This window comes from Grammomys surdaster, unplaced genomic scaffold (assembly GCF_004785775.1).
Source record: "Grammomys surdaster isolate TR1022 unplaced genomic scaffold, NIH_TR_1.0 125708, whole genome shotgun sequence".
Taxonomy (NCBI): domain Eukaryota; kingdom Metazoa; phylum Chordata; class Mammalia; order Rodentia; family Muridae; genus Grammomys; species Grammomys surdaster.
The window spans coordinates 1,601,610-1,673,698 of NW_021620542.1; positions in this window are offsets into that span (position 1 = coordinate 1,601,610).

Below are 72,089 nucleotides of genomic sequence, written 5' to 3' on the forward strand. Positions count from 1 at the left end.
TAGTCAGTAATATGTGATTCAGCTGTCCAAGCAGTGAACAATGTGTTTCCATTCCTGTCATGTTTCCTGTAGTGAGGTATCTTGATTAGGAAGGTTGTATAAATTTCTAACAACAACAACAACAACAAAAGCATTGCTGTTAAATAAACTGTGCCATGCCTTCTTTCTTCTCACATGTTTATCCTTTGAGATACTTTATTCAAATCTTAAGGTATGATCAGTATGGGAAATGAATTTTGACTCTATAAACAAGCACATCACAATATTCAAACTGTGGACAGTAGTCCAGCACAATACCTTAGAGGATTCATCCTTAAAATGTTATCTGTGTTAGTTTCTTTATTATTGTGATGAAGAGACTCCATGATCAATGCAACTTATAAATGAAATAATTTATTTTCAGAACTCATGGCTCCAGAAGGTTAAAGGCAGAAGGCATGATGCTGGACTGGTAGCTGAGATCTTATGTTTGATCCTAGAAAGTAAATGGGGGTTGAGGGTAAGCTAGAGGAACGGAATTGGTGGGTTACAGGACTCTGGCAATGGCATGGGGTTTTGAAACCTCCACATCTGCCACCAGAGACATGCCTCCTCCCACAAGGCCCTACCTCCTAATCTTTCCCAAGCAGTCCTACAACCTAATAAACATATATTCAAATACATGAGCCTATGAGGTCCATTCTAATTTAAACCAACACAGCCACCATCCCCAAATGAATTTGGAACATTTTCTGAAGATGAGATGGAAAGATTGTAAGAACCAAAGGTAGTGGATGACTTAAAGAAAAGGACATCTTCATCTCATAATAGGACCCATGCATGTGAATTCACCGAGACTGCTTCGAGTAAGTAAAGACTTACACAAATTCAAGCCTGATAAAATTCCAGAACGAAGACACAGAAGGGGATAAATCCCACCCCTAACCAAGAAGCTATTTGCAATTGACAATGATACTTGCTTAGAGAGAAGTGCTGTTTCTCCAATGCAGTGAGAGTAGGCAATCAACCATATTTTAATGTAGGCTTCATGCTCAGGAGTGTGTGACCAAAACAAATGGACTCCACAGTTTTTCTGCACGCTTTTTTTGTTATAATTTCATGGATTTGGGGGATGGTAGTAGGGGTTATATATTTTTTTCTTTATGTGAGGTAGAAAAGTTGGATAAATAGCAGGGATCCATTGGGCATGGGAAGAGGAAATAATATGGTCAAAATGTGTAAGATAAAACTAAATAATAAAAACCTAAAACTGAATAAAATTTGCAAATAGCAACCTGAAAGTCTACTTAAAGATTTTTCAAGATTATTTTCACAGCAAAGTCTGACAGAATAATAAAGAGATTCCCTGTACACATCTTGGCCCCAACATGTATACTTCCCCCATTATTAACTTCCACAACATCAGAGTGGTTCATTTGCTCTTCCCTTGTGTCATATTTCTCTAGAGTCAGAGAACTTATGGAATGTCTCTATATATTGAGGAAATTTATTATGATGACTTACAGTCTGTATTTCAACTAACAAAACAATGGACAACTGTGGACAAGAAGAACAAGAATCTAGTGGTTACTCAGTCCCATGAGGCTAGTTGTTTAAGCTGGTCTTCTGTAGAGACAGATTCCAACAGATGTGCTGGCAAGTACAAGCATTTGAAGAGGACCACATCTTCCTTCTTCCAGTGTTTTTATGTAGGGCTACAGCAAAAGGTGAGACCTGGATTACAAGTGTCTACCACCATGCCTGTATCTAGGGTTTGCAGTTTCCCAAGCTCACCTTGAACTCAGAGATCTCCTTGTCTCAATCTTCTGGGATTGAATGCGTGTACTACCTTGCCTGGGCCTAAGCATTTCATGGCCACTATACCTCAAGATTTCTATCCCAAGATCCAGGTCAGAAACTTGTGTCCTCCAGCCTCAAGATCTGAATCACAGATGTGCCTTGCCCTCCAACTCTGTACTGTGTGTGTGTGTGTGTGTGTGTGTATGTGTGTGTATATGTATGTGTGTGTGTGTGTGTGTGTGTGTGTAAAATCAGACAGTGCTATTCAGTGCATGTACCACTCGTCATCATGCACCTTACAATCATGTTTCCTGCATTTTTTACCTTTTTCTATTGGATGATCTAGCAAAATCCATTTTGCAAAAATGTTAATTTAATTATGGAGCTGTCACCATTGTTATCACAATACACCAATCTTTATCTGGATATAGTAGGAGGTCTTTCTAATAAACCACAAAGTTCCATTACTAACAAAATTTATTAAATAAGAATGATGCTTGAGGTCATAAGGCAATAAATGGTTTCCAATATATACTCGGTGCCAATGTGTCAAGAGTTAGATTTTGCAGAGAACTTGAGTGCACATAAAATATAATTATTTATATGTTGTGTATATTTTTTCAGGGTGAAATTAAAAGAAGTATCTAATATATTTTAAGTACAATAGGTTATGTATGCAGGAAAACACAATTAAAGAATCTAGTTGTCAAGTATGCAAATTATCTCCATCTGTTCCCTGAAACCCTTGGGATAACATGAATTTGATGAAAGGGAGCAAATGGTTATTTTCCAAGTTTCCCTGCCAACCCTGTGATGCCTAACTATGAAGACAGGAACCCTTTTAAAGCATTGTTATTAAGCCATATTCTTTCCCTGCTCTTTATGAGTTCAAAAGTCCAAAGAGCAAACAAAAATTACAGTAAACTTGGATTTATTTATTTTGTTAAATCCACATCATATTCAGCCAATTCAATCTCTTTCATAGCCTTGGCAATGACTTTCTTTCCTGGAGTTCCTTGTAGAGATCAGGCGTATCTATTTCCAGACAGGCCATGATCAGAGCACAAATTTGAGGCAGAAGAAGAAAATCCTCTGGCATTCCCAAAAGTCTGCGTTTTAAGGACTATTTTTAGTACATTACCAGGTGTCAGGCAGTAACTGAGACTTTATAGTAGAATCTAACATACATTTACAGATCTCATTCTAGTTTGAGTAGCTATTATACTTGATGTATATTTTAAAACAAATATAGATAGATCTCGTGACCTGGAAATATACCAGGTTGTTTCAAGTGTTAAAAGACTATATGTCATACACTGAACAAGACACATATGTATGTCTAATATTAGAACATTTCCACTGGTCTTTTAAGTGGCTTCTTTACGGGTATTTTTCACATTAAAAATTTGTGATCAATAACCCATTAAGAGCTTATGCATATGTTTACTTTAGGAAGTTCTTAATCTCATGTAATCTGTAAAGTATGATAGCTGGTGGATAGTGACAATGGATTTTCTCACATGTAAGACACGTTATGAAATTCTGGAGCTCATCAGGCCAGCTATTTTTGGCAGTTCCCTTTTCCCACCATTGACTTTCCTGTATCAGACAAGAACTAGGCATGAATAATATTCCTAATTTCTAATTTTAGATTTCATAGTAGAATGAGCTGGCTAATGGTCAACTAGTGTGTCATAATCTCTCAAGTACTATCCATTTATATATGACCAGCAAGCTTGTACAGAGGCATTTACTGCACAATACTAGACTTTCCAATAGTTAATGAACCACAGTGATAATTGTTTGTATGTAGATCCAGGGAGTTTTCCCTTACTGAATTTACTAAATCATGAATTTACTAAATCTAATATTGTATTTTATATTGTACATTAATCTAACCTTATAAAAAGTCAGAAACTTTCAAGCAACGAAAACCATGTGAAGTTGAAACGTTCCACTAATAATCTGCTATTAATTGAATTAGACTTTGCAATACTTGACCTTTTGACATAAAATAAGCATACTTATTGTTAAATAAAATTAGGTAAACAAAATCAGTTAAAGGATATGGAGAAAATTAAAATCCATAAAACCTTAAAACTTAACATGCATAATAAAATGGATGATAATTATACCTGTGTTTTACTCTGTATGTACATAATAATATATTAAATAGCATTACAATAAACATATTCAGATGTTTGAAATTAAAATATGTGTTTAGAATTCTTTTGTGATCTCGATAATATAAAAACTGAGGAATTTTTACTCAAAACAGTGTCATTAGAAACTCATCTAAACAGAAGCAATAAAAGAAAGAAATTTAATAATTTCTTACTTAAATAATAAGCACATTTTAAATCAATAGCCAAATATTCAGAAGAACTACTAATCAATAATGATTGTATGTTTGAAACATAAGTATAAAAATATCAGGCACAGAATTTACTCATCCTCTGAGGCCTAAATTTTACCACTTAAATAAGCTAAATTAAGGAACAAAACTACAAGTCATGTATAATATACAAATTAATGAAACTATATGTCTTAAAAGATCTAATGAAAGATTAAAATGCTGCGTTAGTAGTAACATAAGCATATTTTTCCAAATAAGTACCCTAGAGATTTCTTCATGTGTAGTTTATAAGACCATTTAAAGTTGGTTTATACGATAACTCTTTGAAAACTGAGTGGTAAGAAAATCAAAGTTTCTCTGTATCCTGAACTATGTATGGTTTAACAATGTGGTCCAGGCTGTCCTTGAACCTACCCTTCTCCCTTTTCTTTTTTCCAAATGCTGAGTTTTCCAGACACAGGCTTCCATTCCTAGTATAACTAATATGTTTCCAATGGAAATGTCTTTTATGTTTAGCATAAACAAACATCTCTAGTTGTTACTCAACATGTGTAAAAGTTATAAGAACATATCCCAGACATAAAATCTTGAAACTTCCAACCTGGCAAAAAATTTCAACATTCATCTTTTCCTTTAAACTTCATAAAACAATGTTGCCTACATTCTTACAGTCTATTTATTGCTATTGTGTCACTATGACATATTTTAGTATTGATGAAGTTAGTTTTACTCATTCTAGTTTTGTAAACATTTACTGAGTATCTTCTATGTCTTAGAACTACATTGGAAATATAATTAATTTTAATATAGAAAATACTATTGTGGTATTATAATTCTTGGTTGGTTTGTCATTGCTGAGCACTTACCTTTAGACCCAAACATTTGGTGTAGTTAATAGGTGAAGGGACATCTTAATAAACATGCTGTGTGGGACCTTCCTGTATACTGCCCTTTAGATAAGCTTCTTCTTCATTTGCTTTGGTCAATGCTGACAAAATCAGTACACATATGCCTAGAATTATGATATTTGTAACAACATTTTACTGAATTTTAACAGTGATGTTGGGAGTGAAGAACCTGAGTCAGAACTACTGACATAAATTGTGGACATATCAAAAATGCAAATGTTAACAATAGCACTTTACCTACAGATACAGAGACAAACACGGAAACTGGAATGAAGTAATAAATGCTCTAAGACATGATCCTAAAAAATGCTTAAGTTTGCTCTGGACTCAACATTAACATTGCTCAACATTAACATTTCATTGAATTGTGAATGTCTTATTTATTAGTTCCTTCAAAAACTTGATAATTGAATACAAGGCATCATTTTCCAATAAGAATGATGTTTACAGAGGAAGAATTTAAATGAGGAGGAAACTGACTTTCCCCACCTTGTGGCTTTACAAGGACAATGTTATTAAAACTAAGGCACTCAGCCTCTGAAGCAAATCTCATCTTAAAGAATAACCATGAAAGCAAGAGTCCAGAAGAAGTAAAGTGATAAGAGAATCAGGAAGGAAAGACAGTCTCTATCCTGTTTATAGACTTTCAAAAGTATGGGGCTCAGAAGAAAAAGAAGTGTGTAACTAATATAGTGCCATCAGAAATTTTCAGTTGTTCCTATAGAGTCATCATGCTAATTATGGAATTCAGAGACCTCTCTTGGGACATAGTCTTAAGAAAATATTTTAAGAATGTACAAATTATAAATTCGAGGGCACTTTTCAGTTTGAAATCTCTAGAAAGTCTAGAACAGGAGTGCTCTAAGTCTCAGTGTTTGCCAGAGAAGGAAAAGAAAAAGACATACTATTTGTAAGCAGCCACTTAGAAGGAAGGAAAATTCAGAGAAAGAGTGACACATTGCAAAGTAACAAAGTGATCCAGTTTAGGCAACTAAAAGAGAGAGAAAGAAGAGAAGAAAAAGGAAAGTTAAACCTTTCTGAGTTAGGCAAGTTGATCCCACAGGACTGTCTGAAGACTCTGTAGGGACAGCACACAGACAGACCAAGTATTCTAGGAAAGAAGTTTGTTGTTATTGAATGGTTGCATAAGTGCTCCTCCTATCCCCACATCGTGGCTTATGGTCACTGTACTCTCTTACCCAGGAGGCTGATCTGCCCTCTGATCTGTTCTGACCAGTACAGACTTTCACATGAATTGGCCTCTTCTACTACTATTGTAAATTTCTAGATAGATTACTTATTAATGCCTACACTTAAGGAACACTGCCTAGTATGATCCAAACTTTAGGTAGAAGTATTTTACTAGGACAATGAAAGTAACACTAACTGTTATCCTTATGGTGTTTGCATCCTCATGTTTCTAAGAAAAGGGAAAGTATCTCACTAATCTATATTGATACACTTTTACAAATTGATGCTTTTTAAAAAACTCTCTGTGTCTGATAAGAATGAGGTGGACATGGACATGGTGAAGATATAGTACTTCACTGAGATATATTGATATATTTTTTCTATATCGATGCTCTCTTTAAATGTTTGTTTCTAAAAGTACAAAAAATGTTGCTTTAGGCACAGAAATTCCAATAATGTATATGACATCATTTGAAAAATTATTTTCTATTTTCTCAGTGTCCCTTCATGTTTGCCAGATGACTAAAGTTCTCTGTCTGCTGACTAGATGGGTCATATAATTATAAATGTTAAGTAAATGTATGACAAAAAAAAGTCTGTCCACTTCTTACTAAATTATCGCATATAACCTGGCTTTCCTGAGAAAAAGGTTCATATTTAATTTATAAAAGGAGAAATAAAAAGTGTGAAACAAATTAAAAATAGAAAAATGACAGAGATCTCAAGCTGTTGGGTTTGAAATTTTGGCAGAGAACTGTTTTATACAAAAATGAAAAAGAAATGTTGGATGAGGATTCCAAACATCCGCCTCTTTAGTGCTATTCAAGCATCCATAACACTGCCTTAGAGGATACAAACCAATCAGAATCCTGGCTGAGCCAACTAAGAAAATAATTTGAAATGTTGGCATTTACACTGAGGGAATTTGGATGACCCCTGTAGACATCCAAACCCTTCATTCTTCTTCTTAAATTTCTACCATTCCTTTCTATGAATCCAAGAGAATTCTCAGAATTCATATGCATGTGAAATTGTTGCTCAGTAGCCACGTTCTTTGTTTCTCATGTGCTTTGAAGTTCATAATTTTGAAAAGCTTTCTCTAACTTAATACATAGCATGATCAGTGAATTCCACTGATGCAGACAGTTTCACATATGCTAGAGATGTTTCTAAAGCTTTTGACACATTTCTGATGATGGGTTTGATTTTTTTACTTGGTTAAATGCCAGTGATATTAAAATACATTATAAATTAGCGGGTAAATATTTGCAGGACCAGAATGGGGTTATTAAAATATATGTATTCATTTATGATCTTTTCAGTCATGAAATGTAAGGCACACTCGACAACTGAGACTGAAAGAAGAAATGGAAATACTTGGCTCTATTTTGTTATTTGAATTTCATTCTTAGTTGATAACTAAATGGCCTCTTCAATACCAAACACTTTCTTTGGCCAGCTAGTTGAGCTCTTCTGAAATTAGGGAGAACTGAAATGGAAGGCAGACTCTGATAAGACACCTTAAAAGGTGAGTGCAGGATTATGCCACCTTCCATCCGTAATTTTTTCCTCTGATAATTCCTATGGTAATTACAAGATTCTGGAGATGGAAACATCTTTATTATCTATGCAAAACACCATCTGCTGGGAGCATATTTTCCAAACCTTCAAGGCATTAACAAGGGGCAAAATGATTTGGAAGTGATATTTTATTGCACTATTCCTCCCCTCAAGCACCAGACTTGTTCTGGGCGAATTCAGAGATCCATTTCTAAGACAGAGACCACAGGAAAGAGCTCAAAAAAGAGTTCATTTCATATGGCACAAGTACCATGTTCTGTTTTTAGAACTATTACTTTAGGACAGAACATTATTTTTGATTGTTAGTTGTTCCTTTTATCTCTTTTAAACATTTTTCCCACTAATACAAATGTAGTAACTCTGAATGGATAACCACAGGCAACCAATTCAAGAAGCATCTGATTGGAATGCTTTATATTGGGAAGCCAGAATATCATAGATTTTGCTGTAGAAAAATCTTTCTACCAGTCTCTCTCTCTCTCTCTCTCTCTCTCTCTCTCTCTCTCTCTCTCTCTCTCTCTCTCTCTCTCTCATTCACTCTCTCTTTCTTGCTCTCTCTCTTTCTTTCTTGCTCTCTCTCTCATGCTTCAAATGTTTTCTTAAAGTAATTCTAATTTCTTTTTAGAAAGGGATGACTTCTATATTTAAAGCACTTAAACTGTTTGAATCATTAACAATTTTCCTAAGTGTTGAAGACTCAGAGATGAAAACACAGGTTCTGACATGAATGTGTGTGTGTGTGCAAAGTTCCTCACTCATTCCCAAAGATCCTGCTTTTTCTAAATTCACCAGTGAAATCAGCACATGATACACAACCGTCTCTAAAACATAGTATCAGATCATCTTTTTCTACTTAACACAAAAACTAAGTAAAACCAAACCAATACAACTAAAATGAAACTCATTAAAATTTTTGTTTTGTGCAAGAAAACCTCTATTTAATGACATGTTTCTCTGAATGCTCTTCATTCTTCTTCTGGTATGTATTTTCTGTCATGAGTTGCCAATCCCACTTACTGTTAGTTGGGCTTTGTTTCATTCCTCATCGTCTTTTCTTCTTACCTTAATCCTGCATTTGTCCTTCTTCATGTCACATAAACTATTTCTCTCTAACTCACAGCAGTTTTCAAAATCACAGCCATCTCAAATTCCAGTTCCAGGGAACCTGACACCCTCTTCTGACCTCTGCAGGTGCCGGGCTCATAAATGGCACACAAGTTTATCTGCAAAGACTAAAAGATATAAAATGAAAAGAATTACACAATTAATATTTGAAAATATTGACAACCATACATTCATTATTTTATTATTGAGATATCGATACTCAAATATAAATTATTGCTTATATATAATTGTATAAGTGACATATGATTCACATCTTTGTATATTTATATACAATAAATGCCATATATATATATATATATATATATATATATATGGCATTTATTATGTGTGTATATATATTGTGTGTGCGTGTGTGTAGAATTTATATATTTTAATATACAGTATAATTTGCTTATTTCTTTAAAAATTGCCCAATGCATTAGTTACCTTTCTGTTGCTATGATAAGATAACGTGAACTAGGCAGTTTTACAGAGTAAACAATTTATTTCTGTTGTCAGATCTAGAGGAATAAGGGTCCATCATGTTTGGTAGGCAGAACATCAAGTGTAGCAGCAAAGGCAAGAATACAGCAGATCATGTTTTTTTCCTATAGCAAATACAACACAGGGGATCCAAACTAAATGTAGGGTGAAGCTGTAAAAGCTTGAAGCTGCCCCACAGAGGCATGCATATCCCTGCAGTGCTACACTCTTAAAGTTCCCCAAAGGAAACTTCCCAAATATTCAAATGCCTCAATCTCTTGAGCATACTTAAAATCAAATCATCACGTCCTTTCTGTTTTCAAAATGAAACATAGAATTGAAAATAGGGCAGATAAATATGCCTTGACAGACTCTGAAAGTAAATAGCCAGTGCAAATTATCACTGCCTTCTTTAGGTTGCTTTAAAATTCCTTCTGCCTCGGGGATGTTTCACAGACAAAGTTCCATGACAATCGCTAGATTAATGTTCAGTTACCCAGACTGTGATTATTACGGGTTTGGTGGTGTTATTTAACATATCCACCATCTCAGCCTTCAATATGCCTTCTCTAATTGACTAAGTACAAACGTTTGAAACAGTATATTATGCCTCTTTTAATTTATCTGAACAGTAATTTCCACAAAAGCACGAGTCTCGTTTTTCTGACGTAAATAAATAACATTCCAGTATTTCATAGGGAAGTAAATTTTCTGGAGCTGGGATTGCTTTCTTGCAATTTTTTTCTAAGTTTTCAGAAGTTAAATTTTGAGACATCAAAATTTCATCAAATATAATAGCTTTAAAGGTATGAACAAGTGACAGCTAATACTATTCTGGGGATTTTATACTTTAGTCTCTAGCTTGCTTTACCCAATAAACAACTTCTGAATAACTAATTTATCTTAATTATGGATCATAAAGGTCAAAAAGTATGTCCAGATAAGTCTTATCAATCCTCATCTAGGCAGGAGGATTGGTTACTCTCATTTTGCAAAAGTAAACATTGACTCTGAACTCAGGCAAAAATAAAATCTACACCCCTTCATTAATTTGATGTTCAAGGAGTGTTTTGCCTTTGTCGGACATACTTATAACCACGGAAGCCATGAAAACAAACAAAAGAAAGCTAAACAAGAGCAAAATCCATCATTTTCCCTGAAGGTCTCTTTCTCAGGGATAAGATACAATATTATGAACAATTCGACACTAAGGTGGATGAAGGATGCCCAGTAAATTCAAGGTCATACTGAAAGGGATTACTTTACCTAGTCTGCAGTGGAAACATTTATTTAGCCAGAAAAAAATTGAGTTTTGAGCCAGAAAATAGAGAGGTTAATCATTAAAGGGATGGCACAGGAAGTGTAAATTTACTAGAGAAGGAAAGACTATATTTTAGAAATAAAAGGAACAGTAGTTTTAAGTGAACTTTTTCTTTTCTGTTTCTCTGTAGAGGGTCTAACTATTGTATTTTGTGTCCATTGGACTCCCTGTGGTGTGATGTTAATCCTGCATCCTCTATGACCTTTCACTATGTTAATGCCTCTCTTTGCAGAAGCCATTACTCACTCCCTGCTTCTGATATCATTCATATGGTCTGATTCTTGACATGTAATTTTACATCTTTTCAAAATCAAACTAGACCAGAGCTCATGGCAATAGTAAGTAAGTCTAGATAAATGATTTTTACTACAGAAAAATACATGTGATACAAAGTGTTTCCAACTTATAAGAATGTTTAGCTTCCATTTATAAATTTTGTTGTAAAATCATCACATAATTGTCAATATTCACTTTAATCATATATGCATACATATTATAAAAGTCATTATATTCTATTGGCTACCAGGATAGATTCTGGTTTGTGGATGAGTATATTAATATTTTAATATATTTTGTTTTCAAACTATATTCATTTTATATTTTTTGGTCTATATAAATGATTATAAGTGAGTGTTTATAAGTATGTACTTGGGTGAAATTGCACGTATACACACACATGTAAGTATATGCATTGTAAACCAGAGGTTGCAATCATATTTTTGCAATATAATCAAGTTTCCTTGTCATCCAAGACAGCCTGGAGGCAAGCTGCAGGGATCCATTTCTATCTACCTCCACAGTACAAGGATTACAAATGCATACAGCCTCAGCAGCCAGACTAGGTATTGTTCTTTACATAGGCTCTAGGAATGATGCTCACATTATTATGCTTCTAAAGCAAATAACTAACTGAGCTCTCTCTTGTCTTTATCACTTTGCTTTGTTCTATTGACCCCAATTATTTGAGAAAACAAGAATACTGTTGTGGTGATCAAGAGGCCAAGCTCTCTAGCGAGAGAAATGAGGGCAAAGCCAGGCATACCAGGAACCCTTCTGGAGGGCATGGAAGTCTAGGGGTCGACCGTAGGGGGAGGCAGGGGAGCTGACAGCTGTGTCAGTCTCCTGCGGAGTCACTTCTGGATCCTCTTCAATTTTCAGCTGATGGTAATGAACTTCAACTGCCTTCTTGATGGCAGCATCAACCTGGTTCCGTGGACGACAGGTCACGGGCAATGATCTCTGTCTTGCTCAATCTTGATGTCGTGCGCACATCCTCTCAATGAGGGTCCGTCCGGATGGGTCCGTGTCTCGAGCCCCACGTCTGAGTGCCACTTGACCCGACCGGTGGGTCCTGGTTATTCGTGGGGGCGAGGAGGACTGCAACCTGCTATTCTTCCGAAGATATGGTACACTGCTTGAGTTATGGTCTCACTGCTATTCTTCAGATGATATGGTACACTGCTTTGAGTCTATCTGCAGTTGCCAAGCAGGATCTTGCAGTTGCCCAGCTTCAGGGGACCTTGTGCAGGTGGGAAAAGGTAGGGGGTGAGGGTAAGGGCGAGGCTCCTGGCTTCTGGTCCATCTGGGTTAGAACTTCTAATAGCAGGCATCACGGGTGATTCAATTTTACCTGGAAAGAAAAAAGAAGGGGATTCTCAGGGAGATTTCTCTTCCCTGGATGTAAATTGTTATTCATCGTATTTATGATTGGGCCTGGCTTTGTGAGGGTATCTATTTTTTTCATTAATATTTGTGGTAGCCGGTTAGCTGTGCCTTCTGTGGTATTGGGCAGGCATATGGCCACCCTTGATATGGCCGCTAACATTGGGGAGCCTTCCTTTATGACAATATTACACCCCAAACTGACAAATGGTTGGTAACTTGAACATTTACAAGAGACTAGGATGGCTGCGAGTTAGCCCAATGACGGGATTATTGTAGGTCCACTTCCCAGGGGCCCACCCAATGCAGCCGAAAAGGAGTGCGTGGTGCTGGGAGTGGGTGCAGCCTACATGGCCTAAGACAGGGCTCTCACCCTCCTTTCACCCACATCAGAGTCCCTTGACATTGCCCATCGTCAACAGCCTAAAGCCTTCGACCATCGATGTGACTCGTCTCACATCAGTGTTTTGGGGTTGTGAACTTGTCTAAGACCCCCCATAATTAGACATCCAAATTCAAAACTCACATAGTTGGGATTGAACATAAGACGCCTTCTCTAACTAAACAGAGATGGGGGAGATGCCAGAAGCCAGGACCCTCGCCCTTACCCTTACCCCCTACCTTTCCCCACCTGCACAATGTCCTCTGAAGCTTGGCAACTGCAAGATCCTGCTTAGCAACTGCAGATAGACTCAAAGCAGAGTACCATGTCTTCTTAAGAATAGCAGGGAGACCATAACTCAAGCAGTGTACCATATCTTCTGAAGAACTGCAGGTAGATCATAATTCAAGGCAGTGTACCATATAGACCATGACATGTTTCAAGGCACAGGCCAAGAAGATTTTGTACTTTTCCACCACCTGGCCCCTCTTACCCCCTCCCCTTGTAAAACATGCTATAAAAAAGCATTTCATGTTCAAAAAAAAAGAAATAAAAAAAAAAGAATACTGTTGAAAATGTTCTGGTAATTTTGTGACAGGTACTTAGGCAAGTGATAGCAAAACAAAACAAGAAAACGTGACACTGATTAAATTCACTGATAAGTCCTTGAGTTATGCATGCCAACAAATATGAATGAATATACTGTCATCTTTAAAGCAGAAAAGAGATTTTGTGGACGTGTTCAAAGTGCTACTGCAGTCACAAGCTTTGGTTTTATTTTATTTGACCTTTCATCTTAAGATTTAGGTTTTGCTTTTGTGTTTTGTTTTGTTTTATCTTCATGATTACTAAATGAAGCCTTTTGGGAAAAGAAGAATGTTCTGGGTATCAGACAGGTGCCTCATTTGCACACTGGTCCATTTTTTTTCTTGCTCTGTTCCCTAAGACCTGTATTTGTTTCTCAGCTGCCTAAGGCATACTGAGCCTCTTGTCCTTTTGGCTTCCTATGTTACTGTTATAATACCTCTATGAATACAGCAGAATAGAAACATGGCTTTCTCAGCTTCCTCTTGTTAACAATGGGGGATCTTTTCAAGGCTTACACATTGATAACTTTGCACATACTGTTTAAGAGAAAGACAGACTTTGATCATTGTTCTTTCACATATGAACACAATTGCTGGCAGAATTCTCTTTTTTAACCTCATCCTGGAACAGAATACTTCCCTAAATGAGATGCAATGTCTGTGTAGTGATCTATCAACCATGGAGTGAAATGTCTGGACAGAGAGAAGAGGACATTGATTTTTTTCATCCTAGCTAGAGAGTTTTAATTCAATTTCTTACTATAATATAAAAATTGTTTAACAGTCATGGACTTGTGAAAACATTAAATTACTGTGAATTGAAATTGTGAAAACATTAAATTATAGTGGGGATAATTGTGATATACACATAGGCTAACATAACCTACTGTAGAGTAAATAAAGCTCTGATAAGGTCACTGTTCCTGAAAGTTCGCCATTTTAAAAATCAGCCCATTGACTAACTTAGCTACATCTGTGAATAATTATGAAACAATTTTTCCAGTCTACACTAAGCCAGTCACATATGTTTTCTAAACTTAATATTATGACCTTTTATCATAAAGATGAAACCTCATAAAGAGAAAATTAGAGTTTGTTTTTGGATTGAGATTAAAATATAAGAGAAATGTATTGCAATAGAGGAACTCATTCTCAGCGTGAATATAGAATTAGTGACGATATGGTACACAGTTATGTTTTTCTTGTACCTAGACTCCTATATTCAACCTCATTTGCTCAACCAAAAGACAAGGGATTGAATCTAACATCAGTGCAACTGGCTCACACATCACAGCACTCTTATCTAACTTCAGGTTGTTAACATCTCACTCCACATAGCAAATTCTAACCTTGCTGTTAGTTACTTAATATCTCTGGAATGCCAAATAGAAGGTTTCTAATAGGTAACACCTCCACATGTTGCTTAAGAGTTCATACATTAAATAATAAAAATGATGATGCGTAGCAAACTAATGTACATTAATGGCTTTATCAGTGCCCTTAAATTTTATAACTTTGACAACTGTGAACATTTTGTTACTTGGTGCTATATACGTGTGTAATAGATTGCAGATAAGTTTTTAAAAATGCCAATATTGTAAAAATAAACTATCAACTTTTTGTAAGCTAAATGATTACATAGTTTTTAATTTTATATATCAAAAATAGAATTAGAAGAATTGTGTTTATTCAATAAATGTAGAACTAAATACTATCATATGACAAATTGAAGAAATGCTGTATCATGGATATTAACACTGATGCCTTTTATTAATGACAGATAAAAGGTAGATCTGTGATTCATTTTTATGGGCTTTCAGTCCTCTAGTTCTTTATATACTGTGTGAAATATTGCACAAACTGAATGTAGCATGCATGTGTCATATTTAAAAAGTGCAATTATTAAGAATGTCCTGTATGATATAATGTAAGCATTCAGCAAATAGAATGAGTTACATGATTTGGTTTTCTTCTCAGTGTTTTGCTCTGTTGACATTATTACCTTTTATAAGAATTTTTTTGTCATTACTTGTCACTTTGTTTCATAAGATATTGCCTAGATAGTAATATTCAAATTATTCTCCTGATTGACATAAGATAATGGGCTTTTATAGTAGTTCCTGGCAGGCAAAAATCACAGGATTGTAGGATGCCTAACTCAGTGCATACCTACTGTGAATAAGATTAGTGTGCACTTCCCATAGCTACTTTGTATGCAAACCTAAATAAGCAATAATAAAGGTAAATCATTAAATGGTTAGTGTGTATAGATTAATCTGCTTATTTTTGACAAATATTTTCAGTATCCTTGTTTCTATATGAAAGATTATTATTAACATGGATGTATCACTATTTATGTTTTTACATTAATCATAGATTTTATTATATTTGCTTATATAAAAAACTATTCTAATGACCTCAACTTAACTTAATAAGACTAGATAGTTACTTTAACTCACTAATATTGACATTTTACTGAATAAATAAAATTACACATGTGTTTCTCCCAAAATCATTACTGTTCTTTCCCTAGTGCACTTTGTTTTTCTACCCTTCCACAACCTCCTACCTTCTAGGCACCTGTTTTCTAATGTATCATTGCTGTCTGCATCTAGTACAAACAAGGCCCTCAGCTCTCATTTTATTTCCAATGCTTTGGTGAATGAGCATCTAATATTAATAAATGACATCCATGACTATATTTTGCTTCCTAAATTGCTTAATTTCAGAATGTAAACCACAGCGTACTTTCATACTAAAGAACAATGCCAATTAAAAGCTAAGAAAGTAATTTGATGTAATTTTTATTCTGCTTACATTTGCACACATGGTATTTATAGATTCTGTGCCAAATTAATAGGGAGAGTATGAGAAGGATACTGGTAGAAATTGGAAGGTTCATGACAAGGACATGTATGTAATTTGAAAGGGATTTCCAGAAAGTTCTGCTAACATGCATTGGTGCTTTGGGGCTTGCAAATATACAGCAATAAGTTGGTTATTATACTTAGTCCATCAGTGTGTGTACTGATACAATGAACAGAGCTAATCACCAACAATTCTCTGTTTCACACAGAATCATGGTACAGCATTTTTATAGTGATGACTACAGCTAACAAGCATAACAAATAGCTTTCTATAGGAAGAGCTTTGGAGACTGAAAAGATGGTTCAGCTCATAAGAGCATTTTTTTTTCTTTCAGAAGTCCCGACTTAGGTACCCAGCACACATAAGGTAGCTCACAACCCATGTGAGAAGTGTAACTTAATTTCTAAGATGTCTGATGTCCTCTTCTGACCTCTAAGAGCATAAGACATATACATGCCATACATAAAAGCATGCAGGTAAAGCACTCATACAAGTGAAATTAAATTAAAAAATCTAATGTGGTTGTTTTGTGTTTTTTAAAGTTGTTGAGTAAAATGTGTGTGTGTTTTTTTTTTCACTGCAGAGAAAATTGTCACAAGTGAAAGGGAAATGTTCAAATAATTTTATACAGATATAAGCTCATCTATTTAACTCTCAAAACATTTAGTTCTAGAATTAAATGAAAGCAAGAGACATTAGCAAGGCCTTTTTTTATGCACTGCAATAATATACAATTATCATTTCTATAATTTGATAGTTTGACTGATATTAATTTTTGTCCTTTTTCCACCTCGGCTATTAATGACAAGATTTTCCTGGTTACAAACAATATTAGGCTCTCTAATTTTGTTTATCGTAAATGGTTAATCATTATGAAATGAACATTCTTAGGGCAAGGTAATATACCACATTTATCACCCTAGAGTTCAATACCTGGTTTTAAAGTAATAAAATTTCTACTAACATAGCAGATAGGCAGTTAATGGGGTGAAGTATGTCAGTGTGAGCACTGGAAAGTAACTTGGCTACTGTGTTTTCATTAAAAAAAAAAAAAAACAATTGGCTAAAACTGTCAAAGGTGAATTTAAATCATCTTTTAAAACTATGTATGCCCATTACATACATGTGCTTCTAAAGTTTCTCTCTTCTTTGTTTTTCCCACTGACAGGGTTTTAGACTTTCCAAGTATGTTACATAAATATCCCATTTTACAGATTTTCATCTTATACAAAAGGAAATATCCAATACTAAATATCTTTTGAGTTATATATCACGGTGTAGAATATAACATATATTTTATAATGCAAAAATATATATTTTCTTACACAAATATTCATAGATTGTACTATGAATCCCTAGAACATTTTATATCTCCTGGACACACACAGATATACTATTTTCATATACACATATAAATATTACAGAGAAGCTTGTCATTAATATCACTCATGTGAAATGAGAAGTTGTGTCCTTGTAAGGATATTCTTTTTTATTTATTATTTTATTCATTTACATTTCATCCCCCTTTCTGGTTACCCCTCCACAATCCTTCCCATTCCATCCCATCTCCATTTCCTCACTCCCCTTTGCATATATGTCATAATTTATACTAGCAACATACATTCGGGGAAAGAAATTGGGAAAGTATTCAACTCCAAAACAAACAAAAAAAATGTGAATATGCTTTTGCAGTGATCCCGAGCCCCCTCCTTAGCTATGGCAGAGATAATGGGCACTAGATCTCATTATCCTTGGCTGTTGCTCTTCTAAATTCTGTATGAACCTGATAAGTGTCTTAGAGCAGTTTGCTTGGTTTGGAGATCTGTGAAATTCAAGTCATTTCAATAAATAGTCTCTTGTTTATAGGGTAGACATCTAACAGACACCCCTTGTGTGTGCAAGCATTCACTCAGCAAAACAGTATCTGTGGATACTTAAAAGGAAGGCTAATAAAGAAATATAAATAAATAAAAAATATAATATAATAAATATAATATAGTAAAATAAATATAATAAAATAAAGTATAATAAAGAAAAATAAACAGCATTTCTAACTAAATAAAAATCAGTGTAGATCATATTATGAATTACTATGCAATTTATCTTTATATCTTATACATTGGCAATTCATTTTAAACTATTTGGAATCTGTTCTTTGTCTTGTGTTTTCATAATTATGAAGACCATTTATATTACTTTAAAATCTCTGAAGATTGTTTCTATGAATATAGTCAATTGTGTTCTTAATTTTTGAAGCATTGTACCTTGCTTAAATTTCAGAATGTTTTCCTAGGTACTTGTTCAATATTTTTCTTGAGAAAGGTCAAATCCAGGATTCTCTGTTTTCTCTCAAAAGCATGTGATGTTTGATTTGCTGTGACACAGTAATGCAACACATGTTGTAATATAATCCATGAAAGAAAAGAAAATTAAGGTTCTTTTATCAAGACATAAGTGTACTATATCTTTTTCTAGATTGATTTTTCAATGGAGAAGGAAGTAGGAATATGCACATAGGATGCAAATAGTATTTGTAAGTAGCAGAGGATAAGAATTCTATAGATATTGTAGCTTATTAACGTATTCGTGGCCAAAGAATTACTATCAGTTTAAGTCCAACTTGTGTTTATTCATTTCTAAAAAAGATATAGAAAATCATAAGTAGTGTCACACAGTTCATAAACATTTCAGAGTTTCTGAATAACAGAAAACAGTAATAGACAGAATTTTTTTTAAATTTTTATTTTCCATACATTAAATTTACTCATAAAAACAGTCTAAAAATGTACAATTTTTCCTTTTTAACAAAATATAATAAAACATAAAAACCCCAAAAACAGAATACTTGACATTTACAATTCAAAATCAAATTAGCAGAATATTAAATATTTACAAAACTATATCTTTTTAAAATATTTATAAAGTTACATGCAATTTTGTAGAATTGACAAAAGAATGGCTCAAAAATGGGAGAATTGTCCTTCATTCCTAAAAAGAAAATATGCCCAATAGAATCTATGAAGGTTTCAGTCTTGGTACCAACACCTCTGTGTGCGTGAGAACTGACCTGTGCTAAGGCTTGTCACTGCCCCCTTGTGGCGGGGCAGTACCCTGGCCCTGAGCCTGCCAGTAGAGTGTGTGGTTTCTGAAATATTGCCAAGTGTTGACTACAGGTGCCTACATTTTCAGTGAGACCCTGGGACGGGTCAGCGATCACATCTCTGGACTGATGGTTTCTTGGGCCACCTGATTTGCTCTACAGGAGTCACCTGCACTTCGGAAAGGACAGCTGTCCCTGCTCAAGTTCTACAAGACTGGGATGAGGTTGAACAAATTAGACCAAGTCCCTGCAACCTTTTAAGACTTCGGCAAGTAATGTCACCACCCATTAGCTGGCTGTAACATTAGCACATGAGACCACACGCCAGGAAGCAGAGACACAGGGACAGAGTGAGGAGGGCAAGACCCAATTCCCATCGTGCTGTCCTCATGGCACTGTCATGGCATACGTGCACGTGCGTGTGGTACAAGCCAGGCTGACCTGCAGAAAGAAGCCCAATGAGCTCCACCCACACTGAGCTGCTGAGTACTGTGTTAACAGGCTGCTGCTGTCACCTTGGGAGATGATGGTGCCACTGGTTTCCTGATACCCAACCATCTGCTCAACTGTCTTTACTGTGAGCACGAGATCCCATCCCTCAGTGCCCTTCAGCAATTAGGAGTTTTCAGCATTCAAACACTTTCCAATTTTCACTATTGATCATGAAATAAAAACTAAAAAGGAAGGTAGAAAACGGAATATTTTGCTACAACAACAAAAAGGTCACATAGCTGTTTTGTTCTAATACTGTGCCCTCCTTCTTATCTGAATACCCCCTTCGTGCCCTGAGATGTTAACACAGGATTAGAATCTTATGATGGAGTCCTGGGCCGTCCCACCTGGGCACCACTGCCATCTGACTGAGCAGTTTTAGAGAAATGACGGGAGAGGTCTGTCAGGTGTGTAACGATGAAGTCGGCTGAGGGAGTGCCTGCTGGCCAGGCTGACTGTGGGCTCTGAGGGCGTGCCCGCCTGCAAACATCCACCTGTGCTTCCAGGCTGCGCATGCTCCTTCCATCCTCGCTGGCCGGTCGGCTTCACAGAAATGCCACACTACACAAGCTCTGCAGAGGCAGTCAGCCACTTCCAGACACAGACTTCTGCTGCCGGACAGCTGAGACGGTGCTGGAGCTTGCTCACCTCGGCTGCATGCCACAGGTAGCAAAGTTGCCACAGTAGACTGCTGTCTTTCAGGTCAGCAGCCGTAAGACACTTCCATTCCCTATACTGGCCACAAAAGAGAAAACTTAAATATGATCCTTTTCTTTTGCTATGAGACAGTTTTCAACAACTTCTGTGTTGAAATAGGATTTATTTAAAATATTTCTTTGTTTAAAAAAAAAACAAAAAATTTAAAAGTTTGGCTTTCAGCACATACCCAGGCCACCGTAATGACCTTCAGAAATATTAAAATCGTAAACATCAGTGAACACTCAGAGTCTTCCTTATCAACACAATATGACCAATCCCAGTCTGGTGCTCTTTAAGGCAAAGTTGTGTCACTTCTTGTATTGACATTCGTAGTGTTTCTGAGAGATCAACAGAGCATCCCCTAGTGCCTCATTGCCATCACTCAGAACAGATCCTGTGAGCCTGTGAGTCACGGACACGACAGAGGCCTAGCGATCTTGCATTGCATAGAATCCACAACACTCAAGCCTTCCGTGGGTCTCCACAGAGAGAAAGCCCATCTTAGACTATGAAACCTCAGAATTAAAGCTATACTAAATAATATATCCAAAGACAAATTGAAGTATGTCTATTTTAGAGACTTCCAAAGAAAGCCATCTTTTTGAGTAGAAAACACACTACAACTTTATTGCTGAAGTCTAGAAATCAGTTTATATTGAAAACTTAGAAATTAGTTTATAGAAAGAACTTCTGTGTTTTCCCTTCTAAATCTTTAATTCAGTTTGTCAGATGATTTTTCTTTGTTCACTTCAATTTCTTTGAGATAACTTCTATTGCTCATCCTTTAAGTTTTAGATCATGCAGACAACTTTGTTAGTGCCTGAGTATGTATGCATGATTTTATATTTCATACATCACCTGCACTGGAATAGCATCCACAGATAAAACAGGAAAATGGCCATCTAGATGAATGAAAAGATGACCTTAGTGTGCATGATACTCTTCCAGACAAATTCTCTGTAGAGTCGTTGGCCAAAACCGCCTGTCATTGTACTGAGAAAAGTTACATTTTGGGTGATAGTGTTGAACATGCTCACTATAACTATGGTCCCTAAAACTCAAAAATTAATCAACAATGTAATTAGTTGTTAATTCTTTTTAATACATTTTCCCATATTTTCTGATTAAAAAAATATAACCAAATCTACCGTTCATTGTTCCTCATGGTAAATGAGGCTGATACGCATAGACTCTTGCTCCAAGAGTTCAGAGTCAAGTACTAAAAAGTATAAGAAAGGAATCACAAATATATTATTTTCTTGCAAGGCATGTAGTATTGCAGCATCAAGGAAGGGTCAAGAATGTTGCTGCTTCAAAAGTTTAGAAACTTTTGACTCTTTAGAAAGCTACTAAGAACATAGAATGCAGATGCCAATGGATTACATCATCTGTGTCTATAATGATGTATGCTTAGATTGTTTTCTGAGCAAACATAATCAACCATGAAATAAATAGCATCAGCACATTTGGCATGGATTCTTAAGTACTACTGTCTGGTTACTCACAGTAGTTCACAGGTCATCTTTCATCTAGGGTATGCATCAAGATGTTGATGTTTGCCCACATCTAAGGATTCGTGTTTTCTTCTGGTTTTGCTACATTTGTGCTCCTGGAAGTTATTAGTTATGAAAGATTAAAACAAGGAACATGAAATAAAATCTCAATGTCAATGCTACAATAGATCTCCTTATAATATAGTAAGCTATTATAAAACAGAGCCTAAGGATAATTCGTGAATTTTTTTGTGTAAAATGATGAGATTAACTTAAAAATATAGAATTAAATTTGAAATCAGTCTGATTAATAAGAATCCAGGCGGTGAGGAATGAGAAAAATCTCTACCAATAACTTTTGGTATAGTCTATATGGACCTTCTTTGATTTTATTCTGAATGAGGTATGTCAAGCTCAATGGGCCTCTCAAACTTCAATAGTTAATTTGATGACACTGTAGACAGAAAGCAGTAAACAATTAGTGCCAGTGATTTGAGAATATTTAAATTCAGCTCCCTGCTTTCTCCTCCTGAACCACTTCAGTGTCTCCCTTTCTACTTGCTCTCAAATTCATGTTTTCTCTTTAATTGTTATTGTTGCAACACACACACACACACACACTCACACACACACACACACACACACACACACACAAGGATGCAACCTCTGAAGAATCCATTTAATGTTGTTCATATAAATATAAGTTTTCAAGGATGACTACTTGATATTAGACAAAATAGAAGATTTCTGCCTGTGGGAAAAATGGATTTTCTCTCTCTTTCTCATCAGGTTTTAACTTCCTCTAGCTCTTCATCTATGGCAGGGACTGTGTAAGATTGTCAGAATTCATGCTGGCATGTCAGTGTTGTTGTCTTATTTATGCAGCTATACTGTTGAGCTTTTATGGGTATAGGTTCCCTATGGTATGTGAAGGCATAATCTCAGAAAAGATGCCCTGGTCTTCTAACTTTGCACTCTTCCTCTTCCCTCTCCTAGACATGTCCTGAGCCTTCGGTATATTGATTGTGTTGTACACATATTAATATGAGATGAGTGAACTCCAATCTATTTTTTAAGTAACAAATATTTTCTTAAAATCCATGGGTTCCAAAGACATAAAAGCATGTAAATACAGTAAGACAAAAGCAAACTTCTCTGTTTGAACTTTCCATGTGTATACTTGCCAGAGGAAGCTTGAGGATAGCCTGGTCAACATAGCCAGTTGCTGGGTAGCCGAAGGTACATAGTAACATCCTATTTTCAAAACATAGGAAGAACAACAATATCAACCAACCAGACCCCCCTTCTCAAAGCTCCCAGGGACTAAACCACCAACAAAAGAGTACACAGGGGCAGGGACCCATGGCTCTATCTGGATATGTAGCAGAAGATTGCCTCTGGCATCACTGAGAGGGGAACCCCATGGTCCTGTGTTGGCTTGATGACCCAGAATAGGGGAATGCTAGGGCACTGCGGGAGGAAAGGGTGGGCAGGTTGGTGAGCACCCTCATAGAGGCATAGGGGAGGGAGGAGGGGATAAGAGGGCTGTGGGGGAGAAACTGGGAAGGGAGATCATCTTTGAAATGTAAATAAATAAAATAACCAATTAAAAATGAAAAAAATAATCAAAATGTGGTTAAAACACAGTAGAGTTTGTGTGTGCTAGCCTGAGCCCGTTATACTTGCTTTAATATTTGAAAATGGGATTGCAATAGTTTCTCATTTTATTGTAGGTTTCAGAAACTAATCTTTATGATTGTGTGTATGTGTGTGTGCTGCATGCCTACGTGTGTTTGAAACTAAAGAAGACAATAAAACGTATTGCCAGAAACAGTTTCAGTCAATAGTTGAGTACAACTTGAATCTAAACCACTTAAAAAACTTTTAGAAGCAATTATAACTTGTATTGACACTTGGTATAACACAAAGAAAAAATTGTTTTTGTAAAGCAAGCATCAGTAGAAAAAAACTCTTTTAATATACTAGTGCATTTTATAAAATTTAAGACCAGGGAAGGTTAATAGGAGAAAAGAAAATGAATTCACTAAAAGTCGTAGTAGTGAGTTTTCTAATAATAATTGCTAAATCACAAGATGGAAGCAATAATGAAGAAATAACATGAAATGAATTTTTGTCTCAAAAACTTTAAAATTTTAATTATCAGATATTAAACAACTCATAATTTTGAAAATTTGATAACATGCATCAGCATAAATATCTGTAGTATTCAAATATTTACTAAAATTTAATTTTAAAGAGCAATCACAAGACCAGAGAGTTGGATTAGCAGTTATGAGTATGTCCAGGAAGGTTGGGTGATCGATAGCTCCATATTAAGCTCCAACCAACACCTCTGGTCTCCACACACAGCTGTATGCTCCACTACACACGTACACAGAATTTAAATTAAATAAGAATTAGGCACCTAAAAATAGACAAGTGCTGGTCATGGCATTTACAAATAAAACACTCAAGTCCATTACAAAAAGTATAAAAATTATAAAATTAAAAAATTTGGATGTGAAAATTTGAAATGTCACTTAGTCACATAAGAATATATAGGTTTAAATTAATAGCATGGCAACTCTGCTTTACTATTGCTGAAGTTTTTCTTTTTTTTCTAATTATTTATTTATTAATTTTTACATTCCACATTTTATCCCTTACCCATGTCCACTCTCTGACTGTTCCACATCCCATACCTCCAACCACCCCCTGTCTCCACAAGGATGTATCCACCCCCTACTCCCAACCCCACTTGAACTCTAAACTTCCTGGGCGCTCCAGTCTCTTGACGGTTAGGTGCATCTTCTCTAACTAAACCCAGACCTGGTAGTCCTCTGCTGTATATGTGTTGGGGATCTCATATCAGCTGGTGTATGCTGCCTGTTTGGTGGTCCAATATTTGAAAGCTCTCAGGGATCCAGGTTAATTGAGACTGCTGGTTCTATAGAGTCGCCAGCCTCCTCAGTTTCTTCCAGCCTTTTCCTAATCCAATCACAGGGGTCTGTGGACTACATTTTGGGTATACTGTACTGCCTTTTTTTGGCTAATATCCACTTACTACTGAGAATATACAATGCATGTCCTTATGAGACATGAAATGAATTTATCCCAAATATTAAATATTTCACCTAGTGCAGGAAAGAATGTAAAGCTATGTTTGAAATAGGCATCTTCCATAACAGCCTAAGTTGAAAGAATGAAGACCTTCTATGTGTCTAACTAAATAAGTTTCTGTGATATTTCAATAATGAAATAGAAAGAGGAGTGTCATTTCTGCCTGGGACTCCTGTATTAATATGCCAGTGCTTAAACAATTTTTATCATATATTTCTACCTGCATAAAAATATCTGTTGTGAGCAGAATAAATTTTATACACATTTTAATATTGGTGAACTTAGGGAAAGCAAATCCTCTGTCTTCATAGTAGCATTCTCCAAACATCATATTATCCAGTCACTAATGAATAGAATGGATAGTTTTATTGCCAATAAAAGTTACACAAACACACAAACACACACACACACACACACAAACACACACACAAATGAGCTCACATGCACATACACACACAAACACAGAGACAGATAGAGAGATCTCAAGAATCATGTAAGAAGGAAGAAGTTGTTTGAGTGTAAATGTGGATGAAAATATGTATAAATAACAATGTCATAATTACACATTGCTAAACTAATGTCCTTCTTTCCTATCAGTCCCTTTTTGGGAACATGTATGTTATTTGTACATATGACTCATACAAAAATATGTAGATAGAAACATATATGTGAATATTTAAAAGGGTAATATAAAAATAATGTAATATAAATGTTAATATTAATATCTCTAATATTTTATTTGTTCATTCTTATAGAATCTATTTAATAGCTTAAAAGAAGATTATAAATTTATCTATATGACATTGTAAAGATCAAAAGGAATGTGTTAGATAAAGTGAAAAAGCTGAAAAATGCGTTCATGGATTATGTTTGAAATACATTTTAATCCATAAATTCTATATTCTTATTTATAAATCCTCTGTAATCTAAGCCCCAAGTTTAAAGCTCAGTGAAAACAATATCTGGCTCTGATTCCAACCTGTGGCTTCTACATAGGTGATATGGATAAACACACACAGATGTTTACATACCACACACACACAAACACACACACAAGCACATATGCATAGATTTTTAAATTAAATTCTAGTTAATTTGAGAATGTATATATCATATATGTATAATCTGCCTGTCATAAAACTACTATAAATATTTACTATAGGCATTTTAATGAAAGAAAAACGTCAGAACTTAAATAGTATTCAACTTTTACAAGATATGTGGGCCAAATTAATGTTCATATAAAATAAACCCTGTTTTAAATAGAAAATAATTGAGCAAAACCTCAAAATATGTCCAGTGTTATCAGTTTCCCCTCTGAGTCTGTGTCTCTAGTCTTCCTCACCATGCACAGTGCCAGCTCATCACATTAGGAAAGAAAATGCCTTGTCAGCTCTGCTATTTTGAATCTGTTGTCTCTGGAGGTGTTGTTAATTGGACAAGATGATATATACATAGCGATTTTCCCATGGACAGTTTATTTAAAATTCCTTAAAAGGAAATCTGTTAAGCCACAACAAAAAAAGTGACCACATAAAAATACCATACTCAGCTACTGGATTTGCTGTCTTGGAAGCTATTTTGGTATATCTTTATTATTCCAATGACATTTTTAAAGTACATATTCAGGAGATAAATTGGATGCTATGTATTTTGAAGTACATTGAAATATATGATTTTCAAAATCCAGAACATATATTAGAGAAGTTACAAGCTTACAAGTAATTTCATGGGGGCCATCTAGTGAATATGATAGTGAAATCTCTTTTGTTTAAAACAATAGAGATGCGAGTACACTTTTCATGCTATATTGAATTTAGCATTTTATTGTGCAAAAATTGTAGTTTCCCTTAAAGTATGTCTCTGTTATGCATTCAATGGCTTCTTAAAATACAGACAATGTTATACATGGTGACTATTAGAAAATGGTAGGTACCACGTATTTTATACAGCATCCTAGTAATAGAGCTCTGTAAGATAAATAGCTCTGTCATACACATCTGCTGGCATTCCCTAATAGCCACAGACATACAATCACTCAAGCCTTGTGGGAAAGGAAGAGTGGGTTGCAAAAGTAGCCTCTTAGATCCTAAGGGTAAAACCTTGTAAGACTTTCTGGAAAATTCTGCTGTAAAATGACTATTTGTCTCTCAACAGAAACAGAATTGTAAAATATTTCAAAGGGTAGAAAGATATCAGTGGTTAGTAGATTATAGAGGAAGGTTAGCAACACAAATATACAGGATGATTCAAGTTGAAAAATATTTACTTTCATGCAATGAATAATAGTGATGTATCAAATTATTTTTAATAACTATCTGAAGAATTATCTCATTTTTATTAGGATCACATTCATGATTCAATCAATAATTCCTTTTAAGAAGATCCCAAACATCCTGAATTTCACCTACTAATCTACTATATTGTCCTCAAATCTAAAACTTGCATAGTAAAACTTGCACGTTTATTTTATAATTATATAATAGTTTATTTTATAATAATATTAGGAGTCTAGCATATAACCTAATTTTAAAATATTTATTTACATTCATTTAAATTATGTGTGTGTTGTAGGGGAGATCATATAAAACAAATGTCCAAGGAAGCCAGAAATGGCATTAAAATTCTGGAGCTGGAGTTGCAAGTGGTTGTATGCTGCTCTGTAGGTACTGAGATCTGAATTCAAGCCTTTTGGAAGAGCAGTGTGCACTTATTTCCTCTGTACCATCTTTCTCCCCCAGTTAATTTCTCAGTAAGGAATTGGATCATATATGTTCATTCACTATCTACTACCCAAAAATCCCTGACGCCAATTTACATCAGTTGCAGTTCTTTATGACTTTACTTCTCCAGTCTGCTGTTGCTTATTCCTCTACAAACCAGATCATCGCATGCTCCTCTAAGAAGTTGCTTAGATGTATGATTATATTAAGTTGAGCTTCAGGGCATTGAAATCTCCTACATTTATGACTGGGAAAATTGTATCAGGTATCAACCATACTCTAACTTAAAATGTGAGGGTACAATGGGCAAGGCTACTTTTTGATCGCCTGTTCTCTAAGAAATGTTTAGTCTTAGAAAGCTGCATCTTGTTTTATGTTCATTCCCCAATTCAACGCCTGCCCAAAGAACCTGGCAGGTCTTTGAGAAGGTGGTCTGGTGTGTCCTCCATCATCTGTAGTGGCAAGAGAAAAGCAGTAGGAGACAGAGGACCCCTAGCGCCATTACTTTGAACATATTTGGAGTGACACATGACTGAATGAACATGAGATGGCCTTTTCCAAGATCCTTCCCTGAGAGCAGCAGCTCCTGAGCAGGTTCTTTGGGTTTCAGAAAATCATCTTGACTTGTTTAGCCTTAAGCTGTACTTGATTCCTCTTGTAGAGATGTCCTCAAACACATTTGCTCTTGAAAGTGGGTTATTTTTATTTGTGTTATAATTTTACTGTATGCTTTTGAAGAAGCATTCTTCAGAAAGTTAAAGTATAATTTCGATTACTATGAACTTTTATTACTTCATGGATGGCATCATAAAATAAATATATACAATAACTTACTCCAAAGCATCAGCTGCTTTCATTTCCCACTTTGACTCTTCTCCCCCTTTCTCCTAATCTATGTTAAGTACAGATGTAATTACATTCTTACAATTACAAAATTGTACTGTCATTCAACTATATTTCCAGTTATTGGACAACATATATTGGCTGCATATGCCCTTTTTCATTTATTTATCTGCTACAGAATAGATTGCTTTTACTAACAATATTGCCTCAGCTCTGAACTTTAGCAACCTGAAAAAATTAAACAGTTTAAGCCCTGATTTTGCTCAGTGAGGTGGAGTATTTTTCTAACATAGATAACTAGAAAGTTCATGTTGAAAATGAGGGTTTCTGAATATCTGTAACCTTTTGATATCCAAAGTCATTGATAGAGTAAATGTATTAAGAATATACAATAAACCTATATATGAGATCAATGGCCTTGTATACTACTTTAAAAATAAAATAAAAACAATCATATGACACAAAATGTAACTAGTGAGAATATTATTTTTAAGAGTTCCTTTTATCTGTTTTTTTCATTTACTATATTTATTTAATTTTTTTAAAGGCCACTAGTCATTTGATCACTGCATATGACTTCATGAAATAAAGAAATAAGATATAAATATTAAATTAATTTCTTAACTTCTTTTTTGGAGAGGAAAGAGTTTACTTCATCTTATATCTTAGAGTGCATTATGAATGGTAGTCAGTACAGGAAAGCAAATATGAATTTGAAGGCAGGCACTGAAGAAGAGGTCATAAAGGAATAGAGTTACTATCTTGTGCAGACTGATTTCTTATTCCAGCTGTTCAGAGATGGCACTTCCAATAGTAAATCATCAGTCAAGAAAATATAGAAAAATTCAGTAGTATCACAATGGTCATTAGTAATTCAGGTTGTTTTCACAAAATTGTTTTTGCTTCATATTGATGGTATAAAATCATCAAAAACTTCTGGTATTCAATCAACGAGAATACATTATCATATAATTCATGACTTCTGATGTCTCAGATGTTTCTCCTGGGCTTAACAGAAGGCTACTTGCTGTAGGCTCCACAGAAAATTTTATTTGTTGTCCTTATACTTAATCAGCTTCAAGAACATTTCTTTATGCCATATGTTTCCTCTGCCAAATTCTCACCATTATTAGGAATTCTTTTTTATTTGAAATCACTGAGAAGATACTCTCAAGTCTTAATCTCTTGAAAAGGCATTGTAATGACCAAATTTCCTTCTCTAGAATAATCTCCCTGGATCACAGACATTTGAAAGAATCCTTAACTCTATGTGCAATGACAATACCTTCTGCCATAAAAATCAGTCTATCCACAGATTGTCAGGATAATCATGAATAATTTTGAACTTGTATGGTCAACCTTCTCACTACAAATAAATATCTAAAACAATATTGAATAATCTTTTGCCTATTAGTCAATCTGATAGAAATATTTTCTCAACTGCAGTTTCTTATTTCAGTTTGACTATTGTTATATTTGATTAAAAAGCATAAAAAGGATGAAAGAAAGAAAGAAACAAACAAACAAAAGAAAGAAAAAGAAGAAAAGAAAAAGAGAAAGAAATGGAGGGAGGGAGGGAGGGAGGGAGAGAAGAAGGGAAGAAGGGAGGGAAAGAAGAAGGAACAAAGGAAGAAATGAAGGAAGAAAGGAAAGAAGGAAGGAAGGAAAGATTTTTTCAGAGAACCAGCTCCTGGTTATGTTGATTCTTTGTATAGTTCTTTTTTTTTCTACTTGGTTTATTTCAGCCCTGAGTTTTCCTGCCTTCTACTCTTCTTGGGTGTATTTGCTTCTTTTTGTTCTAGAATTTTCAGGTGTGCTATTACTGCTAGTATATGCTCTCTCCAGTTTCTCTTTTTAGGCACTCAGAGGCATGAGTTTTCCTCTTCACTCTGCTTTCACTGTTTCCAATAAGTTTGTGTATGTTGTCCCTTCATTTTCATTAAATTCTAAAAAGTCTTTAATTTCTTTCTTATTTCTTCCTTGACCAAGTTATCATTGAGTAGGGTGTTGTTCAGTTTCCACGTGTATGTGGGCTTTCTGTTGTTTTTGTTGCTATTGAAGATCAGCTTTAGTCCATGGTAATATGATAGAATACACGGGATTATATCAATCTTCTTGTATCTGATGAGGCCTGTTTTGTGACCGATTACATGGTCAATTTTGGAGAAGGTACCATGAGGTGCTGAGAAGAAGGTATATTCTTTTGTTTTAGGATGAAATGTTCTATAGGTGTCTGTTAAATCCATTTGGTCCAGAACTTCTGTTAGTTTCACTGTGTCTCTGATTAGTTTCTGTTTCTATGATCTGTCTATTGATGAGAGTGGAGTGTTGAAGTCTCCCACTACTTTTGTGTGTGGTGCATTGTGTGCTTTGAGCTTTAGTAAAGTTTCTTTTATGAATGAGGGTGCCATTGCATTTGGAGCAGAGATGTTCAGAACTGAGAATTCATCTTGGTAGATTTTTCCTTTGATGAGTTTAAAGTGTCCTTCCTTATCTTTTTTTGATAATATTTGCTTGAATGTTGATTTTATTTGATATTAAAATGGCTACTCCAGCTAGTTTCTTGGGACCATTTGCTTGAAAAATTGTTTTCCAGCCCTTTACTCTGAGGTAGTGTCTGTCTTTGACCCTTAGGTGCATTTCCTCTATGCAATAAAATTCTGGGTTCTGTTTACATACCCAGTGTGTTAGTCTGTCTTTTAATTGGGCAATAGAGTCCATTGATGTTAAGAGATATTACAGAATAGTGATTGCTGCTTCCTGTTATTTTTGTTGTTAGATGTGGTATTATGTTTGTGTGGCTATCTTCTTTTAGATTTGTTGAAAGATTACTTTCTTGTTTTTATAGGATAAAGTTTTCCTTCTTGTGTTGGTGTTTTCTATCTATTATGCTTTGTTGGGCTGGATTTGTGGGAAGATATTGTGTAAATTTGGTTTTGTCATGGAATATCTTGGTTTCTCCATCTATGTTAATTGAGAGTTTTGCTGGGTATAGTAGCCTGTGTTGGCATTTGTGTTCTCTTAGGGTCTGTATGGTATCTGTACAGGATTTTCTAGCCTTCATAGCCTCTGGTGAGAAGCCTGGTGTAAATCTGACAAATCTTCCTTTATATGTTACTTGAACTTTTTCCCTTACTCCTTTTAATATTTTTTCTTTGATTTTTTCATTTGATGTTTTGACTGTTATGTGGCAGGAGGAATTTATTTTCTGTTCCAGTCTATGTGGAGTTCTGTAGGCTTCTTTTATGTTTATGAACATCTCTTCCTTTCTGTTGGGGAAATTTACCTCTATAATTTTATTGAAGATATTTACTGGCCCTTTAAGTTGGGAATCTTTGCTGTCTTCTATACTTATTATATTTAGGATTGATATTCTCATTGTATCCTGGATTTCCTGGATGTTTTGGATTAGGGATCTTTTGCATTTTGCATTTTATCTGACTGTTGTGTCAATGTTTTCTATGGTATCTTCTGCATCTGCGATTCTCTCTTCTATCTCTTGTTTTCTGTTGGTGAAGCTTGCTTCTATGACTCCTGATCTCTTTCCTAGGTTTTCTATCTCCAGTGTTCTATCCTTTTGTGATTTCCTTATTGATTCTATTTCCATTTTTAGATTCTGGATGGTTTTGTTCAACTCCTTCACCTGATTGGTTGTGTTTTTCTGTAATTCTTTAAGGGATTTTTGTGTTTCCACTTTAAGGACTTCTACCTATTTACCTGTGTTCTCCTGTATTTCTTTAAGGAAGTTATTTATGTCCTTCTTAAAGTCCTCTATCATCATCATGAGATAAGATTTTAAGTCAGAATCTTACTTTTCTTGTGTGTTGGGGTATCCAGGGCTCCCTGTAGTGGGAGAACTGGCTCCTGATGATGCTTAATAGCCTTGGTTTCTGTTTCTTATGTTTCGCCCTTGCCTTTTGTCATTTGGATTCCTCTGGTGTTAACTAGTCTTGTTGTCTCTGACTGTGGTTTGTCTCTCCTGCAAGCCTGTGTGTCAGCACTCCTTGGAGACTATTTCTCTCTGGGATGAATTTGGGTATGGATAATTGTGGCACAGTTAGCTTCAGAGTGCAGATGGAAACCTGAAGGATCCTGTCCCTGGCTGTTCCTTGCTTCCTCTCCTGGGGACTCTGGGCTGGTCCCACTTGGGCCAGAAATTTGAGCAGAAGTCCTGGTGTTACCTGTGCTCACAGGTTTACCAGCGCTCCTGGCAGACTAGTTATCTCCCAGCAGTATTTGGATATGGAGCGTTGTGTCACAGGATCAAATCTGGGTACTATGGCACAGGATCAGCTCCAGGCTTAGAAGGAAACAAGAAGGATTCTGTCCCAGAATGCTCCTCAGTTCCCATGTCTTGAGGTCTTAGGGAAAGTCTCTTGAAGCAGAAGTGGTGGTCTTACCTATGTTCACAATTGTGCCAGGACTCCTGGGAGTCCAGCTCTCTTCTGATGATATTTGTGTATGAAGCACTGTGGCACAGGATCAGCTCTGGGCACAGACCCAGTGAGAATATTATATATTTAAAACAAAACTTGAGAAACTAAGGATTAACTGTCAATCAATATTACTGAATATAGTTTTACATGAGAAAGAAAATTAACAAAGAAAAAAAATGTTTGAATTGATTAGGCATTCTCCATGACCTATTATCAAATTGTCACTGTGAAGACATCCTCTCAATCTGAGCACAAGCAGAAGCTGAAAATGGCATGATGTCTTACAAGACAGCTTTCAAATTTTGCTTTGCATTTGCAAATGTAGTGCTGTGTAGCTTTGGTATAAGCTAAGGTTGATATACTTTTGTATGAAGGAGTTCTGTTGTACTTAGATCTTTATTTTACACCAAGTACATGCAATTGCTAAGTATTTATAAAAGCAAGTTCTAGGCTTAAAGCAAAGCTGTCTATCTTCTTGACATATTGTATCCAATATACTTCAGAAACAATATTATAGTCAAACCATTTCTAGCAGAGAAGAAAACTGTCAAAAGCTGTAACATCTAGAGAAAAATCTAGATCATTCTATAACACATGAAAAGGTAAAAGCCAAGCTGGTCAAAGTGTGGAAAACTGAAACTTTTGCTCTTCCTACCACTTTGTTGTGTACTGCAAATTTTCATAGCCCAACAAATGTCTGTGACACAGTTAGCAATGTTGTGGGAATTAAATGCTTCCCTCCCTACTTGAGATGTGAATCCTGATGTACTGCTGTCCCTGACACATTTATTAAAACAGTTGCCTTGTGTTCATTTGTCACAATAGTGACTTTACTCTGGAATTTTAATATTTTACTTGCTTCTAATAATTCAGGGATGTTTGCACTCATCTTTTGTCCCAAACACATTTTCATGGAATGATTCTGACAAAGAAAAATGAAGGGAGGGAGGGAGGGAGGGAGGGAGGGTGGAAGGAAGAAAAGAAAAGATTCTGAAGGATTTAGGCGTTCTATAAATTAAAATTCCACGCATATATAATCACAATGAATAAAGCACCTTTTCCTTACCCCAGTGTCTGTTCATGTTCAAGTCATTTTAATTTTTACTACTCTACTATACACAGGGAACCAAAAAGCAAGCATTTGCAGTAACTTATAAGATCACATAGTTGTTTCCTAGAAACATGCTAATATGAAGGGCCCATTAAGCATCCTTGTTGTCACTCCTGGGAATCTTGAGTTTGACAGCCTGGAGCTATATTTAAGTTTATTATTGACAATTCCTGATGTTCTGTTTGTGATGTGCACACTCAAACCAGGTGGGAACAATGATCATCAAACAGAACCTCTCCATGGACCCAGTTCTAGACACGTGAGGATTAGGGAGCTGTTGACTGAAGCAACATAGATAAATTATTTCTGCTTTTTTATAAACCCAATTTGTTTTCTCTCTGTGTCATAAGACAGACATATCTATAACTATTTTTACTCTAAAATATTTCCTTTTAATTTCTGTTCCCTTACATTGAAATCATAGATTTTTTTCAGTGATTAAATATGGGTTACAGTCTTGGCGAATAAAAGACAACATGCTATAAGAATGTAGTTTTTCATCAAAATTAATGGGCAGAAAGCAAATCTCAAAAGGGGTGGGGAAACTACTGCAAATAGTTGAAGAGATGGCTAAATTCTTACGATGACATAGTGATCCTGAAAAGAACTTGAATTTCATTCCCAGCAGCAATGGTAAGGCAGTTCACAACTATCTGTAACTCTAGCTCCAGGCATTTCTGATGCAATCTATGTCTTCCATGGGTATCTATACATATGTATACTTAAGCACACAGATACGTATGTGTATTAAGAAAGAAATAATAAAATCATCTTTTAAAATTCTACTACAGGTATACTTTTTAATCAAGTAGCATTTTAATTTAACTACAATTTTATTAGAATAAAAGTTTTAATTAGCTACAAAAATAATTTTTATAGTACTGAATTTAACAGGGAATTCAGAAATGCTATATATTTCATTTTCTAAAATGTAGATTGTTCAAAACCGTACTTGTATATGTTTCTAGGTCTCATCCTCTTAGAAATATTAAACCTATTATATCTCATTCAAAGTCTATGTATTTACTAACAGCTCCTCAGTCTAGGCTACATGTTCTCTTTGATGGGTGACGTGTGTCTAATAAACTATCAACTACACAGTATTCTCTGGATATCATACATACAATTGAATTCAAACTGATGTCACTATTTTACTTTTATCAAGTATATCTCTTACCTTTTCCTTGATCACTGATTCTTCTTGGTATTTTTTTTTTAATTTATCATGGTACGCAAGAATAGTAGTGATAGTTGTTGTATGTCATTTCTTTAACTGACATTGTCAATGTTCTTCCAAGTTATATTATTTTGTCAAAACAAATCAACTTCATTCCTTGTTTTGTATTGCATTTTGTCTGACTCATAAGATGTAGTTGAATAATTTCCATATGATTAGTCTTCCTTTCCTCTAACTTTGTGTACATACCAACAGGTTGTCCTCTTTAAAATAGTATAGGCTGGAAAAGATGTTGCTTGAGAATTCCAAATGAGGGGCTAGTGATTTTAGAAAAAAATCAGAGATAATTAACAAACAATTCCAAAAGTCAATTCTTCCTTGTCTGACATCTATTCACACTGTTAGGTACCTTTACTGCAGGGCTTATACGAAACCAATCCTTCAGAAAAAGAAACCTAATCAATTTTAAACCCTTTTTCATTTCTCCAAACAAAAATGCTTCTGCCCCTGTCAAGTTTGCCTCCAATCACATGCCTCTTGTTTAAGATACAAACAAAATTTTATACTTATTTAAGCGTTTCTGGGTCCAAGTTATTATTTTGTCCTTTACATAAAGCTACTAGCAGAAGTAATCATTTATAAATCAAGCCCCCATCTCTCTCTCTCTGTCTCTCTCTGTGTCTCTCTCTGTGTCTCTCTCTGTGTCTCTCTGTCTCTGTCTCTGTCTCTCTCTCTGTATCTCTCTCTCTCTCTCTCTCTCTCTCTTCTCTCTTTTCTACACATAAGAAGGTCATTGCTTGTCTTTTTCCTTGCAAAGTAAAGGCACAGGGTATATGATCTTTATTCATGAAGTAAGCTCATTATATTTGAATGCCATTTATTTAAGATGATTACAAGTAACAGGTATAATATCTAGATTGTCATAAATTCTTAAAAGTATTCCATATTAAACAAAATTATAGTTTTCATTATTTGTGCCAATGGGTTTTTTTTTTTACTGTAAAGTAAAAATATGAGTAAAGAAAGGAATATTTGATAATGATATGAAAACTATCTTGCTTTTGTAAGTTCTCATAGTTTCTTTAATACAATTATAATTTTATATTCTTAGAAAAAGAAAGGAATTAAAACCCTAAATGGTGAATTCTATTATATAGATGGATAAAATTCAAGATTAAAACTTTCAAACTTGATAAAGTTGTTGCTTGATGCACATAGAATTTATAAATCCAAACTGTATAGATATAACACATGACAGTGGAATTTATTCTCTAACCACAAATCTTCTGCCAAATCATGCAAAGGTACCTGGAAATTATTTGAAGAAAAATAGAGCTGTACTAACTATATTCCTATTTCATTCTGAAAAACCTAGTATTAATAATTGAATCATGTTAGAGATAATATTTCACATCCTCAGGTTTCAGTAATAAATAATAATTTTGAGACAAACTCTCTACTTGTATATTAGCTGTAGCTACTTGCTTCTTTATGAACTAAAATGCTTTATTTGACACCTAGAGATATGCTTATAATTTAAACATAAAATTTATGATATAATTGTTGAGCACTTTGGTTATTAATTGTGCTTAATATGTGTTTCATCCTCTTACAAGCCTGCTGCAGGTTGTGTATACAGCTCTTTCAGCTGTGGATCATTCCTGAGGTACCCTCCTTTTCAGGACACCATTTACCTCTACTGTGTTTGTGCACTACATTACTAAGCAAGAGAAAACTAGAATTTAAATTTGGAAATCAGCAAAGTTAATAACTGTATTTATTATACCAAAATTAATCTTCATATTTCCCCTCAACAAAGATGATGGTTATTTCCTCTAGTCATCTTAACAACAAAACCTACTTGACAGAACTGTAACACAGCAAGGAACCAACTCCTTATTTTTGAATGCATAGGAATTAGTGTATTTGATGAAATCTGTAGTTTACTAGAAGTTTCTAAATCAGCCATGTGGTTTTCTAGTATTGAAGCTGGAAAGTTGTGATGCTGAGACTCTAAAATGAGTTGACCAGGACAGAGCTGATTATGTAAAACACATATTGTGATATAATGAGCAGTTCCAAAGACATCTCCATGTGGAAAGAGAAGTCCCAGCTGATGACAATTCTGAAACATAGTCAGGCAAGAGCAACAATAAAGAAGAGCTCCCAATCTTATGCTGAACAACTTCAAAATACACCTTTGAGAAAACTGTTTCAGTAAAACATAGCAGCAGGCCTGCTCACCTCACCCCTAGTCTAAAAGGGTTTGTTTACCCCTCAGCATTTCACTAGTATGAAGAAGAAAAAGCAAAACTTATATCATAGCGTTTAAATAGAATGTGAGTGACAGATTTTCTGACTTGGTCCTGCATGTTTTTTTTCCAAGTCTTTACAGTTACTTTATGACTACAATGTCATTGTGTTTCAGTAACTAAAATTGATCACATGCGTTTTAATTGTATGTTACTGCCAAGCTAAAATTATGTCATTGTAAGGCTAAAACAGCACTTTAACAGTAGACTGTTTCTGCATTTACTACAGGCCTAGAAAAGATTTCTGTTTCTGTGTTAGATGTTGATATACCAGGCTGTATCTGCCACAGAAGTGCTATGTAGATATTTTAATAAAAATATTAGTATCTGGGCTCATAGAAACATTTTAGCTAACTGTCTACGAGAAAATAAATCTCCATAAAAGTGCTTTTTAGACTTTAATCTTACCAATGTTGGGATGAATCTCATTAAATTACATATTCTTTAATGTCCACTTAAGAGTTACTGCTTTAGAATGATGGTGTGACCTTTTCAACATTGATGGTCTATCTTCTACTAAGGAGGAGTGACTAAGAATGATACCATAAAACACCCACACCCATGCAGCTGCTCTGAAAAAAAAGGTTTACTTCCTTGTAAAATATAAGAGAGCTAGTTAACTTTAAGCTGCTTTCAATTTCTTCATTAATGATTTATTGAGTGTTTCCTGTGTCCCGGACAACCATCTGTCAAGCAAACATCAGCACTATATTGGCACTCCAGTCTAGAAGCACAGTCTCCACCTAGAAAAAATGGAAATTGATGAACAGGAACAAGAGCCTCAGGAACTCACTAAATTACAATTCATAGCACCCTCTGCCCTGGTGTATGAAATAGATAAAAAATATACCTATTTCTATATGTCTAAATTTGGGATACTATACTGGAAAATGATAGACTGTGTAACTTAAATATTAGAGGTTAATTTCCTGTAATTTTGGAAGCTATTAAATCTAATCGCAAGGTTTTGGTAGATTTGTTGTTTGTTCTCACACTTCTCATACGAACACTCAATTCATATAGACTGTACAGCTGCTATTTAATCTCTGTGTGTGTTTCTTCTTCTCATGCCCTCAGAAGAATCATGTAGACTAATTACATCTACAAATAATCTCTAAGGTTTTACAGTTATGTATTTTTATGTATACCATATGTGTGTGTGTTATATAGACATGCACAGTTTTTCATCTGCTTTTGAGTTGATATGGATTAACACACTGTATTTTCATTTATCTAGATTTTATTTTAATTTATTTGCACTCTATGTGTATGATATGTTGATGACACATATATAAGTGAATAACATATGTATCTTGTGCTGGAGGAGGCCAGAAGCAGGCAATGGACTCCCTAAAACTGGAGTTACAGGTGATTGTACAGCACCATGTGGATGCTGAGCATCCAATCCAGGTCCTAAGAGCAGCCAGTGGTCTTGAGAGCCATTTCTTTGAACTACAAAGTATTTTTTTATACATTTATAGCTCGATCATGGGAAATTTGATATATTGTATAGAACATCAGTTTTATACTCTCAATGAGGATCATGAATAATGGGCTAGTTTGACAAGACACACTAGTTGGGTATAGAAGAAATGCACATGGAAGCCTGGTGAGGTTTCCATAGTTTCTTCATTTTAGTGTGCATCTTTCCAAGTTTGTTCAGGTGCTTACCATAGTACCAGGCTTAACAGTTTAGATTCAACACCCACCGAAGGCTAAGTCTGCTCAATTTCATACAGTATAAATAATCAACAGGATTTACTGGGGCAACTGATGATAAGAATGTATTTTCCAAGAAAGCCGAGAATGCATGGTCATTTGTTATCTCTTCATAGGAAGTCAAAACTCTATTCTTTCCCTTCATCAGACATGCTGTCCTGAGTTCCTGGAAAGCTGCTTTTACTCCCAGCACTTGCAAACCAGTTTAATTTCCTAACCATTCTTTTTTTTTTTCACCTGCACACTCAATTGGCCAAAATATTCAAAACAGCGAAAATAACAGTTCATATTTGTATGGCCAATGTAGAAAACACAATACAGGAGAGGGAAATATTAGCAGAAAAAAAAGTCCCCAAAAACTTCATTCAGTATTCCACCACTTAAATTAACAATTATTACAGTTTAATTTTTGGTTGTTTTCTTGTTTCTTTAAATTTTGTTTCTGATGGATAAAATTGTTATATATACTTATTGGGTATCATGAATACTAAATGAATCTAAATAACATATCTATTGACAGTCATTATTCACAATATCTAAAGTATAGAAGCACCCACAGTGTAGTCTATGAAGTACCCAGATTTTCAGCTTTCTATTTTCTATTCTATATTTCTCTACAAAACTATTATATATCTTATTTGTTGTTGTTGTTTTCAAGATAGTGTTTCTTCACCTATGTAGTCCTGGCCATTGTGGAATACTTTCTGTAGATCAGGATGGCTTCAAACTCAGAGATATGCTTGCCTGTGTCCCTTATGTTAGGATTGTTTGTGCCACTACTGCCTGGCTTATACTTTGAATTTTTTTTCAAAAAAATGCTTTATTTTATATTTTGCATATTAATTTCAACTAGTTTAATATATTTAATACTAACTCTATAGTCATCATTTACTGGTGTTGAATGGACCACAAGTACGAGGTTCCAGTAAAAGCCTCACAAACTACGCAAACACTGATATCAGTCAGACAGGAACAGTTTATGGAGCAGATGCTCCAGGACTGGTTGACAAGGGCCATGGTCCAGATTTGGGAACTGCACCCTGACCCAGAGTTAAGAAATCACATGGTGGTTAATGCCAGCATGCACAAATATCTGTACCAAGTTGTTTCACCAATCAGGATGTAGGGATAGGGGATTTCCTTAGGGGACATAACTTTGTTGTACATTTATTCTACTCCCATTGGTTGGAGTATTCAACTGTGGCAGGGGACTTGCCTTATCTAATATCAATGTCCTAACTTCTATATCAGGATGGGCCTTGTCTAAGATTCAAATCTTAACTAGCCAATCAGAGTATAAGTTACCCAAGAACATTTCTCTTTCTTCTAAGTAGGATGTCAGTTTCCAAGGATGTCTTTGGAATTTAAACTACTAGACCACTACTCAAAATGGAAGTATTATTCCAAATAGGTTCTTGTATTGGTGCAGATGTCTCTCATGTGTTGGGTTCTATCTTAGTTGCAGCTTATAATATAAAAGCTTAAGTGGAGGTACAAGAAGAGGTGGTTCAATTAAGATGATTTCAACTTTTAAAATCCATGTTCTCTGCACATTTCTCATTATGAAAGGCAAGTTCCTCAATGGGGCTTTGGTGTTTCCTATGTTCTTTAATCATTCCTATACTTCCTCAAGAATCAGATCTGTCCTCATCTGTGCTAATGTCTTTAACTTTGGACACTTTTCAATTCTGAGCCTGTAGGATTATCTGATATATCCCTTTTTAGTCTAAGTTGCTATAAGATATTACAGCAATGTAACCTAAATTTAGTATCTCAAAAACAACACTATATGTTTCACCAGCTCCAGGTACAACCCTAAAACTCTAACAGGAACTGGGTTTGCTTTGCCACTCAGTCTTAGCCTTGGGATGAAATCTTTGCTAACTGAAGGGCACATATTCTAGCACATGTAATTTTCAAGTCGGAAACAGATGTATACATGTGATGTGTTTATTTATAGGTCTGGAGAAGATGCTTATGGCATCATAGTTGGATGCCAAAGAAGGGCAAAACCAATCTTTCTGTTTCACTTAAACTTACTTGGAAAGAAGCTCACTGCAGTTCCACAGTGGCCTTTACTTCCTACTTAGGAAAGACTCTTCCTGAATCTTTCTCTCGCTGGGCTGTACATCCTCAATGGTTTCCCCCCTCAAAATACACACACTGGACAACAAGCCTCTGACAATAAGTATCTGAAAGACAACCTCTTTCAAGTGTATAAGGGCATAACTATTACTCATAATTTATAACAATTTTAATCATCATCTCTCTAATTAACTGTTTGAGGGCTTTTCATCTTTATTTTTAGGTATAAGTCAGTGGACATTAATCAAATGTATTAATATTTATTGACTCAAGATAAATATAGATGTTAAGGAAACCTTATGGAGATTGATGTTGGTTGATCTCTTGGTTCTTTGTAGTGTTTTTACAGTCAGACATTATGCAAATTTGCTAAATATATTTGGTTAGAATCAATTTATACTTGCTTTTTATCACCCCAATTCTATTCATAAATGGGAAAATTAATTAGTAGTGTCTTGGCAAATTCAGCAAAGCCTTACTTACCCCTTTTCTTGGATGTATCTGTTGACTTCTTGGTCCCTCTGCAACGTGAGGCAAAGTCCTTAGAGAATTAGATCTTGGACTCTCACTGACTAGCATTTCTCTTAAACTTTGTTAACTCATATCATTTTTTTTTACTATCTGTAATTTATAAAGAGCTATGAAGAAACCACGTTGTCTTATATCTCTTAAATATTATCACTCTCGAGAGTTCTACTTTTTAACAATCCTACTGTTAATAGAGGTAATTTGGGGTGTTTGTTTAAGAACAATGAACCTGTTCTTTACTCTTGTACATGCTTTAAACTCAGGAGTTAGGGTATCAGACTGTCTAATCACTACACACAATTTCCAGTGAATCAGTGGCCTTCAACTTCGTGTCTCACACATTCAGAGAATGAAATTCACAAGTCATTAAGCATTAGTATATGGTTATTCTAGGGTGCTTAACTGAAAAAAAAAACATAAAAAAGCATAGAGCTGCTGACACTCAAGAGGGTAACTTCCTGGATAGAGGCCTAGGAAGAGAGAAAGGCTTGGTCCCTCCTCTATCCCTTATTGTGAGTGTTCCATAGCCTTAGTAATAGTTTCAGGTCTTGGGGTCTCACCTTGAGCTGAATATAGCTTTGGGGCTGTAGCTGGACCTTTTATTTCCTCAGGTTCCTCTCCATTTCCATACCTGCAGTTCTTTCAGACAGGAACAATTATGGGTCATTGTTTTGACTGTAAAATGGCAACCCCATTCCTCACTTGATGCCCTGTCTTTCTGCTGGAGGTGGGGTCTATAAGTTCCCTCTCTCCACTGTAGGTCATTTCTTCTAAGGTCCCTTTCTTTGAGTCCTGAGAATCTCTCACCTCCCAAGTCTCTGATACATTCTAGACGGTCCTCCAAACTCATAACTCCTGATGTTGCCTGTTTCCATCTATCTGATGGCTCTCAGGGTTTCAGTTCTTTTCTTTCACTCAATTCTTCTCCCCACCCCTGTCCATTTTCTCTCCAAGGTTCCTCCCAACTTATCCCCTTGTGATTGCTTTCTTCTCCCTCCCAAGTAGGACTGAGGCGTCCTCACTTGGGCCTTTTAGTTTGTTGAACTTTCTGAGTTCTTTAGACTGTATCTTGGGTATTCTGCTTTTTTTTTTGCTAATATCCACTTATTAGTGAGTACATACCATGCCTTTTTGGGTCTGAGTTACTTCATTCAGGATGATATTTTCTAGTTCCATCCATTTGCCTGCAAAACTCAGGATATCCTTATTCTTAATAGGTGAGTAGTACTCCATTGTGTAAATGAACCACATTTTCTGTATCCATTCTTCTGTCATGGGACATCTATGTTGTTTCCATCTTCTATTTATCACAAACAAGGATGGTATGAACATAGTGGAACAAGTGTCCCTGTGGCAGGGTTAGGCATCTTTTGGGTATATTTCCAAGACCAAACACTTATGGAAAGACACTTTATCTTTGACAAAGATGCCAAACATATACAATGAAAAAAATAAAGTATCTTCAATAAATAGTGCTTGTCTAATTGGCTGTCTGTATCTAGAAAAGTGAAAATAAAGCCATATTTGTCACCTTCTACAAAGCTGAAGTCCAAGTAGATCAAGTACCTCAACATAAAACCAGATACAAGCAATCTAATAGAAGAGAAACTGGGAAGGAGCCTTGAACTCATTGGCACAGGGGGAAATTTTCTAAACAGAACTCCAATGGGACATGCTCTAAGATCAAGAATTGATAAATGGGACCTCGTGAAACTGAAAAGCTTCTGTAAGGCAAAGGACATAGTTAATAAGACAAATCAGCAACCTATAGATTGGGAAAAAAATCTTCACTAACCCCACATCTGATAGAGGGGTATTATCCAAAATATATAAAGAACTCAAGAAGCTAACCACCAAAAAAAAAAAAAAAAAAAAAAAAACCAGACAACCAAATCAAACAATGTGGTATAGAACTAAACCATGAATTTACAACGGAGGAATTTCGAATGGCTGAGAAGCACCTAAAGAAATGTTCAAAGTCCCTTGTGATCAGAAAAATGCAAATCAAAATGACACTGAGATTCTACCTTGCACCAATTAGAATTGCTAAGATCAAAACCTCAAGTGACAACACTTGTTGGCCAGGATGTGGAGAAAGAGAAACACTCCATATTGCTGGTGGGATTGCAAACTTGTACAATCACTCTGGAAATCAATCTGGAGGTTCCTCAGAAAACGGAAATAGATCTACCAGAAGAACCAACATAGTTTATATCTTATAAAATTACACTTATTATATTTATCATTATTAATTCATTAGGTTGTAGCATGCTGTGGCAAAACATGTTTCAAGGTATAGCAATAGGATGTTACCTTAGGTTTCATTGTTTCTGTTGTTGGGTTTTTTTTTCTTTTGCAATTATTAACAGTGTTTGTTGTTTGTTTTTGTAAAGTCTTTGAATATATCCAGAACACATAACTTTTTCCCAGAAATAAATGGTTTCAAATGATTCCTAAAGACATAAATGGCAGGTTTCAAGTACTAATTCTTAATTAGCAACCGGCTACTGGTTCCTATTCTTGCTTCTACTCCCCATAGACATGGTGAGCCACAGGGAGATTTTCCATGGTGAAGCATCTGTGATATTTCAGTTTTAAAATTACATATCCTGCAGCTAGTGTCACAAGGTATATGGAGAACTAAATCCAGAAATAATTAAGGAAAGAACAGACATATCCAAGGAGGAAGGGGAAGGAAGAAACTGGAGAAGCACAAAAGGGGAGGGTATCAAGCTATTCAGACAGCAGAAGAGCTGAACAAGGGGTCTTTCAGATCTCAGTCCAGGTACTGCATAGACATTACAGGGTTGAAATTACAAATCTGCTCCTGAATCACCTCATGTTGTACTTTGTTTTATTTAGTGTTTGTGTGTTTATTTTTGCTTGCTTTGTTTCATTACTTTGTTTTTGACACCCTACCCAGATCCTATAAGATCACCCTATCCAGCCTCCCTTGTCTTGAAACTTGCTCTGTAGACCAGGCTGGTATCAAACCCACAGAGGTTCACCTGCCTCAGCCCACCCCTCCCCAGAGTGGAAGTAAGGATCTGTTCAAACATGCTTGATTGTGATAAAAGATACTAACCTCACCTAGAAAATAAAGATAATAGAGTATTTAAGTTCCTAGATAAGCTGGCAAGACAACAGATGCCTGTTATGAGTCTTTACCCACTGCCCAGCATGACTTGTCAAGGGCTTTATTTTTATTCCCACTCATTTCCATAACAAGAAGGTGAAGCACTGTGGACTAATGATGACATTTCCTGATAAAATAGGTAAGAGATGTGAGCATGCAACACAGCACAATCTCTCTGATGGCTTTACCCTAACAAGACTTGCTTCTGTGACATGCAGATCCACAACAGTGAAGTATAAAGCTAGTCTCATGGAGATATTGGAAGATGTGAGGAAAACAAATTATACATTAAGAAATGTACCAAAAAGAAAAAAAATAATATAATGTCCAAGACCAAGTACTGACTTTTGCAAATGTCTAGGAGACTTCTCTGAGGGAGAAATAGCAATCAGTTCAGTTATAGCACATTAAAAACAGCACATCAAAAAAAAAAACTGATTTAGACAAGGGAGGTTCTGAAAGCTGAAAAAAAAATAGTGAGAAGAATATTGGAAGAGAACGCCTAAGTAGATATTTTTTTTAATGTAATTAGTTTTCTTTCTCAATGCTAAACGTTATTTAGCAAAAGCTTTTCTTCACTAGATTTGGGGATAGATAGCTGAGAATCTTCAACACATATCTTTTGGTTTACAACAAATGTAAAATATTCCAATAGACATAAATTTTCTGCGGGTTTGTTTTGATTTGTACTCCACTGTTGCCTGGAATTTACACTATGATGCTAGCTGACATCAGAATTGTGGTCATCCTTCTGCCTCAGCTTTCTGTGTGTTTGGATAACAGCCAAGATCCAGCACACCAGGTAAATTTCATATTTTATGCATTTGTAATGATGATATTCATGCCAATTTTGGAAAAAGAAAGATACTTTATCATAGAGTAAATTTGCCATGAAACATAAAACTGTCACATAATTTACTTTCACTAGTTCAGCATCCATATTTTTACCTGTTATCAAGTTGTTTATGTGGTTCCAAGCCAAAAGAACTCTGCCTGTACCCTTTAGATGGTGTCTTTGTCCTTCCTTTTGCTGCAGTGGAGCCTGATTCCCATTTTTTCCAATTATGCCCATGATGTTAATGCCCTTAGGCACCAAGTGTCCTGTAAATCTTTTCCTGACTCACCTCTTTAGGCAATCATTGCATCTTTCAGCTTCTATTACTGCCATCCATTTGTTATCGCTGCTTGCACGTGCTGTGGTGGAAGGACCTGCTTAGCTCTCTTCCTCACAGGCATTATAGTTTACACCTAACCACTTTGCCTTCTGCTCCCCTCACAAAGCCCAATAATGAATACAATAGTGCTTTTTCTGATCTAACTGAACCTATTATTTACCTCATTTTCCAGCCACACACATCTGAGAGATGCTTTTTAACATTCATAAATGTAATTTTCAAGTGTATTTCTATTTAATAAAAATGATGTATATAAATTTGAAAATGATAAAGATATACTTTAGGCCAACATGGATTCCATCTGATTAACTCAATTTGATTGATTAATTATATTCAAGTGATTAGTTTGATTCTATTGTATATCAAATACAGAAAGCTGTTTTCTGTACAAGAGGAATCAATCATGCTACTCTGAAAAGTATTGTTGAGAAACTTAATCACAGGCACAGTTGTGTTTTTCTTTGTGCTATCTCACTTTCTTTCTCTCTTTTTATTTATATACATGATTATTGCATTCACATCATTTTTCCGTCTCCTTTCTGACTGAATTTTTCTGTGCCTACCACTACCTCTCAAATTTATTATCTTTCCTTATTTATCATTGTTTTAACCAAACACACATGCACACACACACATGCACACATACCTACATACCCATGCACACACAAAATTCCAACCTGCTAAGTTTATTTAGTAAACATTGTATGTTTAACATAGATCATTAAGAAATGATTAACAGATTAGATGCTCTTTCATAGGGAATAATTTTCTCTCTCCTTGCAGCCCTTAATTGCTTGTAGCTCCTCATCTATGCATGGGACAGTATATGATATATTATGATTTCCCCCACTGATATTGATTCATTAGTTGGAGCTGTCATTATTCAAGTCTTCTTGGGTGCACCTTCCCTATTATATCTAAAAGGATCTATATCATAGCAGAATTTTGGTTATTCTAGTCCTTTCCATCTTTCTGCTTGCTACTCCCTAGTGTTCCTTAAGCCTTGTGTATACTATATGTGCTGTACATGTATCAACTGGGGCAGGGTACCCCATAGTGAGTTAATTCTACATTTTGACCAGCTGTGGAATGCAGCAATGATTTCAGTCTGCATCAAAAAGAAGCAACTTTAATGAGCTATGAGAGCTATGCTTATCTGTGTGTATGTGGATAAATATTTGTAATACAATTAAAAATTATACTGGTTTGGTGAAAATAGGATGAATAACTTTTACTCAAGAGTACATAAGATAGCTAGGTGTATAGTACTAGTTATGAATATTCCCTTATTAATAGAATTTTAAATGTCCAATTAATCAACTGTTACATACTACAGAAGTATGTGTCATTATTACCCTATTGGAGATAACTTGCTGGGGTCGTCATGGTTGTGATTCATAGACTTATGTGTTATGACTATGGATTGCTTTCTTCTTTGGTGTATTGATATGGTAGATAATACAAAGAGAGATGGGGGATATATAATTCTAATGATATTTGAAGAAACATATGGAAGAATAATCTTATGTTTACTTATAAATTTATGTATAATTTGTATCATATATAAGTGTATGTATATGTGTGTTACACAGACACAAACACACACACACACACACATGCAGAGAGAGAGAGAGAGAGAGAGAGAGAGAGAGAGAGAGAGAGATTAGAGAGAGATTAAATGACACTTTTGGATGGTAAATCGTCCAAGTGCCATGGACATTCTAACAATAACCCCAGTACCTATCATAGGAACCCTACCTTTGATTGTTGGTCAGGGAAATCCAAGAGACTCCCAAAACAATACAGTATATTGCTGTTGCCCTTGGTTGCCTCTCAGAACCTGAAAGAAAAGCCCTGCTGCTGATGGCAGCATGAAATCAGACTCATGGTTTGCAGAAATTAAAGTGGGAAATTCCTGGAGGAAAGATGTACTTTATAGAATCTCTAAGTCTTAGTCTCATGACATTCTTCCATTCTGCCAATTTTACCATGCATTTGTTGGGGTCCTTGCTCAATAGGACACTTGGGGTGTTTTTGTTGTTCTTTTTGTTGTTGTTGTTTGTTTTCTTTTTTGTTTTGGTTGGTTAGTTTGTTTTGTTTGTTTCTTTGTTTTTGTTTTCTAATTCTGGTTGTCTATCATCTTTCCTTCTTAACTTCTCTCACAGACCTGTCTATATCTTGGCCTGTTAGGCCTGCTCTGCAGACTCTCCCTCACAGTGTATAGCTCAGCCTACTACTCAGTACACCTATAACACTTCAGGCCTCTACTTTCCCTGAAGCTTCTCTTGAAGCTAAGATTTCATAGTTTGGAAAATGTACTCTTGTGTCTTTTTGTCTTTTTGGATCTAATTGGCTTATGCAAGAAACTCATTAATTCTTTTAGTGGGGTTATGTTTACAGCATGAACACAGGCATGGGTCTATTAAAGAAGGAGGAGGAGGAGGAGGAAGAGGAGGAGGAGAAGGAGTAGGAGGAGGAGGAGGAGGAGAGGGGGGATGGTGAGGGGGAGGGGAGGAGAGGGAGAGGGGAGGGAGAGGGGGAGAGGGGGAGGGGGAGGGGAGGGGGAGAGGATGGATTGTGATATTTCCATCACAGATTTATTTTAATTCATAAAACATTATCAGTGGAAAGTCCTCCAATAAACCCATGTGTTAAAAGCTCAGGGAGGTGCTATTATGAGGTTAATATATTTGTGAACTAGAAAACATGGGGAATTCCTAAAGTAACTAGAGCTGAGTTATAGCAAGAGACTGTGAGTCTCCAGCCCTGTCCTCTTTTCTTTCCTTTCTGACTGAATTACAATTCTGACAGTAATTATAAATAGTTAACAAGAAAACAAACACAATGGTGCATGGAATAATTGTACATTTACATTTACATCTATAGGGGTGTTTACATTACCCCTATAATTACAAAATATTGTAATTAAAATGCAATTATTGTGTCAATTACATTTAATCATAATACAACCATACCTATCAAATATATTATATTCAGATTGTTCAGTTGAATTATCTAAGTTTTCTCATTTAAAATCCTTCATTCTGAGAAGGAAAGTTTCACCACTTTTTTGACACCTCCTTATGAAACATGAACACATTTTGTCGTTTATTGTATGGTACTTAGAAACTTCATAAACAGGTATTAGTTGAAAATGAGTGCTTTAAGGAATATTCAGGCCAACAACGAGTATATAGGAACAAAAGTAGAGAAAAACCATCACTTTTACTGCTTTCTGTGTTCTAATCATGCTCTAAACAATACATACACCATTTAACACAAATTAGAATATTATTAAGGATGAGATGCTCTTACTAGCTACATTTATACTTGAAGTTATCAAAGTAGATAATAGTCTACTGAGAACACAGCTTCTGAAGAAACCATAGTAATTGAAATACCCTATGCAAACTGTTTTACTGAAGTATAGTGAAAATTAGTGTGTATTTGTATATACAGATTTATTTACATGAATACAAATTTGTGTGTGTGTATATATATATACATATATGTATATATGTGTATATATATATATATATATATATACTTGACAATGACATACATGATAAAATTCATTTCAATAAGTATATGAATACAAATATAAATGTATATTCACTTCACAGTGAGCTACATGACAAAATTAACTTAGATAAGTACTATATGTCAATAAAATTCTAAACAGCTTAGGAAAGATTAGTTCAAAATTATTTTGTCAAGATTTTAAACAAAAATGGAGCCCACTAGAGGTTTACCTACACTTAAATATATCATTTCTAGTTTCAGTAATAGTATATTTACTTTCAGGATCAAATTAGTTCTGTGTGAATCTTATAAGAAAATTCACAGTTGTCATGGTATATTGTATAGTGCATATTTAAGCCCTAATTATACATGATTCATGAATAATAAATATATCTTTAAATAAAGCATTTTATTCTCACTTTACCTTGCTTCTAGCACAGTTATTTTTACACTTATCTTTAAAATATTAGAGATTTTGGAACTATTAATATATTCACCATTGTCCATGGTTTCTACACTAAGAGGAGGCATGTAATATTGTAAGATATCATACATGATGAATCTTAAGTCAGGCTACTGAAGCACTATTAGACACATTGAATCACTACCCTATGCCATGGATGCCATGGTTTTCACAATTATATGTATTATGTACTATTGTAATTTTTTGTAACTATTACAGTTTACACTTCTAGTTGATGGATGTGCCAATTTACTATTGATAACTTGTCAATAAACTCATAATAAAGAACTATGATGTTTGGTTACTTTTTTGATGCAGAATTCTCAGTTCTGTCTATACCCCATATACCTCAATAGTGTGTCATCTTTTTCTTGGTGAATACAATCTTTCTGTTTGGAATCTAGCTTAGTTTTAATGGATAAATCATTTCTGGTTTCATAGTTCTTTATCTTTACACAGGGCTTCTTTCACTTGATTAATTTAGTGCCATGTCTAACTTGGCAAATGACCTTTGTGTTAGATGGCAGACAGATCTATTAGACTACATAATAAGTTGTACTATATAAAGCATCAGTTCTCAATCCGTAGGTTGTGACCATGGAAAACATATATTTCTGACAGATTCAGGAATCTCAATCATAAATTTATTTCTGTTGTTACTTTATAACTGTAAATCTGCTAGTAAGTGATATCTCAGTTCCTAAGACTATCAGAAATAGTTTTTTCAGTGATGGTCACGAGCCACAGGTTGGGAACCGATGCTGTGAAGATAACAGATAATAGAACTAGCAAATGGCTACTGGCATTCTAACTAAATCATTGTGCCTCATATTCCTTGTTTGAAATGGAGGTAAAGGATCAGCCTACTGATTTACAGATATCAGTAGTGTTTCGCAGTGTCAGGGCCCACAATTCTTAATGTCAGTCATTTATGTAACATGCTACCATGAAGTCTCCACTTCCCAAATATTTCCATGCCGCTATGTTTGCCCATGAGCCTGTTTTCAGTACAATGAAACTTGAGAAATATCATCTAATCTCAGTATTATCTGGGCATCTTGATATTTACATCACACACCACTCAGTTACTTGCTTAATGAACAAAACTCAATTTACATCCACAAACACCTGATATTCTCTTTTCTCTAAGTTATTGCTCAGTGGGTCTCAACCTTTCACATAGGATGCATGTCGCATATTTACATCATGACAGATAACATTACCAAAATTATAGCTATGATGTAGCAACAAAAATAATTTTATTTTGGGGAGTCACCACAACCTAAGGAGCTCTATTAAAGGGTCGCAGGATTAGGAAGGTTGAGAGCCACTGTCATAGCTGAACTTAGGTTTAATTCTTAGAGTTGTCATTCTTAAAAGGGAAAAACATTGTGATATACACAACAGAGTTTGAACAAGTTGCTTTGTGTTAGCTCTTATTCAAGATAGAGCTAGAAATGTTTACAAATGTACATTTTAATGAATGTCAAGGTGATGGAAAATTGTTTTACTTAAGTTATAGGTATGATAAAAATGATTTAGGATTCTTCTGTAACCATAGCTCTATGAATGAAACACTTGTAATGTAGGTTGACACAGGACATAGTGAACTAGTGAGGCTTATTAACACATGAGCTTGCTATGTATTATTCCACAGAATGGAACAGGTCTCAGCCTGTTTCCTAGTGTATTACAACTGCAGTTTCTGTTAAACACTGCAAGTACATGATACATAAGTATACATATAACAGTACTTTCAGTGAGTGGTAGGTATTTCATCTTTTTCAAATTGAATAATGCTCTAGACATTATGTAAAATGAGAGAAGAGTAAGCTAGATTTTATATGGCATAGGCCAGGATGAAAAAGCGCATTCAGAAATTATAGAAGATAAAACATCAATCAAGTCATGTATGAAAAGATGTGACATTGCTGGTCTCTTATTCCTCAGTCTCAACTCCATGCCCTGTCTCGGTTTCTTGTAGATAGGATAAATTTTAGGTCGAAAATGTTGTGGGTGGGTGGATTTTCCCTATCAGTCCACTGGGATTTCTGCCTGGCAGCAGGAGGTGGCTTCTTCTGGTTTCATATCCCCAACTCTGTAAGTCACAGCTAATGTCACCCCCTTTGACTCTTGGATGCCTCCAAGAGTCAAAGATGCCTCTTAGAGAGGTTCCATATCTCCCCACCCCAGTAAGTTTCAGATTTCCTTTCATTCTCATGGTTAGTTTCTTGGTTTTTTTGCGTCCTCATATATAGCTTACAGGCAGCAGTATATTTTCCTTTCATGGTGTAAAAGGAGAATAAAAATGTTATGGGCCTAAAAGAGCTGGAAAAAAGCCTCCTTTCAGGGCAGAACCTAAAACTAGAATCTCTGGAGGTCCCAAACAGTTAATGTCTCCTGTCCTCATCATTTGCTGGTGTCCTAAACAATAATAAATCTCTCATCCATGGATTAAGCACATAATTTTATATCTTTTGATTTTCCTCACTATGGTTCCTATAACATTCTTAATCTACTGATTATTCTAAATCAGTGGGAAAAATTATTTAACTGAAATATTTAATAAATTATTTTCTTAACATTTCTTCAATCTATTATGTATATTACTTCAAAGAAGATACCCTCTTCTACTAGTATAATAATAGAGTTTTAAGAATAAATTCTGCATTGGCATCTTAAAAAGGACTCTTTTTAAATGTTTTTATAAATACTATTTCTTGACATTTTAAATTTGGGAATATCCTCCAGTTTTATATCAGTTCACAAAATGCTGCCAATATGCGAATGTGCTAATTTTTCCTCTGATTTTACATTACTTGCCTTAAGACAATTACATCATCCTCATAATAATTCTCTGTCTAATTATTTGTCCCTCCCAGACAGTCTGCAATTTGAACTAGTAAACAGATTCTATTCTGCATTCTTCCTAGCCAGCTACACACAAATACACACACATGTTAAGTTTGATCTGTGGGGTATCTATGCAGACTATTTTTTTTACATCTTGACCAATTTCTTTAACTCAGATATACAGATTAAATTATTCTTTAGAAGTGTCCATATGTAAACAATGCACTCTTTCTATAATTTTATGCTTTCACTCATGAGTAGCAGCAGACTAAGTTCTACTGTAATTTTCAGTAGTTTATCTAAGCTTCAATCTGAACATCACCTGTGATCTGACCCTATGGTGGTTCTCAGATTTAAATTCTGAAGCATATTATCAGTTGTTCTTTGGATTTTGGCAACCATTTAAAATCCCTTGCCTCTATCTTATACTCCCCTTCACAGTGCACATGCCTTCATGCCTCCTTCATTCTCTCTTATTTACTATACTACAGGCTCACCTTGGTGCTCCTTTAGCTAAGGAAATATTTTCTCCCATTTTTTTCCTTATGTGGTGTATTAGTTACTTAATTGTTTTCTGAATTAGTTACGTTTTTCCTTGATTTGATCACATGAATGACAAGAAGCAACTTGGCAACATTTATTTTTAACTCAGCTTTAGATAGGGTAGACTTCACCATGGAGAGGGAGGCATGGTGGCAGAAGGAATAGTCACCAGTAACATTATATTCAGAGTGTAGAAAGACAGACAGATACATGATACTAAGCTTGCTTTTTCCTAGTATTTAGTTGGGCATACAAATGTGGTCCAATCTACATTTAGGGTAGGTCCTCCCTCTTCACGTGAGACATTTTGGAAACACATTCATAGACAGCCATAGGTGTTTGTATAGTGACTCTAAATCCTGTGATGCTAACAATGGGGAAGATTTATAGATTATTATGAAGAAATAGTTATATGTTAATTCAAAGTTGCTAAATCTTTCCTTATATTGATCATTATATAGAAATGCAAGGGCTGTTCTTATTCTCATGAGCATTGATCATCAGCATTATTAAATACAGTAAAATGATAGCAGGGATTCTAAATTTGCTGCTGTTTAACATGACTGGTTGTTTCTTATCCCTTTCTTGTTCCTCACGTGCTTAGATATTAAAGTAATCTAAAGAGCCTATCACTTGTTAATGATAAGCTAAGCACAGTTGTACAGATGAATGCCTTACCTATCTGAGGGTGCCACTTCATGTCGCATTCTCAATGCTTCACATTTCAGTGAATCCTAATGCTGTGTTTGTACAGTACTTGGTGATTTTTTTCCTACCAATGTTATTTATGAATCAGAAACCTATCTTGGCAAGGCTAGTCATTTTAGAAACCTCACTGGAAATAGTTCAGAGTTAATTTTGTTTAGGGGAGGATTTGTGTAAGATGATAAATGTATCATGATGTAATAGCCTCTTCCTTTCATCTATCATACTGGTAAATCAAATTGTAAGTGTTTCATTAATGTGGTAAAATGCTTTCTTCTTAGCTTTTCTTTTAGTCATTTAAGAACTGAAATCAAATGAGAAAATTGGGCTGAAGTAAATGAGATTGCAACCGTTTAATCTATAAACCAATACATTAAAAGCAAAGGCTTGATCATATATCTTTGAAGTCTTTAATTGTGCAGACAGTTTCAACACTATTTAACATATAGGTCAAACTATGAGAGAATGGCTAACTCTGAACGTGGATTCAAATCTTTTACTCTTTTGCCAACATCAATTGATTGAAAGCTTAGTTGAAGAAACTCTCACTGATCTCATCACTAACAAGAGATATTGTTCACTTACAGTCCACCTGTCGCCTATCAGGGTACATGTGCTAGTAATGCACATGAAGTTATTAGGACCTGTCAAACTGAAGTCATTATTTAAAGAAGGGGCACTCCGATGCAGAGTTCTATTAGGAATCATTCTAAGAATCCTTGCTACATACTTGTCACTCTGCTGGGAATGGACAAGGCCGTCAAGCATCTATTCAAGAATCTAATTCAAATAAAAGGAAAGGAAGTAATGTTTCACAGGAAATGATTTAGTCCATAGCTTTGTATTAACCATCGATTAGTTGGAAAAATAGGGAAGGAAATCTCTGTTACACAGTTCAAATGCCATCTAAACACCCAACATCATACTTAACTGGTGCATATTCTTGAACAAAAGGACCCGTGTAAAAGCCAATAGTTTTAATTTACACTAACATACTTTCAGGTATTCTTGAATTGCTAATAAAATACATAATTTTAAAGTTTTGCATCTATAATCACAATCAAATATATTGATAAAAAGAATTAAAAGGTATATATTTTAAAGTCAAATTATTGTTTGGCTAGCTTATGTTTTGTAACTATTAGCTACATAACAATAGTCAAATGTGTTGTTTGAATATGCATGGCCAATGGGAAATGGTACTATTAGGAGGTGTGGCCTTATTGGAGGAAGTGTATCACTGCATGGGTGGGCTTTGAGGTCCTATGCTCAGGCTACATCCAGTGTAGAGGACACTTTTTTGTGTGTGTTTTTTTGAGACAGGGTTTCTCTGTATAGCTCTGGCTATCCTGGAACTCACTCTGTAGAACAGATTGGCCTCAAACTCAGAAATCTACCTGCCTCTGCCTCCCAAGTGCTGGGATTAAAGGCATGCTCCACCACTGCCCAGCTAGAGGAGACTTCTTCCTGGCTCCCTGTGGGAGGAAGAGACTCTTCTCATGTCTGCCTTCATATCAAGATATGGAACTCTGTGCTCTACAGGTACCATGTCTGCCTATTCATTACCATGCCTCCAAATATGATGATAAGAATGGAATGAACTTCGGAAATTGTCAGCCAGCCCCAATTAATGTTGTTCGTTATTAAGAGTTTCTTTGGTCATGGTGTTTTTTCACAGTGATGGACACCCTAACTAAGACAGAAGTTAGTACCAATAACTGGAATATTATTGTGGTAGGTCAGACTGTAGTTTTGTATGGAGAAAGGTGGAATTTTGGACTTTGGAAAGCAGTGGAATTCTTTAAATGAGGCTTAATGGGTCTCTATAGTAGAAGTATGACAATAGTACTGAAGGTTATTTAAACTTTGGGGAGACTAACTCAAGAGCTTTTAGAGGAGAAGAATTTCAGTGTGTTTTGTTTGTTTGTTGATATTTTGGCAAAGAATGTGACTACTTTTTGGCCTTACCTAAAGAGACTCTATCAGGCTAAAGTAAAATTTAGATTAATTGCATTAGCAAAGGAAATCTCAAAACAGCCTACTATGAATTCTGTTGTGTAGTACTAAAGTTTACTCTTATGAAGAACATTTTGATCATGCATAATAATCTTAAGAAAGGAAAAAATCATAATGTGTGGTTTAAATATTAAGAGGCACCAGGAAGTGTAATGGAGCTTAATTATCTGTACAAGGATATTACAAGAATTAAGGGAAGGGTGAGTCCTCAGGGCGAGATCCAACCCAGCTAAGCTTATTGTTTATGTGTTTTCAGATGAACAAGGAATAGCTATATCATCTTAGGCATTATAGGACATGGTTAATTTAGAAATAATGTGATGTGACTGTGTCACATTGGCAAGGGATGAATTGTGATAGTTATTCTTGGTTTTCAACTTGACTATATCTAAAATGAACTACAAATCAGTCTTTAAAAAGATCTTCTGAAGAGGTGAAGAAAAGCTTAGGTTAAGGTGAGGTAATACATGCTTTTAATTCTAGTACTCAGGAGACAGAGGCATACAGACATCTGAGTTAAAAGTCAGTCTACACATCAAGTTCAAGACATCCAAGCTTATGTGTTGAAGGAGTTGGAAAGCAGAAAGCTGGTGATGATGTATTAGAACAATGGAGCCATGTTTCATCTCCAGCAAGCAGCAGAACTTGGCAGCTTTGTCTTTGTGACTCTGGCTTTAAAGTTTAGAGTAGAAGTGGTTAGTGGGACAAATGATGCTGGTTAGCTAGAGCTAAGAAATTATTAATGATTAAGAAGAGACCAGCATCACACAGGTGAAATCTTCTGAGAAGTGTTTTCTTAGAGTACAGAGAAGCTGTATTACAGGTATAGACATTGTGTTGCCAGGTGAATTTGGTAATATATACGAATCATCCAGGTAGTACTGGTTCTGAAGACATGAAGGGGTCTTGGAGAACAGTTCAGGCTTAGCACTGTAAGATACCAGGAAAGATCATTGGTGAAGGTGAACCTTCAATTGTAGTTAAATGGCCAGGACTAAAAGAGTCATGCAAGTTGAGGCTTGGCAAAATGAAGTGAGCCTATGAAACCCTATTGGTGAAACCCAGTTGCAGCAGATGATCCCATGTTATTGAAGATGCCACTAGTGTGGGATGAACAGCAAGAACAGCAGCAGCAGAGTGGAGTCAACCAGAGCCTAGAATGCTATAGAGGACTGAGCTGGAGACATGACCCAAGACCTTTGAAGGAGCCCAAAAGATCGTGTATAGTTCTCAGATATTGAAACAAGAAACTGAAGTTGAAGTTGTCTTGGATACACCAAGATGTTTGAAATGCCAGAACCACTGGGATGACTGCCAAGGAAAGTTGCTAAAAAGGAGTGGAACCAGCCCAAGAGAAAGAAGGTTATTATACTCAATAAAGATGAAAGTAGTTGGTGATCTGAAAAGCACTTTGATAACAGACAAGGAGATGCAGAGTTTGGAGTTCATTCAGCTAACTTTTTGTTTTGCTTTAGTCCAGTATTCCCTCAGTATTAAGTTTTGGACTAGTAACATATATCCTTAGATGTTGGAGGTATGTGATCTGCCTTTTGATCTTGATTTTATAAAAGATTAGAATAAGAGATTGCATAAATATCAGAAAACACTGAACCTCAGACTTTGAAATGTTGTTGAGACTGTGATAAACTATGGACCTTTTTCTTTTCTTTTTTTTCATTAATCATTACATCCCAACTGGCATCCCACTTCCTTGTTACCCCTGCACAAACCACTCATCCCATATCTGCCCTCTCCCCCTCTCCTTTGCCTCTATGAGGGTACTCCCCCATGGATCCAGCTTCTACTGCCCTATCCCTCCAGCATTCCCCTATGCTGGGGCATCAACCCTCCACAAGACAAAGGGCCTCCCCTTCCATTGATGTCAGACAAGGCCATTCATCCTCTGCTACATATGTACCTGGAGCCATGGATTCCTCCATGCACACTCCTTGGTTCATAGTATAGCCCCTGGGAGCACTGGGTGCTCTGGCCAGCTGATATTGTTCTTCCTATCAGGTTGCAATCCCCTTCTACTCCTCCAATTCTTCAGTCAGCTAACCTTCTGGAGTCCCTGAGCTCAGTCTGATGCAGCAGAAACTGAAGGAAGGGACATCTGTGGACCACCCCATCTAGAGATTCATCCTATTTGCAGACACCGAACCCCAACACTGTTATCCTTTCCAAGAGGCGCTTGCTAACACCAAGTGTGTGGCTATTTCTTGGAGTTTCTCCCAGCAACTGACTATGGAGATTTTTGAAGTTGTACTATATGTATCTTTTCATTATTGTATGGCTAGGTATGGCCCCCATAGTCTCATGTGTTTGAACCAGCCTATAGTGCCAAGGAGTGGAATGTGTTGGTTTGAATATGCTTGTCCCATGGGAAGTAGCACTATTGTTAGAGGAAGTGTGTCACTGTGGGTACAGGCTTTGATGTCCTATGCTCAGGCTCCACCTAATATAGAAGAGAACCTCCTCTTGGTGGACTGTCTGAGGAAGAGAGTTTCCTCCTGTCTGCCTTCATATCAAAATATCGAACTCTGACTCCACTAGAACCATGTCTGTCTACACACTACCGTGACTCCAATTATGAGAATGATAACGGAATGAAGTTTGGAAATTGTCAGCCAGACCCAATAAAACTTTGTCCTTTATAAGAATTGCCTTGGTCATGATGTCTCTTCATAGCAATGGAAACCCTAACTAAGATATCAAGTTATAGTCCTCATACAGTTGTTTGAATGTAAACATCTACTAATCATCCCAAGGATGCATGTTTGAGGACTGACTGTTATTAATGAGATCTATAAGGTACCTAGCTTCAGTATCACAAAGGGATACTAATTCTACACTTTTTGTTTTCCTTCAATAGTCACATGACAGGGAACAAATTTTCTATTATAGTTAGAGATTATACAGTTTTCTGATTTAAACCTAGAACACAAATTACTCCATCACATATCCAATATCTTTTATTTGTTATTAAGCATGTTTCGCAAGTAAAAACTATTCTGTGCAGCTTTCCAATGAATTGATGATGTCCACACAAATGAGACCTAGAACCTCATACAGAGAATTATTTGCAAATTTCATGAAGATCAAGAGTAATGACACTTTTAATGCATTTGGGGTAGCAGTGTTCCAGATGACCTAGAAGATAAAAAAGAAGCAGAATCTTTCTACATATTTAGTCTTTTGTATCTAATCAGTCAACTTGTGTTACTATACATGGTCTCCACTTTTATGCAGGCATAATGAAACAAAGACAGGACAGATGAAAGGGAAAGAAGGGTTTACTAAGACAAAAATTATAAGGGAAAACAACAGAACATAAAAACCTATGACGTATAAGAAGAGTAAAAGCAAGAAAAATCTTTAGGGTGTTATCTTTATTAAGCTGGTGAACTATTTTATTACTAAAAAATTTAAAATAATCCCTTTTATACCTTGTGATTATTATTTTATTTGCCCTTTTATTGAAAATAGTTTCCTTTATCATACAATATATCCTAATTAAAATTTCCTCTCCCTCTACTCCACTCAGTTCTTCCCCATCTTGGCACCCATTATTTTTTTAAGTAAGGGTACAATAAATTAATTTCTAATATATATGAATCTAAAAGAATGTGTTAAATTAATTAAGAATGAATTAACATTATTTGAGGGTGTCTAGCATTGCTTCAATAAATGAAGTGTTATTCTATTCCTTATGGACTCTCACAGGGAAAACATTTATTATGTTCATCTCCAGTGCAAACCTCACAGTTGATCTCCATTGGTGATTCTTTGCACTTGGTTTTCTGCTTTTCATAGTAAAACAGGACTGATAATTTTGAACTTTTTTTTTCTATTTTCTTTGTCTTAAAATAACTCTGTCTCCTTCGTCCGTCCTGTCTTTGTTACCTTTGTTCAGCCCTTCATTTTTCATCTCTTTGTCCCTATTCTCCTTTCACAGCAGCCCACACGTATGCTTCATCTGAGTCCTTGAGGAAAGGCATGGGAGCAAATAAACCCAATAATTGCAGCAATATTTCCTCTGCTTGTATTAGCTGACCCCCTTTAAAGAATAGGTGGTGCTGATTTAGTTATTTTAAACAATCCACGAAAGAAGACATAAATGGCAAGGATTTTACATTAACACCTTAATCATCCAATTAAAAATGTTCTTTTCTCTTGTTACTCTTAAGTTGCCTGGACACAGCTGTATCCTAGTCTTACTTTATGAAACATCATCTATGCCTACATCTCATCCTTGCTGTGCTTTTCCTATGATTTTCAAGGCACAGGCCCTAATATGTTTAGAAACACATCTCTCCATTTAGGAATGATAGAATGTATATTATTTTTAAATAATGAACAAAAAAATCAAGCAAGTCCTGTGTATTAGGTAGTACCTGAAATTCCATAGTTCAAGCATATAATCTCTATGAGGCAAATATTCTTAAAATTGTATCACTATTATAATTATCTCTATCTATCTTTTCTTTCTTTATTTGCAGCAAAGAGAATAAAATAATTTGGCTAACCATGAAAGCTAATATCTGAAAATATGGCATGTGTTGGAAAGCCTATGATTTTAGGAAGATGTGTGTGATAGCAGACTCTTTCCCACTGAACTGTGTGAAAGGGATAATGTTGACAGGCACAAATGTTCCACTAATTATTGCCCAATGATTTCTACAGTAGTTTAAATCTTTTTAGTTCTCCTTGGAGTGCAGGAGTCCACATGGTCTCCCAACTTTACATTTCTGTGGATTATATTGCGGTAAAAGGATGTATGTAGAAATTTGTAGTCTTAATTTACATTTACCTACTTTGTAGTGCTTTTGAATTTCCGTGTATAGTTAAGCTCTTTCACTTTTTTTTATCATCTATAAAATATTATTTGCTCAAATTATGTGTGGATTTTTTTCACTTTAGATATTCTGAATGCATTATCCTAGTTTTCCAGTTCTCTGCTTATTGCTAGCTGTGACACTTGTTGGAAACACTGTTTCTTGTGTAGGCACAGTTGCTGAGCTGTTATGATACTGATAGTACAGGACAAATCTAAGTTCTTTTTGATCTTGCCACACATTCTATAGGGTGCATCCCATGAGTATAATAGATACTTAAACGTTTTGTTATTTTATTCCAAAGTATGGAAATTTATAGATCAGTTACTTGATTTTCTTTTTGGATTAAAACTATATTTTAATTTTATAAATACCATTTTCTTGCACAAATGGTATAATCATTTTATTGGCATAATTTGAGTTATTGATATAAATATTTGCATTTATGCATAATCAAAACTGAGCTTATCTTGCATTTATGTATAATATGTATCATTATAAATGCTTCAACAAATTTTCTTTTATAATTATGAAATATTATTTAATTAATGAAACAAAGGCATGATTTCTGTGCTTTCATTAATTTTTACTATTAAATAATTAACTAATTTTCTTTGTTTGTTTTATGAGATGGATTCTCTTTGTGTATCCTTGGCTGTCCTGGAACTTGCTCTGTAGATAGGCTGACCTTGAAGTCACTGAGATCCTCCTTCCTCTGTCTCCTGAGTATTGAGAATGAAGTTCTGTACCAGCAAGACTCAGATTGTGCTTTATTTGTTAATGTAAATGCTATACTATCATTTTAGTTATTCATATTTATCTCTTTCAATTTCATGGAACAGCTTTACTAATTGCTGTGAAAAGTACTATTTTTCAGTAAAGTCATCCACCATATATCTACCCATTCCATCCAGAATTTTCCATGCATTTACTCTGCAAAGGCTTTTGCAAGCTGTACAAAGAACACGGAGAGGAGTCAGAGTGGAGAGGGGTGGCACAGACCAGGTGGGCCGACCCTTCTTTCTTTTATAGTTAGCTTTTACTTCTTGGTCATGTTTTCCATGTGGAAATGATATAATAAGAATATTTATGCATTATGCTATTTAAACATATTCTTTCTTTATCTGAAAGGGGTTGTTTAGAATGAGTTTTATCATGTTTGCAAGTCTTTTCTGGTATTTTCAAAATGTTTCTCTCGTTTTCAAACATCACGTTCATTTGATGAATGACATTTTAACTCTAATAATGCAATCCTCCCATTATTTGGTTTTATAAAACAAATGAAAACTTCCATCTTCTCTTTAATTGATTTCATATTGTAATTTTCATTCTATCTGGCCTTACACACTTCCATTGACCTTCTTCATATAGCCAGATATTATTGATTTTTCCTAGTTTTTAGTTTGATTAGATATTTTTAATAATCCCATTTATTTTGGTAGCTTGACAGAAAGCACATATATAAGTTTTTCAATCATCATCTGAAACAAATTAACATCTACTTCTTCTAGGCACTTGTAGGGTTTTTTTGTTTTGTTTTTGTTTTGTTTTTTTTTAGTTTAGTTAGTTTAGTTTTGTTTTATTTTGTTTTCTGGAAGATGGGGTTTCTAACCATGTGTATGAGTTGGATCCCAATCCAGAGATTTTGTTCAGAGGATTAGAGCTTTTTGCTTCATACTCAATAATATTACAAACCACCTCACAGTTATTTTGGCTAGAACTAAATGAGTTAAGCTACAGGCACTGCATTTTGAATGGTGCACATTCAGGAAATACATACATACACACACACACACACACACACACACACACACACACACACACTGCACAGGAGTTGTCGCTACAATACCTCAGAAAGCATATTACATTTTATAAGCTATGCTTCATTTTATTTTATTTTCATTTATTGGATATTTTCTTTATTTACATTTCAAATGTCATCCCCTTACCAGGTCTTCCCTCTGGAAACCTCCATCTCATTCCCCCTTCCCCTGCCTCTATGAAGGTGCTCCCCCACCCAACCACTCATTCCCACCTTCCTGCCTTGGCATTCCCCTACATTGGGACATCAAACTCCCACAGGGCCAAGGTTGTTCCTCCCACTGATGTTGCACAGGGCCATACTCTGCCACACACGCACCCAGAGCCATGGGTCCCTCCATTTGTACACTTTTTTGGTTCAGTCCCCAGGAGCTCAGGGAGGAGTCTAGCCTATTGACATTGTTGCTACTTACTCCCCTCACAGGGCTGTAAACCCCTTTAGCTCCTCAGCCCCTTCTCCATCTCGTCCATCAGGGACCTTGCACTCAGTCCAATGGTTGGCTATGAGCATCTGTCTTTGTATTTGTCAGGCTCTAGCAGAGCCTCTCAGGAGACAGCTGTATTTCAAGCAACCGCAATAGCGTCCAAGTTTGGGGACTGTATATGGGATGGATCCCCAGGTAGGGTAGTCCCTGGATGGCTTTCTCTTCAGTCTCTGATCCACTCTTTGTCTCCATATTTCCTCCTGTGAATATTTTGTTCCATCTTCTAAGAAAAGCTGAAGATTCACAGGTTGGTCTTCCTTCTTCTTGATCTTCATATGGTCTATGAATTGTACCTTGGGTATTCCAAGCTTTAGGGCTAATATCCACTTAACAGTGAGTACACAACACATGTGTTCTTTTGTGATTGTGTTACCTCACTCAGGATAATATTTTCTAGTTCCAACCATTTCCCTGCAAATTTCATGAAGTCATTGTTTTTAATAGCTGAGTAGAATTCCATTGTATAAATGTACCACATTTTCTGTATCCATTCCTCTGTTGAAGGACATCTGAGTTGCTTCCAGTTTCTGGCTATTATAAATATGGCTGTGCTAGTTCTTCAGAAAACCCTTCTCTCTATGAAGCTTGGAAGGATAGATTGTCTTGACATAACTTAAACATCTAGATTTTTAGATTTTTTTAGCCATAAGTTAAATAATTTTTGACTTCATATGTCATGTCATCCTTCACTTTCTTAGATTGATTTCTTTCCATATGGGTCATAGCCTTTACATGTAATTTTAGAAAGATCTCTAGTTTGTATGTATCACCCTCATTCATTATACTGAAAGTGAATGCCTCACCACAGCAAATTGTACTTCAACATTATAAATTTGAGTTTATATGTTGGCTTTCTTTTATATGAATTATTTCTCTTTTGCTTTATGGTAAAATTTGTAGCTTCCTATGACCTGTGTGGAGATGGTAGAAAGGAATAAATGCTCAGTATAGTGTGTAGGGACTAGGTGCCAATTAGAAATTTCTGGACTGTGAACATTCCTTTGTGCCCAAACTCTGGAGAACTCTCTATTTCTCACTACTCATTTATATATTTAGTAGCAATCCAATAAGGAGGAAATTAGTAGGGCCTTAGATACCCTGTATTGACTATAACAGACCAATAAATGATCCAGTGGTCATTAGGAAAACAAAAAGTGCATGCCTAGAATGATGTCCTTCATCTCAGTTCACCACCACTAGACTCTTGTCCCTTGCAATTTTGGTGTGCAATGTACAGTATCTGCTACCTGTATATTCTAGAAATAATCATGGTCTTAACCACAGTAGATAAATTTGCTTTCAATATTTGTAAAATAGAGAATTTCTGACTGAAATTCATATCCTGCATTTAAGTAGAATCTCTTGCTGTAAAAGACAGAGTCAAAGCAAGAAAGTAATTCTGCAAGTCACAAAACAATAATCAGCTACTAAGCCCTGTTGATTGTACACTTGTAAACCTATTTCTGGGGCTCGAAAAAAGCTCAGTGATTAACAGAAGTTGTTCTTTCACTGGACCTCATTTGATTCCTGACACATATATGCTCAAAACCATCCATAACTTCATTTTCATGGGACCCTGCACTCCCTTCTGATCTCCCTCTGAACCTAGAGCACATGTTAAATGCAAACATACAGTAGAAAAATATGCAGATTAAAACTGATAGATAAACAAATATAAAATAATAAACAAAACATATTAAATTTATTTTTATTTTAATTCTACTAATACTAGCCTAATTTTTGTATAATCATATTTTATCTATATTGGGGAACTTTTTTAATTTTTTCTGTTGTTTTGCTTACAAGTTTTCACTGTCCACTTTTTGTCCCTGTTGACCAATACTTGTGGGAAAAAAAGGCCGCAGCGGAGGTTTCCAGGAACTTTCCACGCTGGCGGGTTCCACATACAGGAGAAACATCTGGAGTTCCAAAGACTGGAGGCTTTGGCAGCAGCAGGCCTCAATGACACAAGAAAGTCCTTGTTTCCAAAAGGGCGTATTGTCATGGCAGATGGTAGATGGATCTGGTTGTACCCCCCTGAAACTCAGGGCAGACCTGAGTTAAATAGGGAGGGAGAAAGGGGGAGGTTCAGGTAAGACTGTTTAATTTGTTCCGCCCTCTGACCTTCATTAGTATACAAATCCCTAGGTCCTGAGTCCTGTAGCACACCCTCTACCTGTGTACTTTGGGAGGGACTGTAATGGCCTATGTGACTGAACAATGTAGGTGTATGGAGACTAGACTGCGTGTCAGGACTCTGGGTTCTGGGAATGTGGCCGAACGCCTGCCATTTCTCCCTTGGAGTCACGGGGTTCCAGGCCCATGCCCAGCCATGAACCAAGGTACTCTTATACAGTCCCACAAATACTGAGAGAAATCTTGTAAAAAAAAAAGATATTTAATTGAGGGCTTGCTTATAGTTTCAGAGGCTTAATACATTATCATCAGAACAGGGAGTGTAATAGGTAGGCAAGGTAAGGAGCTGAGACTTACAACCTGATCCAAAAGCAATGAGAGAGGGGGAAATAGAGACTGACATACTAGGCAGGGCACAGGCTTTTGAATCCCCAATGTCTAACCCAAGTAATACACTTTTTCAAAGAAGGGAATACTTCCTAATCCTTCTAGTCTTGTCTAAAGGTTCTGATTTTTGGTAAGTAAGCAAGCATTCAAATACATGAGCCTTTGAATCCATTCTTATTCAAACCATGAGAATACCACTAAGATATTCTTTCTATTTTAGTTTTGTTTATTATTTTTTAAGCAAGGTCTTGTGTACCATACCCAGAGAATAACTTTAAGTTTGTAAGGCTTTTCTATTCACCTTGTCCATCTTGAATTTACAAGTATGTCCCAACACATTTGTTTCATATGAAGTGTGGATTAAAAACAGCTTCCTGCATACCTGAAAACTATTAGGAGCACTAAGCTACATCTGCAGACCAGGATGTTCTTTCTGTTTCAAAATTTCCAGTATGACTTTCTTGCAGAGATTTTTAATAGATCTCCTCTGTCCTGGAATAGAGTTTGTAATATGTCTTTCTAGAATCCTTTTGGTTTCTGAGTCTTCTACTTGTCTCTATATTTATCTTCTGTGTCAACTTTGTTCTTTATATTCTAATCATTTTTATTTATATGTTTTTTACAGAATAATTTACTTCTTTTGCACTTCATATGGAAATCTTGACATTAGAGTCTGAGTTCAAATTTGGGAAGAACTCTGCTGTTGATTATAGCTTCCCTTTATGATGTATATCATTATGCCAAAGCTTTCCACATGTATTTTCATCTGTCCTATATATAGTGTAAGTTTTATCAAGGCTAAAATTTCCACATTACTAGATTTCCAAGTATACTGTCATGACTGTGTTATCAGAGTGATCAACAGCAATGGAAGAACTATGCATCACCAGAGCAGTGTAAGAGTATAGACAAAGCATATAACCTACGATGGATGCTTGCTTAGAATGTGCTTCATAAAATGAACAAGTAAAACTGATTTCACTGGAATTTGTCATTTACAAAGATGGCTGCTGTTCATAAAGATGGCTGCAGGTCTCTGCAGGCCACTCAAAGCAGATCTCTTCCAAACCCTTGTCACTATGCAAAGATAATTACTTGTATGATTTATGTGTTTGCAGGGAACCTTTACTCAAGGTAACCCCTTCCAATCACTTTTATTATGTAACTGTCAAAGCGCTCTGAGTTTGAAGTGTATTTCTTAATTCCTGGAATTTCTCTTGGTTAACTTGCAGGTCTGATAATTGTATTGAAATTTTTCAACAAGATATAGATATACTGAGATTATATATGTGTCTGTATGAGTTCATGTGTGTGTATGTGTGTTTGTGAGAGAGAGAAGGAAAGAGGGAAATTATCGGTTTTTCTTCTCTATGTTCTGACTAACTTTCTGAATAATCTGAAATGTTTGTTTTGCATTATTGACAGTCTTTAATGGTTCCCTATGTCCTGGGGTTAACAGCCATCATTCTTCTACAATACCTCTCCCTGTAGCTGTTTGGCTTTGTGAATATTATGATTCCTTTATCTTCTTCCTTTGTCAATGGATTGATAGACTTCTACACTTATACTGGGCTTCACTGGCTCCTTTGGAGATAGCTTCTGGATAAGGGAAAGGGCATGTGTCCACTTTTTCTTTCAGCCCTTGTACCCTATTTGGTGCAGATAAAAAAAAAGGCTAAAGTATAATTTAGCCTTCTACCAAATTGTCAATAGAATAAAAAATAACTCATTGAAGTGTTTTGATCTTGAGTTGAAAAAGTTTTACATAGAATATGTATTTACATGCAAAAAGGTTTAAATAAAATACTAGATTTACATGTAGTATTCAAAATTGATACAAACAATTCTGTTAAGTAAGAAGTATTTAAGGTAATACAACAAACGCTACTTTTAAAAGGAAAGCTCCTGCTTTTATAGCCATTACTATCAAATGAAAGAAAAGCTCCTTGGCAAATTTTGTTTGTAATGTATTGCATTTAAAAGGAACAATAGCAAGACATTTGTCGCTTAGTTTTATTTATATTGTTACTCTATTTTTCAACCCAAAGTATAGACATTGTTGAATGTTAATAAAAGCACCTTTATTTGTACTTTACATTATCCATGTTGAGCACTTCTTCTCTATTTTTATTTGTGTTTCCTTTCCCCTTTTTTCTGAAAAAAAGTTCTAGTAATATGTAGACTATAATATTAATTATTCATGCTCCATATAATTAAAGTTTTATTGTATATTTCTATATGCATTAATTTAATGAATTGTTCTTAAATATTGTGCAAAAAATAAAATTCAAACCAAGTATATATATATATATATGTTATATATAGTATACATATACATAAATATATATTAACAAACAAAATAGAAATTATACTAAATTTAAAAAAAGACAAAATTCTGGTATGACATTATGACATAAGGAATGTCCAATGATGACATTGAGTAATTTTCTTTAGGCCATCAACTCTTTGGTATATATTCTATTCTTAAGAGAAACTTGTTTCTCAAGTGAGAACCCCTTGGAAAAGCTTATCCTTTCATTTGAATGTGCTTGTCTTTGGAGATAACTTCTGGGTAAGGGAAGGGACATGTGTCCACCTTTTCTTTCAGCCCTTGTACCCTATCTGGTGCAGTCACAGATAGATCCCATATGTAATGCTGCCATCTCTGTGAGTTCATACGTGCAGAAATCAAGTTGATTTAGAGAGTCTTGTTTCCTTGGTGTCCACAATCTTCCCTTGCTTTTGCTTACACCTTTTCTATATTATTATGAACCATGAGTGAGGGGTAGGGGTGGGTGAATTTGATGAAGATATCTCCTTTAGGGCTGAGTGTTGCAATGTTTCTTGCTTTCTGTATATTGTCTATAGGTCTCTGCATTTATTCTTATTTTCAGAAGGAAAATTCTCTGAGTATCGCTAAGCAAGGCACTGTCTATGAGTATAGTAGAAAGTCATTAGAATTGACTTTATTGCTACATTCTTTTGCTAGAAAAGTTGTATTTAGTTTTACCAAGGTTCATGCACTATCCAGTCTCAGGTTCTTGGTCACCTAAGAAGGGTTGCATATGGGGTCCAGTTTGTGGAGTGTGTCTTAAGTCATATCAACATGATTGTTAAATGGCATTTTTCTTATGATTAGTTTTGGAGACAGGACTGATCATACCAAATCAAACTTTTAACAAACAGCTTTGCTGTGGCTGGGATGCAGTTTTGTCAATGTATGAAATGATCTTGCCCCATCTGGAAAACAGTTAACTCTCTTAAACAGAAGAATTAAAATCATAAGGTATTTGACAGCAAATATGAAAAAGAGGCCATCATTTGGAAGGGAGGGCAGAGGAGGTTGGAGAGAAGCAGTTTGGAAAGCTGAGTGGAAGAAGAGAAAAGAGAAAAGTGATCCAATTATACTTTAAACATACACATACACACACACACACACACACACACACACACATTTTATTAAAATAATAAAAGTTATCATGCCTTCCTACCAAAAGGAGAATCAACTCTCTCACAAACTTAATTGAGTGGTTAATATACAGTACTAAAGAGTGAGATTGAGGCTTATTTAATAATACAACATGAGAGTTAATCTCATGCTGAGTAATCCTTGCAGAAGTTTATTCTTCTATGTCCTCTCTTTTACTACACCACACAGTTTGCTGACCATCACAGTTCATCCTAAGGCACAGAAGATATCATGACAATGTTTGAATACTAATCTTTGAATAAAATAAAAAAGTAAATTGTGAAACTAAGAAAAAAATAAATGCTGAGTAAAGCACTGCACATACATAAAATTAGTAGAGAAAAGAAATTCCTTTAAATTCCTAATTTTTTAAAATGATGTTATAATTAATTCTTTAATAATTTCATGCTGCAAATTTAGATCATGTAAACTCCCTGCCCAGCTCCTCCTAGATCTATTCCTACATTCTTACATATCCAATTATGTGACTTCCTGTTCTCAAATTTTTAAATTTATTTATTTTAAACTTCAAATTTTATTCCTCCTTGTCCTCCTTCCTACTGATCAAAATCCCATACCTCCTCCCCCTACTCCCTATCTCCACAAGGATATCCCCACCCATAACTCCACCAGACCTCTAAACTCCATGGAGCCTCCAGTCTCTGGAGGGTTAGGTGAATCTTCTCTGACTAAACCCAGACCCACCAGTCCTTTGCTGTGTATCTGTTGGGGGCTTCATATCAGCTGGTGTATGCTACAGGGTTGGTGGTCCAGTGTTTGAGACATCTCAGGGAAACAGGTTAAATGAGACTGCTATTCATCCTACAGAGTCACCCTCCTCAGCTTCTTGTAGCTTTTCCCCAATTAAACCACAGGGTCAGTAGCTTCTGTCCATTTGTTGGGTGGAAATATCTGCATCTGACTCCTTCACTGCCTGTTGGATCTTTTGGAGTGCAGTCATGATAGGTCCCTTTTTGTGAGCGCCCTATAGCCTTAGTAGTATCAGGCCTTGGGACCTCCCCTTTAGCTGGAAACAGCTTTGAGCTTGTTGCTGGACCTTTTTTTCCTCAGGCTTCTCTCCATTTCTATCCCTGAAGTTCTTTCACACAGAAACAATTATGGGTCAGAGTTTTGACTGTGGGACGGCAACACCAACCCTCACTTGATGCCCTGATTTCCTGTTGGAGGTGAGCTCTGTAACTTCACTCTCTCCACTGTCTTACATTTCATCTAGGGTCCCTCCCTTTGAGTCTTGAGAGTCTCTCACCTCCCAGGTCTCTGGTGCATTCTGGAGGGTCCTCCCAACCTCCTACCTCCTGAGGTTGCCTGTTTCCATTCTGTCTGCTGGCCCCTAGGGCTTCAGTCTTTTTCCCTTACCCAGTACCAGATCAGGTTTCCCTTTCCCTGTCTCCTGTCCACTTTCCCTCCCTGTTCCCTCTCTCCCTCCCCATTTGTGATTGCTTTCTTCTCCCTCCCCAGTGGGACTGAGGTGTCCTTACTTGGGCCCTTCATCTTGTTGACCTTTTTGAGTTCTGTGGACTGTATCTTGGCTATTTGGTACTTTTTAATTGGCCAATATCCATTAATTAGTGAGTGCATACTAATTAGTGAATGCATGCATAACTTTTGGGGTCTAAGTTACCTCACCCAGGATGATATTTTCTAGTTCCATCCATTTGCTTGCAAAATTCAGGTTGTCTTCATTTTTGATAGCTCAGTAGTATTCCATTGTGCAGACAAACCACATTTTTTCCAGTATGTGGAATTTTTTATTGCTATTTTAATTACAATATTTATGATGTGTGTTGTGACAATTTGATAGATATATACAGTGCATAGTGGTCAAATGAGGATAGATAATATTTTCTTTTTTTTGGATTGGAACAAGATTTTATTCTGTTATCATTAGATAGGGTGCATCTATGTAACCTGTTAGAGAAATTAAATACAAAATAAGATGAAAATTCCTTCAAGCTTCTGGAAAAGAGAAAAAAAAAGTACTATATAGGGTAAAATTTTTAGTATTAAGGTTAGATTGAATTAATCTACCAGAAAAAATAAATCTCACTGTTTAATATATGCAGTATTGAATACTAAGAAATATCTACTAGCATTTGATATGTACCAATAAAATTTTAGTATTTATTTTGTGATATTTTATAATCTGTCATGGGACATCTGAGTTGTTTCCAGCTTCTAGCTATGACAAATACGGTTGCTATGAACATAGTGAAACACATGCCCCTGTTTCATGGTGGGGCATCTTTTGGGTATATTTTCAAGAGTGGTATTTCTGAGTCTTCAGGTAGATATATTTCCAATTTTCTAAAATGCCTCCAGATTGATTTCTAGACTGGTTATACCGGTTTGCAATCCCACCAGCCTTGGAGGAGTTTTCCTCTTTTTCCACATCTTCTTCAACATGTGTTGTCACCTGAGGCTTTGATCTTAGCCATACTGATTGGTGTAAAGTGGAATCTCAT